Genomic DNA, 72,089 nt, shown 5'->3' with positions numbered 1-72,089 from the left:
TAGGTATCTCCTCTGTAACCTTTCAGAATTCATTTAGTTAGATGAACTAAAATAATGAAATGCCAAATGAATTAAGAATGGTATTTTTTTATAATTTCAACCCAAGACAATTTGAATAGTTCCTATGCACAAACTGTGGAATGAGATTATATTTTCATTTGGTGGGGAAAATATGAATGATGTGCTAGTTACCATTTGCTCTCCTGCATAGTGAGAAAAAAGAACTTTTAACAGAAGCTTCCACTAACCTTCCCCACTTCAGACCCATACCTGTTCCTGCACTGTACTAAGTGCTTGGAAGAGTACAGTAAAATGGAGTTGGTAGCGATGTTCCCTGCTACAATGAGCTTAGCATTTAGAGGGGGAGACATACATTAATATAAATAAAGTATTTATTCATCTGTACTTAGGTAATGTGGGGCTGAGGGTGGGGCAAACACCAATTGCCCAAGTGTACAGAGGACACAGAAGGAAAAAAAAATGGATAAATAATGATATTTGTAAAGTGCTTACTCTGTGCCAGGCACCTTTCTAAGTGATGGAGTAGATACAAGATAATAATAATAATAATAATAATAATAATAATAATAATGGCATGTGTTAAGTGCTTACTATGTGCAAAACACTGTTCTAAGCACTGGGGGGGATACAAGGTGATCAGGTTGTCCCACATGGGGCTCACAGTCGTAATCCCCATTTTACAGATGAGGTAACTGAGGCTTAGAGAAGTTAAGTGACTTGCCCAAGGTCACACAGCAGACGTGGTGGAGCCGGGACTCGAACACATGACCTCTGACTCCAAAGCCCGTGCTCTTCCCACCGAGCCACGCAGCTTCTAATCAGGTTGGACACAGTACCTGTCCCAAATAGGGTCTACAGTGTTATTCCCCATTTTAGAGATGAGGGAACTGAGGCACAGAGAAGTTGAGTGACTTGCCTGAGGTCACAGAGCAGACAAGTGGCAGAGTCAGAATTAGAACCTTGGTCCTTTTGAATCTCAGGCCCATGATCTCACTCCAGCACTTAGTATAGTGCCAGGCACATAGTAAGCACTTAACAAATACCGTAATTATAATTATAATTAAGGAAGAAGGAGCCAGAGAAAAGAGGGCTTAATTGGGGTAAAGTCTCTTGACAGAGATGTGATGTTAATAAGGCTTTGAAGGAGGGGAAAGTGGTGGTCTGGCTTCTATGGAGGAGAAGGGAATTCCAGGCTATAGGGAGGATGTGGACCAGCATTTAGATAGGTGAGACTGGGGCTTATTATGCAAGCTGATGTTATATGTTGCCAACTTGTACTTCCCAAGCGCTTAGTACAGTGCTCTGCACACAGTAAGGGCTCAATAAGTACGATTGAATGAATGAATGAATGCTGGAGAATGCTAGCTTAGGTTGTAGTAGAAGACCAGTAAGGAAAGGTAGGAGCGGGCAGGGCAATGGAGTGCTTTAATGCGGATGGTAAGGAGTTTCTGTTTGTTGTGGAAATGGGTGAGATCATGGGACTGAGAGTTTGAAGGATCAAGGTTCTAATCCTGACTCTGCCACTTTTCTGCTGTGTGACCTTGGGCCAGTCACTCAACTTCTCTGTGCCTCAGTTCCCTCATTTCTAAAATGGGGAATAAGACACTCTTTGGGACAGGTACTGTGTCCAAACTGACTATCCTGTATCTACTCCAGCACTTAGAAAGGTGCCTGGCACAGAGTAAGCACTTAACAAATATCATTACTTACTCATTATTTTTTTCCTTCTGTGTCCTCTATGCACTTGAGCAATTGGTATTTCCCCCACACTCAGCCCCACATTACTTATGTACAGATGAATAAATTATTTATATTAATGTAAGTCTCCCCCTCTATACTGTAAACTTGTTGTCGCAGGGAATGTGTCTACCAACTTGTACTCTCCCAAGCACTTAGTACAGTCCCCTGCACATAATAAGAGCTCAATAAATACCATTTTAAAGGTATTTGTTAAGCATTTACTGTATCCTAACACTGTTCTGTGCACTGGGAGAGATACAAAATAATCAGTTTGGACACAGTCCCTGTCCCACATGGGGCTCACAGTCTTAATCCTCATTTTAAAGATGAGGGAACTGAGGCACAGAGAAGTGAAATGACTTGCTCAAGGTAAGACATCAGGTAAGCGATGGGCCTAAAACCCAGGTCCTTTAGACTTCCAGGATCACGCTCTATCCACTTGGCCGTGCTGCTTCTCCCTCGATTAACTGATTCAAAGCCCTTCTGTAATCCCACCTCCTCCAGGAAGCTTTCCTCAATTACCATTATTTCTCCCCAGGTCACATTTTCTGAGCATTTTTGCAACTACCATCTCTTATCCCACATTTGTACATGTATGCACTATTATTTAAGGATTTCTTCCTTCTACTTGTAAATTATTATATAATCTCTCTTCCCTATTAAATTATTCTATTCTGATGAGCAGGGATCATATTGTCCCCCCCAGTGCCCTACCCACGGTAGGAACTCAATAAGAACTATTGTAAATAGTAATGATTTGGGTCTTTTCAAGGCATTTGGTGCCATTAGGTACCAGCAGCATGGCCTACAAGATAGCACGGGCCTGGGAGAAGGATCTGGGTTCTAATCCCGGCTCTGTCACTTGTCTGCTGTAGGCCCTTTGGCAAGTTGCTTCACTTCTCTGGGCCTCAGTTATGTCATCTGTAAAATGGGGATTAAAAATAATAATAATACTTGTGGTATTTGCTAAGCACTTACTACGTGCCAAGCGCTGTACTAAGCATTGAGATGGATACAAGCAAATTAGGTTGGACACAATCCCTGTCCCGCGTGGGGCTCATAGTCTTAATCCTCATTTTACAGATGAGGTTACTGAGGCACAGAGAAGTGAAGTGACTTGCCCAAGGCCATTCAACAGACAAGTGGCAGAGCTAAAGACTCCATGTGGGACGGGAGCTTTTCTCAACCCAATTAGCTTGTATCTATCACAGCGCTTAGTACGATGCCCGGCACATAGTAAGTGCGTAACAAATACCTTAAAAACAATACTCATCTATCAGGGACATTCCAATGCCAGGGACAATATGTGATGAGGATAAGGAAAAATAAGGCAACTGGAGCATATCTGAATTTGCCAAAAACTACAAAAAAAAAAATAAACCAAATTATTATGTGTTCTTTGAGTATGAAAATGACCAAATAAGTTGAAGAAAGACCTTCTGTTAACAATGATTACCCACACCCACATCCACGTCGAACTTCTGTGTCGAGCTGAATAAAAGTTAATGCAACTAGTGGAGGGGAGCAAAAACCTAAATTGATTTTAGCTCAAATTACAATTCGACTTTCAGTGGATGTCCTCACAGAGTGAAACTGCATTATGAAATTTCCTATGATGAGGGCTTTCTGTTCTACATATACTCGGTAGATCCCCTTACAGACTGTGGATGGTACATCCTTAATTACAAAATAATGGCTGAATAATAACAATAGAAGCTACCAGCTTCTCTCTGTCACATTGAAGTGTACGATACAGTGAAGTGTAAAGCCTGGGTGTTTTTAGAATAAATTTCAGTACAAAAGCACGTCCCTAAAAATGAAGACAAACATTTCCCAATAGCATCAATAGAACTGAATGTTATGACTAGGTAATGGTCTCCAATGGTTACTGAAAATAAGTACTGAGGCGAGGCGGACACGTTCATTTTCAAAGCAGGGAGACTATTTTTCAATCACAATGTCCAATTTCATTTTCATTAATGCTATTAGAACCAAACAATTTATTGTAACAAATAGAAAGTGAATGAAATAAATGAATGTGAAACCAGTGGACCAATGGGACAGCAGAGTTCAATGGGCAATTTCTTTATTAGGAGCAGCCTATGATCAGGGATGTCTGTAAAAATACACTTTAAGAATTTCCAAATTGTGATCAGTTTAAATTCCTTAGGGTCTAGCTATTTTAAATGGAGTCTGTGCTTATGTTGCCCTTTTCTTCCAGAGACCAAAAAGGTCTCTGTAATCATGAAGCTATTCAATCAAAACATATTCCTGTGAGCTATTTTGCCCCTTTGTTTGGTATATGTCTATAGAGATGACAGGATATAGAAGACTGAGGAACTTTCTGAGACATTCAGATGTTAATTCTAGGTAAATATGACATCATTCCATAGTTATATTACCTCAGTTATCTAGAAAATGGGTCTTGTTCACCATTTTAGATACAATCTTTGTGATAACCTACAAACCATTATGCAATGTCAACTCCCTTTCCCTTTGAATTTAATATGGGTACAAATTCGTTGTGGTCAAGGAACGTATCTAGCACAGTTTTACTTGAGTCCTAAGTACAGCTTTTCCATGGCTGAACAACTCAGTATGCCCTTAACCAATAAGGGAAGAACTGTGAGCTTTCCTTCAAATTCTGTTGATAAAGGACAAATTAAAGATATCCACTACTTATTGTGCTATTTAATTGCATAACAATACGCCTTTCTTTGGTTCATTAGGACTTAAGTTTCTGGCTTTTTCATTTTCAGATTTCAGCACACATGAACGCCATCAACTTTCTGTATCTTTGTACAAGCTTGCAATATCAAGCATGAACGTGCTAGGTACTCTTTACATCTGAAGGTGTTTGGACCATGAACCATTGTTTGGATACTGATGTTTTAAATATTTAAACTGCTATTTATATGTTAATAATGATAATAATGGTATTTATCAAGCACTATACTAAGATAATCAGGTCCCACGTGGGGCTCAAAGCCTAAGTACAAGAACAGGTATTGAATCCCCATTTTGCAGATGAGGTAACTGATATACGAGAAGTTAAGTGATTTGCCCAAGGTCACACAGGAGGCAAATGGCAGAGCCAGGATTAGAACCCAGGTCCTCTGAATTCAGCCTGTGCTCTTCCCATTAGGCCACACTGCTGCTCATAATTCACCTGTTTTCAAAGGTGTCTTCATATGCTGTTTATTGTGACAAATGGATTTCAGATGCTTATTTCTTTTGGTCATCCATCTAACTTTTCTCTATGTCCTTTGGAAGATCAAAGTGGCAAGTTTATGAACCTCCTCCCATCCATCCAACTTCAATAAATGAAAAGGGATATGTCATTCTCTCCTCCTAATATGACTATTTCCATGTCCAGTTGAGTCCACCAAGTTTGCCTCTGAGGCCATAAAAGCATCTTCCCTTGGATTTCACCTCCACTCTTCCATAGTTCAAGTATTTTCATTCCTAGTGGCCATATGAATAATGGTAATGGTATTTGACCCAACCCCTGACCCTCATGGGGCTCAAGTATAAGTAGGAGGAAGAACAGATTTTAACCCCCATTTTACAGATGAGGAAACTGAGGCATAGAGAAGTTGCCCAAGGTCAGGTGGCAGGCAAGTGGTTGAGCTGGGATCAATTAATTATGGTATTTGAAAAGCAATTATGATGTTCCAAGCACTGTACTAAGCACTGGGGTAAATATAATAAGGTTGGGCATAGTCCCTGTTCCACTTGCGGCTCAAAAAACTAAGTACGAGGAAGTATAATTTAATCCCCATTTTAGAGATGGGGAAACTGAGACACAGAGAAGTTAAGTGACTTGTCCAAGGTCACAAGGCAAAAACAGGGGAGAGTCAGGATAAGAACCCAGGTCTTCTGGATCCCAGATACAGTCTCTTTCCAATTGGCCAAATTGTTTCTCAGTACAAATAACCAGAACAGATAAACTCCTTGTTTTAGAACCCAGGTATTCTGATTCCCACTTGCTTCCCCAGTGATGGCACTGTAACAACAGGTTAATGAGAACATTTTTGTTCCCGGGCTTTACTCTCTAAGATCTCAGCCTTAATAAGCCTAGTCATGTTGAGTGAAGTATAGAAGATGTCTTGGAGTATTAGACAAACATCCCTCACAGGATTGTCTCAGCACTGAGATTGCACCTGCAGGGCAAAGTCACAAATCTTTTCCAGAAACTCAGGGGTGAAAGGTCCTACACACATCTGAAGCTGAGAAGGATATCACACACTAAACAGGAAAATAGATAAACAATTGCAGTTGGATAAATTATTTTCTAGAATGCAGAAGTAACCATATTTTAAGTCTAAAGATACTTGCAAAAAGTTTTAGGAGAATGAATGGTAAAGGTGGCTGCTGGAGTTGACTGACCTATTACAAAGTTATATTCACCGCAGTGCAGTAGTACAATAATAGAAATGGTAATCGGTTTGTGAAAAATCTTCAGAATTTTAAACCAGAAAGAATTCCCAATAGGAGTCAATTTGGAATTATGTGGGTGTGTGGAAATGTTGGGTCGCTAAGCAGAAAGTATTTTGATAATATTTTTATAACTTCTTATGTGAATCTGGGTGTAATTGATTAGACTTGTCAAAATTCAGACTGTCTACGCATTACTTTCTGGTGTTTGCTTACAGATAACTGGGCAGGAAGAGAGAACTTTTCATATATACTTTACTGTAACTGTGCAGAGTCCCTTAATATAGCAGCTTCACACACTCCATTAACTTTTACAAATCTGAAGAGAGTAGTGAAGGAGCGGTGAAGATACTTTGTGCTTGTGTGCTGTAAGGCTTGTGTTCATGGACTTGAGTCTGAGGGTATAGTGATTCATATTCATTCATTCACGCAATCATATTTATTGAGCACTTACTGTTTGCAGAGCACTGTACTAAGCGCTTGGGAAGTACAAGTCAGCAACGTATAGAGACAGTCCCTACCCAACAACGGGCTCCCAGTCTACAAGGGGGAGACAGACAACAAAACAAAACATGTAGACAGGTGTCAAAATCATTAGAACAAATAGAATTAAAGCTATATGCACATCATTAACAAAATAGAATAGTAAATATGTACAACTAAAATAGAGTAATAAATCTGTACAAATATATAAAAGTGTTGTGGAGAGGGGAAGGAGGTAGGGCAGGGGGGAGAGGAGGAGGAGAGGAAAAAGGGGGCTGAGTCTGGGAAAACCTCCTGGAGGAGTTGAGCTCTCAGTCGGGCTTTGAAGGGAGGAAGAGAGATAGCTTGGCGGATGTGCGGAGGGAGGGCATTCCAGGCCAGGGGAAGGACGTGGGTTGGGGGTCGACGGTAGGACAGGTGAGAAGGAGGCACAGTAAGGAGGTTAGGAGAAGGGGAGTGGAGGGTGCAGGCTGGGCTGTAGAGGGAGAGAAGGGAGGTGACGTAGGAGGGGGCGAGGTGATGGACAGCCTTGAAACCAAGCGTGAGGAGTTTTTGCTTGATTCGTAGGTTGACAGGCAGCCACTGGAGATTTTTGAGGGGGGAATAATATGCCCAGAGCTTTTCTGTACAAAGATAATCCAGGCAGCAGAGTGAAGTATAGACTGAAGTGGGGAGAGACAGAAGGATGGGAGATCAGAGTGGAGGCTGATGCAGTAATCCAGTCGGAGTAGGATAGGAGATTGAACCAGCAAGGTAGTGGTTTGGATGGAGAGGAAAGGGCGGATCTCGGCGATGTGGAGATGAAACCAGCAGGTTTTGGTGACAGATTGGATGTGTGGGGTGAACGAGAGAGTGGAGTTGAGGATGACACCAAGGTTGTGGGATTATGAGATGGGAAGGCTGGTAGTGCTGTCTACAGTGACAGGAAAGTCAGGGAGAGGGCAGGGTTTGGGAGGGAAGATAAGGAGTTCAGTCTTGGACATACTGAGTTTGAGATGGTGGGCAGACATCCAGATGGAGATGTCCTGAAGGCAGGAGGTGATACGAACCTGGAGGGAGGAAGAGAGAGCAGGGGCAGTGATGTAGATTTGGGTGTCATCAGCATAGAGATGATAGCTGAAGCCGTGGGAGCGAATGAGTTCACCAAGGGAGTGGGTGTAGATAGAGAACAGAAGGGGACCAAGAACTGACCCTTGAGAAACCCCTAAAGTAAGGGGATGGAAGGCAGAGGAGGAGCCTGCAAAGGAGACTGAGAATGAATGGCTGGAGAGATAAGAGGAGAACCAGAAGAGGACGGAGACGGTGAAGCCAAGGTTGGATAGTGTGTTGAGGAGAAGAGGGTGATTCACAGTGTTGAAGACAGCTGAGAGGTCGAGGAGGATTAGGATAGAGTAGGAGCCATTGGATTTGGCAAGAAGGAGGTCATTGATGACCTTCAAGAGGGCAGTTTCAGTGGATTGTAGGGGACAGAAGCCAGATTGGAGAGGCTCAAGGAAAGAGTTGGCATTGAGGAATTCAAGGCAGCGAGTATACACTCATTCTAGGAGTTCGGAAAGGAAGGGTAGGAGGGAGATCGGGCGATAACTAGAAGGGGAGGTAGGATCAAGAGAGGGTTTTTTTTAGGATGGGGGAGACGTGGGCATGTTTGAAGGCAGAGGGGAAGGAATCAGTGGAGAGTGAGCAGTTAAAGATGGAAGTTAAGGAGGGGAGAAGGGAAGGGGTGAGAAATTTCATAAGATGAGAGGGAATGGGGTCTGAAGCACAGGTGGATGAAGTAGCACTTAAGAGGAGAGAGGAGATCTCACCTGAAGATACTGCTGGGAAGGATGGGAGAGTAGTGGAGAGGGTTGAGAGCGGGGGGGACGGAGAAGGGGCAGGGGTGACTTTGGGGTTCATATGGCACCTTGCATGAGGCCAAGATTGTATTTAGCATTGCTCTTGTCCAAGTGTCTAATTGTGCAAGCTAAAATCCTTTGATCTTCAATGATGATGGTACTTATTAAGCATAAGCCAAGCATTGTGGTAGATAAAAAGTAATCCATATTGGGCACAGTCCCTATCCCACATGGGACTCACATATTAAGAATTTGGGAGAGCAAGCAACACAATTCCATTTATCAGATGAGGAAATTGAGCCCCAGAGAACCTGGGCAAGTAGCACAAGTTCACACAGCAGGCTGGAAGTGAAGCTGGGACTATAAACCAAGTCTCCAGACTACTAGTTCCATACTCGTTCCACTAGGCCACACCACCGTATGAACATTTTTGGGACATGTGTGTAGCTGATTGGAACAGTGAACTGCATCACTAAAGCATGTTTACATGTATTTATGTGCATGTATGTATGCACATCTTTGCTAGCACTTAGTATAGGGCTCTGCAAGCAGTACCCACTCAATAACTATGATTGATTAATTGATGTCTATGTGTGCATGAGTTCTGAGCCTGTTGAGATCATTTTTTTTGGATTACACTATCAGTCTATTGTATATTCATTTGCAAGTGTTTGTGTGTATATATTGTTGTCGCAGTAAAAGTGAGGCATGAATTTTTAAAAGAAACACATATGTTTGTAGATGATTAGCTGAATAATAGTTTTATTACTATCTGTTAGAGAGTTTTCTTCTTGTACCCCCAAGGTGTGAATGTGAATTTTTTTTAAAAAAGTTGGCAATTACAAAGCTGCTGCTGCTGAATGGGAGAACAGGGACTTCAGTTATTGTCAGGGATTTCTTTCTTTCTTTCTTTCTGGAGGCTTAAGACAAGTTTGGAGGCCAGTCGTTTCTCCTCTGCACTCTACTGGCTGCTCCAGCCTGAAGCTAGCTTGTTATAACCTACTTAGGCAGTCAAGAACTGTCAGTCACCACTTCAGAATCAATGGTTACAGATGTGAGCTTGGATGCAATGCTTTTTCTCCCTGAAGTAACGAGCAGTTAATAGATTTTATTATAATGATTTTAACTGCATGATCTCAGAAGAAAAGTTAGGGGAGTTGTGCAGGTTTGCCAATCAAAAACAAAATGCACTCACAGTGGAGGCGTAATTTATGTGATGCTGCCATTTCCGGGTCCACAAGTAATATCAGTAATGATACAAATAATATATTCATCCTTTAGGGAATTTGTTTGCATGAACCTGAGATGTCAGTTCATCAGCATTTTGCTAAAGGAGAGAAATATTCATCTGGTCTGCCATCAGGGGAGAGGTGTTTTCTTCCAAAAAGAGTGAGGCAGAATTTAGAAAGTCAATCCTTTTCTTATTTGTCCCACAGAGAATAGAATATTTTAAAGCTGGCAGTAAACTTGAGGTCAGATTTGAGCTTGAATGTAGGAAGTTTAGGTCCTTCACTTCTTCCATATTCATTGGTGTTTAATCCCCTTGAACTGAATCACGGTAGGGGAAGGGAATCATTTTAGAGCAGAGCAGCTTGGTCAAATGAGGAGTAAAGGAGGATTTTTGAGGCAACTAGTCTTTAGTTGGCTCTGCCTCTCACCTCTAAGCACATCTGGGGGCAATCACACTTCCTTTTTTCTCTTTTGTACTTGGAAGGGTGTGTAAATAATCAGAGTTAGTTGGTTTTGACCTTGCTTAATGTATACTGGCAGTGAAAATTAGAAGAAGATGTTTACTATATAAATAAGCCCCACCCACCCTGCCCCTGCAAGGCCTATATTTGGAAATAATGACAAATATCAAGATCATTTTTGTGTGTTGATGTGGCTGCTGAATATTGAACATTCCCAGCTTCTTATAGAAAAAGAGCACAATTGATGGTATGAGGAGCTCAAATTACCCATTTTTTCCACAAAATGGTACAACTTTGTCAAATATAGAATAAAATGCATACCTCTGTCTCTTACCATCAAAATCTAGTTCAGACATATCTAGAGGCAGCAAACACCAAGCTGTTTCACTGTGTATCCCATAGGCTAACCTCAGAAATTGCCAACAAAAATATCAATCTATAGTATTTATTCAGTGCTTATTCTGTGCCTAGTAATAATTGTAGTATTTGTTAAGCACTTGCTATGCATCAAGCAATGTGCTAAGAACTGGCATAGATACAAAATAACACAGTCTCTGCTGCACATGGGCTTACAGTCTGAGGAGTAGGAAGAACAGACATTGAATGCCATTTTACAGTTGACTAAACTGAGGCCTAGAGAAGTGAAGTGACTGGTCTAAGGTCACACAGCAGGCAAGTAGCCGAACTGGGACTAGAACCCAAGTTCTCTGACCCTCAGACTTGTGCTCTTTCTGTTAATCCACGTTGCTTCTAAATACTTGGGAGAGTACTGAGTACAACTGAGTTAGGCAGATAAGATGCCTGGTTTCAAGGAACCTACAATTTGCTGGAGAAGGCAGATACTAAAATGAATTACAGGTAGAGGGAATAAAAAAATGTACAAAGACATATACATTAGGGATATGTGGTGGAGAAGGGGGAATAATAATAATGATAATAGCAATTATGGTATTTGTTAAGCACTTACTTTGTGCCAGGCACTGGGGTGGATACAACCAAAGCCGTGTGGACACAGTCCCTGTCCCAGGTGGGGCTCACAGTTTCAATTCCCATTTTACTGATGAGGTAACTGAGGCACAGAGAGGTAAAGTGAATTGTCCAAGGTTACACAACAGACAAATGGCAGAGCCGGAATTACAGCCCAAGACCTTCTGACTCACAGGCACCTTGCTCTATCAACTACGGAAATGATTAAGTGGCATTCACAAAGAATTGTGGTGGGGAGTCAAGAAATTAATCAGAGATGGCCTCTTGAAAGAGACGTGATTTCAAAAGAACTTTGAAAATGGGGAGAAAACCGGTCTGCTGATTAGGAAGCAGGGAGGGAGTTCTAGTCGGGGTGAGCAGAAGGTTGATGACGAGTTTAGAATGAGGCTTAATGAGTAAGTAGCTCTTGGCATGCTAGGATCTGCCAAATCGCCAAAGGAAGGCCTGTTCTAGTGAAGTATAGAAATCCTGTCAAAAGAAAAAATATTTTCCCTTAAAAATGGCAGGTAGCCAAGTAAAGATGCAACATTTTGTCTTGTGGTATCTGGGTAATTTCTTCAACTCTCCAGTTGACTTCGCTATCCTAGACCTGCCTTCCAAGGGTATGATAACTTGTCCTGGACAGGCTCCTAGTGCATGAGGCTGACTCATTTGCATCTTTTTTCATTTGGAGTGAGAAGTCATCTCTATCTCACGCAACTGGAGGATGAGGAGCATGATGATGATGATGAGACAATGAAGATCATCATCAATCATATTTATTGAGCGCTTACTATGTGCAGAGCACTGTACTAAGCGCTTGGGAAGTACAAATTGGCAACATATAGAGACAGTCCCTACCCAACAGTGGGCTCACAGTCTAAAAGATGACAACCAGTTGTGTCATTGTCAGAGAAGCAGCGTGGCTCAGTGGAAAGAGCACGGGCTTGGGAGCCAGTGGTCATGGGTTCAAATCCCAACTCCGCCAAGGGTCAGCTGTGTGACTTTGGGCAAGTCACTTAACTTCTCTGCGCCTCAGATAACTCATCTGCAAAATGGGGAACTGACTGTGAGCCCCCCGTGGGACAACCCGATCACCTTGTAACCTCCCCAATGCTTAGAACAGTGCTTTGCACATAGTAAGTGCTTAATAAATGCCATCGTTGTTATTATTATTATTTGACCAGACAGAACAGAAATTGCTATGTTTATGAAAAGCACCTCTTTTACAGACTAATCATCATCATCATCATAATGGTTGCGGTATTTGTTAGGCACTTACTATGTACCAAGTGCTGTTCTAAGTGCTGGGGTAGGTACAAGATAATCAGGTCGGACACAGTCCTGGTCCCACATGGGACTCACAGTCTTAATCCCCATTTTACGGATGAGGTAACTGAGGCACAGAGAAGTTAAGTGACTTGCTCAAGGTCACAAAGCAGACATGGAACCCATATCCTCTGACTTCCAAGCCTGTGCTCTGTCTACTAGACCACACTAATAAAAAAGAAACCCTTTTCCCATAACGAAAAACACATTTCAACAATATTGTCAGAAGCTAGATCCATATTTTCCTTGAGATTTGGAGTTTGATCTCCCCAGCAAGTCTACCAAAATGATGATAGGTCTTCAGTGCAAACTTATTTCATATCTATCAATCAAGGGTATTTATTGAATGCTTACTGTGTGCAGAACACTACAAAGAGCTTGGGAGAGCACGGCGGTTGGTAGACACATTCCCTGCCTACCAGGAGCTCACAGTCTCGTAGAAGAGACAGACATTCAAATACATTAGGGATATGCACCTAAGTGCCGTAGGGCTGAGGGGAGGGAGTGAATAAAGGATACAGATTCAAGTCCATTCATTCATTCAATTGTATTTATTGAGCGCTTACTGTGTGCAGAGCACTGTACTAAACGCTTGGGAAGTACAGGTTTGAAACATATAGAGACGGTCCCTACCCAACAGCGGGCTCACAGTCTAGAAGGGGGAGACGGACAACAGAACAAGACACATTAACAAAATAGAATATGTACAAATAAAATAAATGAATAAAGTAATAAATACGTACAAACATATATACATATATACAGGTGCTGTGGGGGAGGGGAAGGAAGGGGAGAGGAAGGAGGGGGCTCAGTTTGGGAAGGCCTACTCATTCATTCATTCAATTGTATTTATTGAGTGCTTACTGTGTGCAGAGCACTGTACTAAGCGCTTGTGAAGTCCAAGTTTGGAACATATAGAGACGGTCCCTACCCAACAGCAGGCTCACAGTCTAGAAGGGGGAGACAGATGACAAAAGACACATTAACAGAATGGGATAAATATGTACAAATAAAAGAAATGAATAGAGTAATAAATATGTATGAACATATATACAGGTGCTGTGGGGGAGGGGAAGGAGGTAAGGCGGGGGGAGGGGGAGAGGAAGGAGGGGGCTCAGTCTGGGAAGGCCTTCTGGAGGAGGTGAGCTCTGTCCATAGGTGACACAGAAAGGGGAGGGAGTAGGATAAATGAGGCTTTAGTAGGGGAAAGACTCTTGGAAGAGATGCGATTTTAATAAGGCTTTGAAGGTGAGAAGAGTGGTGGCCTATCAGATGTGAAGGGGGAGGGAGTTCCATATTAGAGACAGGACATGGGCAAAGGATCAGCAATGAAGCAGACAACAGATAGACAATCTGCTTCTTAGACCTGAATACTTTCTCAGCTATTTCTCTAGGATTATACTTTTACAGCAAAGTTGCACATGACTACTTTCTAAAGATGGAAAATGGTTCTTGTACCTGGATTAATTTTTTGCCTTATCCAACTAGAAAGGTAATGGTCAAAATTATATTTGTTAATGAATAGTTATCAAACAGCTTTCAAAGGGATTTAGGTAATAACCAGCAGTAAATACAATTCTAAAGTTATAAAGTGTTAATGTCATCCGGACCTCTGAATTGGCTAAAGACCGTAAAGAAGAGCAAAACCCATAAACACAAAGTCTATTGAATTTGAATTTCACTATGTTTCAGGTACATGTAAAATCAGGCATATGAAATGTGGTAGGAAAAAGTGAGATTGCAATCCCAGGCAGTTGGAGTGCTCAACCTTCCATGAGGGGAAAAATACACTCCCTGTGTTCTTTAACTTGTGAAGTTTAGGAGCAGCATCTTCCAAAATGTTACTTTTAACAGCTCAGGAGAACAATACTCTGAACTGACCTTTTGATTGACAAAAAAGGAGGACTTTATCATCTGTCTTGGGAGGACATCTACATTCCTAGCTTCAAGTGACCCATTTTGTTCACCTCTTCTCTTCTCTCTGCATGATTTGGGAAGGAAACCAAATGAAAAAAATATTTTCTTTTCCTTGAAAAGGCAGACAAAACAAGAACTTTTGTCCATGAGAAATGAAATGGGGTTGTTTCTTTTCAAGGTTTTTTTTTCCTCCACTCCTAGGTGAATCGTCTGTAGATGACCTGTTTTTCCATTCCTTTTATCCATATAGAAAGGCAGAGTAATGCCCATGTGTCAACAGCATGACGAGATCTTAAGATAATCAAAATATGGCCAAGTCAATCGACTCCTCCTCTATTCCAAGTACAGCAATGGAAACTAATTCATATCTCTCCAGAGGTTTACTTTTGATATCATTAGAAATCTCTTTGGAAGCTGAGAGAGTTGGATGACACAGAAATCATTAGGACAGTACAAAATATGCCATGGTTCTGAGTGTTTAAAGTTTTTTTTTTTTGCAAGAAATGTATTTATTTTAATTTACATTTAGATTAGGTTCCCAGGAGCAGATGGAAGGAATTTAAGTCAATTTGCAATAGGAGACAGACATTCTAGCCAATGAGAAATCTAAAAGAAATAGCACCTGTCTTCGTCCTCTCCTTTTTTGACAACTGTTTCAGGACAAACTGGAACCAGAGAAAAATCCAGGGTCCGATGGGAACCACCTGAAAGTGGCAGATAAATCTTTAAGTTGAGATTTTTAACACATCTCTCTGGAAACAGTTATGGATTGGGTAGAGTAACTCATATTTCTCCTTCATTACACAGAAATGATCAAATCTCTTTGAGAGTTGAAAACGATGTGTGTTTACCTCATTCAGTGAACAGAGCATTAACAAAAGTGGTTCAATCAGTCCATTTGCATCATCTGCACTGCTTTCTCCGTTGCAAAATTCCACTCTGTGAATGGTTGTTGAAGGGAAATTTTAATCAGTGATAGAGGAGATGCAGGGCCCCATTATTTCAGTCCTTTATCACTGTTGCAAATGTTCTTGGGATGGTTGTGTCCTAGTACCACTATCAGTATCAACTAACATTCACTAAGGATTTATCTACTGAATGCAGAACAATGAATAAGGTTTTTGGTAAATATAAAAAAAAGAAAAGAAAAGATGTTTGTCCTGCCCTTAACAAACATGCATCCTAATGAGAGAAGCATCAGGTATAGATGGGCAAATATACCATAGTAAGAAGTGTGAAAACAGATTTTAATAAAAGACACAAGGAAAAAAAAATAAATGCACAAATGTATGTGTTGAATTGGGTGATGGGATGGCTTTAGAGACCATTACTACATGTAGTCTTAATAATCCTTTCCAATCTCCAGAGTGTTTTATAATATGAGGAGCTCTGTTTGAAGAACTGTAATAATAATAACAAAAATACTGGTATTTGTTAAGTGCTTACAATGTGACAAGCACTGTACTATGAGTTGGGGTAGACACGAGATGATAAGATCAAACAAGTACCTGTTCCACAATCACTCAATTGTATTCCTTCAATCATATTTATTGATTGCTTACTGTATGCAGAGCACTGTACTAAGCACTTGGAAAGTACAACTCAGCAACAAATAGAGACAATCTCCGCCCAAAATGGGCTCAGAGTCTAACTATAAGGGAGTAAAGAATTTAACTCCCTTTCACATTCATTCAGTTTATTAAATTGTACAGATGGAGCGCTTGCTGTGTGCAAAGCACTGTACTAAGTGCTTGGGAAGTATAAATCGGCAACTTGTAGAGAAGGTCCCTACCCAATAATGGGCTCACAGAGAAGTTAAGTGACTTACCCAAGGTCATCCAGCAGGAAAGTGGCTGAGCCACATCCTCTGACTCCCAAGCCTGTGCTCTTTTCTACAGCACATACAGCTTCTCTGAGGTTCAGAACATATTCAAGAACTGTGAGCCCGCTGTTGGGTAGGGACCGTCTCTATGTGTTGCCGACTTGTACTTTCCAAGCGCTTAGTACAGTGCTCTGCACACAGTAAGTGCTCAATAAATACAATTGATTGATTGATTCAAGAAGCTATGTATGGGATTATGGCTTGCTTCTTAGATTCAGCAAAGCAGTGTGAATTGCTTGTTTGTTTTATGGTACTTGTTAATAATAACGATGGCATTTGTTAAGTGCTTACCATGTGCAAAGCACTAGCTAACTGTGTGTCAAACACTGCTGGGGTAGGTACAAGTTAAAATAGATCATTAATCCACCAATTAGCTATTAATTAGATTATAAGCTCCTTGAAGGTAATAATAATAATTATAGTATTTGTTAAGCACTTACTATGTGCCAGGCACTGTACTAAGTGCTGGGGTGGATACACACAAATCAGGTTGGACACAGTCCATGTCCCAAATGGGGCTCAAAGTCTTAATCCCCTTTTAGACTGTGAGCCCACTGTTGGGTAGGGACTGTCTCTATATGTTGCCAACTTGTACTTCCCAAGCGCTTAGTACAGTGCTCTGCACACAGTAAGCGCTCAATAAATACGATTGATTGATTGATTGATTTTACAGATGAGGTACCTGAGGCACAGGGAAGTGAACTGACCTGCCCAAGGCCACACAGCAGACAAGTGGCAGAGCCGGGATTAGAACCCATGACCTTCTGATTCCCAGGCCCGTGCAGGGACCTCATCAAGCAGCGTGGCTTAGTGGAAAGAGCACGGGCTTTGGAGTCAGAGGTCAGGGGTTCAAATCCCGGCTCTGCCAATTGTCAGCTGTGTGACTTTGGACAAGTCACTTAACTTCTCTGTGCCTCAGTTCCCTCATCTGTAAAGTGGGGATTAAGACTGTGAGCCCCCTGTGGGACAACCTGATTACCTTGTATCCCCCCAGTGCTTAGAACAGTGCTTTGCACATAATAAGCGCTTAATAAATACCATTATTATTATTATCTTTCATTCTTACTTGGACACTCAGTAAATACTGCTGACTGAGTGACTGAAAGGAGACACATTATGAACCAGCCTATTTCAAGCAAATCCTAAACATAACCAACTAGCAACGGTGACATAGATTTGAATTAAGTCACTGAATTCTGAATCCTGTTTGTCCCCTGTTTATTGACACCAGGATAGACAAAAAGATATAGAACTGAATCTAGGAAGCTAGTATGTCCTTGTGGAATCTCAGAGTATGGAGCCAATATGGAATCAAGATTGAGAGACAACTGCAGGTATACAACGCAATTATAGTGTCCAACCCTTTTAATCAAGCAATTGATCAATGGTATTTATTGAGCACCTACTATGTGCACAGCACTGTACTAAGTGCTTGGGAGAGTACAATACAACACAGCAGTCTAGAGATGGCATTAAGTCTAGTCTATCATACAAATCTCATTTGGCTACTTGTGTAGTACCACCAATGCCACCCAACAGCAATATTTAATGTCTAGTGGTAAGACTGAATCAAAACCAATGAGGTCTTGGAATGCATTTAAACACTAGCATCAGCACACCACTCATCAATCAATCAATGATATTTATTTAGCACTTCCTATTTGCAAAGCACTGTACTATGCACAGTACAATCGAGTTGGCTGACACGATGGCTGCCCATAAGGAGATTGTGGTCTGGAGCATCACTGTGGGCAGTGATGTGTCTGCCAGTGTCTACCAACTCTGTTGTACTCTCCCAATTGCTTAGTACAGTGTTTTGCACTCAGTAAGTGCTCAACAAATGCCACTGATTGATCACATCGCACCTTCACCGGGTAGGTGTTGTGAGGATAATGAATGATGGCAGCATATCCAACCGACTGCTCTAGGATTTTTTAAATTGGAAGAATCACAGAAAATGTGGGAAAAGAAAGCATTATAAATGAAGGCAAAACTCAAGCGACGTGGCGCATTAATGGTATTTGGGAGGAAGCTGTTACTTAGAGAAGCGTCGTGGCTTAGTGGAAAGATCAAGGGCTTGGGGGTCAGAAGACGTGGGTTCTAATTCCGCCTCCACCACTTGTCTGCTGTGTGACCCGGAGCAAGTCACTTAACTTCTCTGTGCCTCAGTTACCTCATCTGTAAAGTGGGAATTAAAAGTGTGAGCCCCATGTGGAATAACCTCATCATCATCAATCGTATTTATTGAGCACTTACTGTGTGCAGAGCACTGTACTAAGCGCTTGGGAAGTACAAGTTGGCAACACATAGAGACAGTCCCTACCAAACACGGGGCTCACAGTCTAAAAGAGGTGATCAGGTTGCCCCACAGCGGGTTCACAGTCTTAATCCCCATTTTACAGATGATGGAACTGAGGCCCAGAGAAGTGAAGTGACTTGCCCAAAGTCACACAGCTGACAATTGGCGGAGCCAGGATTTGAACCCATGACCTCTGACTCCAAAGCCCCTGCTCTTTTCCACTGAGCCACACTCCACCCTGAATCTACTCCAGTGCTTAGAAGAGTGCTTGGCACATAGTAAGCGCTTAACAAATGCCATATTTATTATTATTAATCAGATAAGTTTGGCATGAAGTAACTTGCAATGGTATCATCCCGCAAGAACCTAGGCTTTGACAGAGGGATTGTGATTCTGAGAGACCCACGTGCAAAGAGCGGCTACACCATCTCAAACGCCAGCATCTGCTGGGGGCTGTCAGATGTTTGGACCAGTCTCCCCTTCCTGCTATCCTAGTGGGAGAGAAGACCTGCCCTCCTGCAGCAGGAGTGAAAATATCAGCAGCAGAGGACCATGAAGGTGAATCACATTGCCACTGCTGGCTCACGGAACCACCCGGAGCTGGCCAGTGGAGGGGTGGCTACCATCCTCCTGATCACCTTGGCAGCCTAAGGAGTTGAGTACCACTGTCTGCAGCAAGAGCACTGCCCCCAGAAACCCATCTTCCCAACTGTTAGAACATCAGGATGTTGGACATGCCAAGCCCCTCATAACCAGGGATTGTGGCCCCAAGTGAAGATGTTCCTGAGGATCCCCTCCCCCCGTCAAAATGTTCCTTTTTTCACATGTACCATGTTATCCTATAATGAATTATTGCCATTTTGCAAAAACATGAGTACTATTAATAGCACTCACCACATCAGCACAGGTTCACCTACATCTGCACACAGATAATTTATCCTGACCATGGCACTGCATCCAAACACTGTCATTGTCAGACTAACGTTCTTTAACTTCCCTACAGGGTTCAAGCCTCACACTGTGGCTGAACTGTGACAATCTGAATTTCTGGATTTTGTGGGAGTCAAGTGCTCTGCACCGAGTAAGGGCTCAATAAATGTCCCTGATCAATTTATTGACCAGCTTTTATTACTTATAAACTGGATCCAGACAACAGGAGTGTATTAAGCAGGACAAACCATTTCTTGTTGTTTTTCATTTGGGGTTCTAGGTCCAGCTAATGCACCAACCTAGTCTGTGATTTGGGGCAAGTCAATCAATATATCAGTGGTATTTCCTGAGTGCTTACTGTGTGCAGAGCACTATTGTAAGCACTTGGGAGAGTACAAGAGTACAGAGTTGGTAGACATTCCCCGCATGTTGCCCACAACGAGTTTACAGTCTAGAAGTCACAACTTCTCTTTGCCTCAGTTTCCTCATCTCTACCCTTTCTCCCTCCCTCAGACTGTGAGATCGGGGATGGTATCAAACCTGATTTTCTTGCATCTACCTCAGTTATTGGCATAGAATAAATACTAAAAAATGGTACTATCATTATTAGCACAGAGTTAGGTTCTCAACAAATTCTATTGATTGCTTTTTTAAGGTTTGCTTTTTCTACCCCATTCCTGTCTCTCCACCCCTTCAGATTAGGGCCCTGAGAACAGTCATCACACAGAACGAATGGTGTTACTTGAAGCACATGGGCTGTCCAGATGTGGAGCTACCATCACGGCACTGACAGATGCATCATGGAGATAGGAGCCAGATGCGCCTTGTTTCCAAGAGTGATGCACTCGTCGTCATGGAGGCAATCAGGGAGAGGTTATTCTTTCTCCTTCAAGTCTCTCACAATCAGACTACTTCTAAAATTGGCCTTTCCAAATCTGCCTATCATCATCATCAGTATTTACTAAGTACTTACAGTGTGCAGAGCACTGTACTAAACACTTGGGAGAGTATACTACAACAGAGTCGGTAGGTATGTTCTCTGCCCCCAGTGAGCTTAGTCAAGAGGGGGAGATGCCCACAGGTGGATGTGATTTTCTTGTGACACTGTGCTACCCCACAAAACAGCCACCCTGGATGCTCCAATCATTCTCCTGTCTTGAATAGAAGAGAACTGTATATGTTTTATTGTTGCTGCTGCTGTAATTGTTCAATGTATGGTTTTTCATTTGTTGCTTTTTGCAAGGGAGTGAAAATGATTCCCTTGACACTCACAGAGCCACTCTAACATACTCAGCAGAGGCGGCTGATAAAATGGGTGAAGACAGGGCAATGAGCCTGCTCCTGTTGATGTCTCAGATATAATCTGTTCTGTGATACTGCCTTGCTCCCACGACCCCTACCAGTTGTCTCACAGTGTTTGCTTCTGGACACAGGGAGCCCAGGTGAGAGTGTGCATAGCTCACAGTAAATTATTTTTTTTTTTTAATGGTATTTGTTAAGCACTTACTATGTGCCAGGTTCTGTACTTAATGCTGGAGTTTATATAAGTTAATCAGGTTGGAAACAGTCCACTTCCCATACGGAGCTCACAATCTTAATCCCCCTTTTACGGATGGGGTAACTGAGGCACAGAGAAGTGGAGTGAATTGCCCAAGGTCTCAGAGCAGAAAGGTGGCAGAGCCAAAATTAGAACCCACATCCTTCTGACTCCCAGACGCAATCTCTATCCACTAGACAACACTGCTTCTCAACCATCCCACTACTGCAGAAACTCCAGCTCTGTTGGAGGTGAAATGTACATATCTTCCCTCAACTATCAGTGCCTATGCAATGCTCACTCCCAATGGCAACACCCAGAAAACGTGCTACTATTGTATTTCCATGGATCAAGTGAGCACGAGTGCAAGGCATTCTTTGGGTGACATGGATTCTACGCCACCATCAGTAGTATTTTCTTTAAACAGAAGTTCAACTCTGCATTATTTACAATTTATTCTTGTTTTTTTCCAATGTGTCAGTCATCTCACATTTAGATTGGGAGTCCCTTAAGCAACAGGGACTGTGCTTAAATTCTTTACATGTAGCTAACCTAAGGTTTAACAAATGCTTGGCACAGGATAAGCGCTTAATGGATACCATCATCAGTGAATGCTCCATGCACATGAAGTAAAAGGGAGTGTTAGACACACATTTGTTGTATTAATCACATCCATGCCCAGTAATAAAGTCTCAACTTTAGTACATTAGCTTCCAACCCAAAGAAAGAGGGAAAGATATATATATATATATATGTATATATATATATGGAGAGAGAGAGAGAGAGAGAGAGAGAGAGAGAGAGAGAGAGAGAGAGAGAGAGAGAGAGAGAGAGAGAGAGAGAGAGAATATGTGTGCAGTCTTGGTAGCATTGTCCAGCCAACAAATAGATGGAATTTCTATATGTACTTAATGCTGTTCTGTTATCAGACAGGGTTACTAGAATTACAGGTCTCAGAAATGCCTGGGGGCATAGATCTCCTTTCCTCTTCACCATGTTCTCACTTCCTACACCAGGCCCCATATCCCCTGGGTGACATAATTGTCTTTCAGCATTGGAGTTAGAGGATTCCATTGGCTGTCCCCTGCCCCCTGCACTGAATTATTGTATAACCTGAAACAAGTCATTTCATGGTCACTGGTTTGCTACAACAACTGACGGAAAGACAAGGTTTAACAGGTTCAAACTGCATGGAGGGAGCTTTGGGCTAAACATTAGGAAAAACACTTTTTTGACAGTCAGGGCAGTAAAATCCCGAAACCACGTACCTAAAGAGGTTTGAAAATTTAAGACGAGGCTGGATAGTCATCAGAAAGCTTCCCTGACTGACTCATTTTAAGCCTGACTTGTTTCTATTTAGTCCTGGAGCAGGTGGGTATAATTGGCCTGACCAGCCTAGACAGTTTGACAAGGAGGAGACTTCCCTTAGTTGGAGGCCTATTTTCCCCAGATCTTCAGAAACTCAATTAGTGACTTGTAAACTCCACTAGCATCCTAAATGCAGTTTCCTCAGTATTCTAGGACTTGTTACAAGGTTATATTAAGTGGCTGGGGCACTATTGCAACTCCCTAACCTCTGCTTACAATAGCAGAGATGGGAGGAGAAGACGCTACGCAGGGGATGGTTTAACAATGTCCCAATTTCCATCGTCATTTTACAAATGCTACATATGAGTTAGGCCAAGAAAGCTAATCAATACTATATTTGATTTTCACAGTTTTTTTTCCATAATGCACTAATGAACAAGGTCAGATTACTGTAAGGTTTCATTGGGATAATAATAATAGTAATGATGGTATTTGTTAAGCACTTACTATGTGCAAAGCACTGTTTGAAGCACTGGGGAGGTTACAAGGTGATCAGGTTGTCCCATGGGGGACTCACAGTTTTAAACCCCATTTTACAGATGAGGTAACTGAGGCACAGAGAAGTTAAGTGACATGCCCAAAGTCACACAGCTGAGAGTTGGTGGAGCCGGGATTTGAACCCATGACCTCTGACTCCAAAGCCTGTGCTCTTTCCACTGAGCCATGATGCTTCTCAGTGATCCCTCAACATCCCACAGTGAGGCCCTCGGCTGCTCTAGTTCTGGCTCTGGTTGCAGTTCTGGTTAAAAGCCTCCCTTGACTTGCCAGATAGATCATCCTTTTCCCATCAATCATTTCCTGGCTGTGGTGGAAGTATCTCCCCTCCTTAGGTGCTGGCCTGCTGCCAGGGGAAACCCTGGAATGTTGTTGGAAGGCAGACGTGGCCTGTGTTTAGTTGCAAAGACATAATAATAATAATAATGGCATTTGTTAGGCGCTTACTATGTGCAAAGCACTGTTCTAAGCACTGGAGAGGATATAAGTTGATCAGATTGTCCCACCTGGGGCTCACAGTCTTCATCCCCATTTTACAGATGAGGTAACTGAGGCCCAGAGAAGTTGAGTGACTTGTCCAAAGTCACACAGCCGGCAATTGGCGGAGCCGGGATATGAACCCATGACCTCTGACTCCTAAGTCAGTGCTCCTTCCATTGAGCAACGCTGCTTCTTCATGGAAGTAGGGTAGGGTGATATCACGCTCCAGGTGGGGATCAATCAATCAGTCGTATTTATTGAGCGCTTACTGTGTGCAGGGCACTGTACTAAGTGCTTGGGAAGTACAAGTTGGCAACATATAGAGACGGTCCCTACCCAACAGTGGGCTCACAGTCTAGAAGGGGGAGACAGACAACAAAACAAAACATATTAACAAAATAAAATAAATAGTATAGATATGTACAAGTAAAATAAATAGAGTAATAAATACGTACAAACTTCTATACATACATACAGGTGCTGTAGGGAAGGGAAGGAGGTAAGGCGGGGGGGATGGAGAGAGGGAGGAGGGGGAGAGGATGGAGGGGGCTCAGTCTGGGAAGGCCTCCTGGAGGAGGTGAGCTCTCAGTAGGGCCTTGAAGGGAGGAAGAGAGCTAGCTTGGTGGATGGGCAGAGGGAGGGCGTGGGCCGGGGGTCGACGGCGGGACAGACGAGAACGAGGCACGGTGAGGAGATTAGCGGCAGAGGAGCGGAGGGTTCGGGCTGGGCTGTAGAAGGAGAGAAGGGAGGTGAGGTAGAAGGGGGCAAGGTGATAGAGAGAGCCTTGAAGCCGAGGGTGAGGAGTTTCTGCCTGATGCATAGGTTGATTGGTAACCACTGGGATCACTCCCAGTCCCTTCTGTGCTGCCTTGACTTGCTCCTTCTATTCATCCCGCCTCCCAGCTGCACAGCCCTTATGTACATATCTGTATTTTTTTTATATTAATGTCTGTCCCCCCCATCTAGACTGTAAGCTCGTTGTGATCAGGAAATGTGACAGTTTATTGTTTGTTACTTTGTACTCTCCCAAGTGCTTAGTACAGAGCAAGCACTGAACAAATATGACAATGAATGAATGACCTCCCACATTTGATTAGCTCTGGGCCCCAGGGGGTGATTGATATGTCCCTGCTAATAACCCACATTAGGAAAACCAGAAGTAGTAATAATAATAATAATTATCATTATTATTATTATAAGAGGTATTCGTTAAGTGTTCACTGTCTGCCAAGCCCTGTACTAGTACTGGGAGAGGTATGAGATGATCAGGTCAGACAGCATCCCTATGCCACACGGAGCACCAGTCTAAGGGGAAAGAAGAAAAGGTATTTTATCCCCATTTTACAGATGAGAAAATTGAGACAGATAAGATTTGTGACTTGCCCAAGGCCAAACAAAACGAAAGAAAACAGCATGGCCCTGGGAGGCAGAGCACCAGGATAACCATCCTGGCACTCTTACTTACCTGCTGTGGTAAATTGGGTGGTAACTCATCTTCCCAGTGCCTCAGTCTGCTCATCTGTAAAATGGGGATTCAGTATCTGTTATCTCTCCTACTTGAACTGTGAGCACGTTATGGGACAGGGACTTTCTCTGCCTTGATTAACTTGCATCTACCCCACCTCTTAAAGCAGTGTTTGGCACAAAGTATTTAAACAACAACAATTATTATTGTGGGGTGGAGTCAGGATTAGAAGCCAGATCCTCTGACTCATTCATTCAATCATATTTGTTGAGTGCTTACTATGTGCAGAGCTCTGTATTAAGTGCTTGGAGAGTACAATTTGGCAACAAATAGAGACAATCCCTACATGACAACTGGCTCACAGTCTAGAATTGGGGAGACAGACAGCAAAACAAAACAAGTAGACAGGCATCAATATAAATGAATAGAATTATAGATATATACATGCATTAATAAAATAAATAGAATAATAAACATGTACATAGATACACAAGTGCTCTGAGGTGGGGGGGGGTAGAGCAGAGGGAGGGAGTAGGGGCAATGGGGAAGGGAGAAGGAGCAGAGGAAAAGGGGGCTCAGCCTGGGAAGGCCTCCTGGAGGAGGTGAGCTCCCAGGCCGGTGCTCTTTCCACTAAGCAACACTGCTTCATTTTAACATGTTTACCTCGCCATACCTTGTCCCCCTGAACATTTTTCTTCTTTTCTTCATTCTGCATAGAGGTCACATGGCTGGATTTATAGAATCATATTTCCTTTCCCAGACAGTGAAGTAACCGTCAAAGAATGGTGACTTCCCAGCAGAACCCCATAGTCAGAAAAACTGTATTCATATAGTGGTGATAGGAAACTTGTTAGAAATAATAGCTGAGAGACTGCAGACAACAATGATAGGCTCAAGAAAATTGCTTTTTCCAGGGACATGTCCTCTTATTCAAAATTGGTTCTGCTATGAAAAATAGCCCTTTAAATTTGGGTTATGATTTCCATTATGAGCCCCTATTTTCTGAGGGTTAATTACAGTAAACTTTGTCCAAAAGCTCTGTTCCCACTGGGTTAAATCTTGGCACAAATGCACTCTGCTTGAGAAGTAAATTTTGCGGCTACTGTTGTGAAATTTCAAAAAAGTAGTCACCATGTATTTTTAAAATGGAAGAAAGCAAAAGTAAAGAAAAACAATAGCTCTCTATGACTTCAGGTTCATTTTTCATACAAAAGAAAAAATGTGTACAATCTCCAATTTACCAGAGGCTTAAGGAATTTACTGATTTTTCAAGGAGAAAGTGCTATCTGTAGCATCAATTCACATAGATGCTATTGGATGTTAAAAATGCATGTGCAATACTGTAGGATGTTGGTAACTGGAAAGTTGAGGAGTATACACTTGATTTAACTGAACTTTCTGATTATCTTTTTAACAACACTGGTGAAGATAGCCCTGGGCTGCAAGTTCCCATCCATGGAGGGGAACTGAGCTACCTCTTCTTGAAATTTAGATATTTAGATATTTGTTATCATTGGATTGCAAGCATATTCCTTGGAAATTGTTAGGAAAAACATTGATTTTAGATTGACACGTTCACTCGGTTACAGAGAAGTTCCCTTTAAATGTTTGGGTAACTAGGCTCCTCATCTTCCCACCCAAATATTTTCCTGCACCTACCTTTCCTACCATCCTCCCAATTCACAAGTCAATGCCCCTGGTATCATTTTGACTCTTCCTTCTCTTTCAATTCCTATATTCAGTCTTTTGCCAAATCCTGTCAGTTCTTACTCCACAACATTTCCAAAATCCACCCCTTCCTTTCTATCCAAATAGCACCACACCACCTAGACACTTATATTTTGGCTTGACCACTAGACTGAAAATTCCTTGAGAACAGGGTTGCTGTCTACCAACTCTATTGCATCTTACTCTCCCAAGTACAAGTGAACTGAATGTACTGTGTTCAAGAAATACTACTGATTGTTTGAATGAAATTGCATCAGCCTCTCTTCTGCTCCCCTTGCCTCCAGACCTTCCCCTCTCCAGCCTATATTTTACTCTGCTGCCTGGATCGTCTTTCTAACACATCACAACGATCATCACTCCACTCCTCAAAAACCTCCAATGGGTGTCCATCCCTCTCCACTTCAAGCAGATACTCCTGATAATTGCCTTTAATATATTCAATCAGCTCTTTCACTCCAATTACCCACTCTTTTCTCTCATTACTCCAAGGCTCACACTCTACATTCCACTCAAACTAACAGACTCACTTCTTGCTCACATCTTTCCTCCTGCCTGAAACTCCCTCCACATCTCAAAGCCTTTCTAAAATCACATCTTCTCTCCCAATCTTTTTATAATCTCTACAATTTATATCTGCCATCTGCCATTTCAGCACTTTAGTGCCATGTAAGCACTTGGGTTCTTGCATTAATTATTATTAATTATGGTTCATGTTAAGCACTACTATATACCAAGCACTGTTCTAAGCACTGGTGTAGATACAAGTAGATACAAAGTTGGACACAGTCCCTAACCCACATGGAGCTCACAGTCGGTAGGAGGGAATAGGATTTAAGCCCCACTTTAGAGATGAGGTAATTGAGGTCCAGAGAAGTTGATTAACACACAGCAGACACATGGTCGAGCTGGGATTAGAACTCAGATCCTCTGATTTCCAGGCCATCCTCATCCCAGAATCTTTCCAGTAAGCCATGCTGTTGCTTTCATCTATAATGTATATTAGTGTCTCTTCCCCCCACTAAACTGTAAGCCCTTTGAAGGCAGAGATCATGTCCAGCAATTTCATTGTGCCCTCTCAAACACTTAGTATGGAATTCTGCACTGAGTTACTGCTCAAAAAAATACTATTGACTGCTAAACTAGCATTACAAGCAGAAGGCTTAACGACCTTTGTGACCCATGATTATTTCTATCTCTTTGGTATGTTTTTCAGCTTTTCCCTAAATTTGGAAGCCTTCTGTCTCTCAGAATATTGAAAACTATATTTTATACCAGAACTAAGTTTTAGTACTGCACTTAACAAACCTAAAGCAGGCAGGGCTGTAGTTTCCTAGGTAATTTTTTTCTTCCTGAGGTATTCAACCAGATGCTTAGTTTAGTACACCACAGAATGGTTAGTTTAGAGCTGTGTGATCCTTTCCCCCACACTGTCAAAGTGAAGCGTGGCTAGATGGGATGCCCACTTTAACCAAAACTGTTATTTTTGAGGTTGCAACCAACAATCAACAAGCTGGAGCCAGAGAGACTTGCAGCTCAACGGGCTACTAGCATCACTGAAGTCTTTGAAGTTGTGGTTCATGAATTGCTATATGCAGATGACTTTGCTCTTGAGGCACATATGGAAGAAGATTATTCATTCATTCATTCAATTGTATTCCTTGAGCACTTACTGTGTGCAGAGCACTGTATTAAGCGCTTGGGAAGTACAAGTCGGCAATGTATAGAGACCCAGCAACAGGCTCACAGTTTAGAAGGGGAAGATTATGATAATGAATTCTTTGAAAATGATTATGAATCACTTTGTAGATTCAGCACAGTGTTATGGCCTGATATTTAGCCTGAAAGAAACTGCCAACCTACACTCAGGAAAGTCTACACGCCATCAGAGCTTCTCAATGGCATCACAGAACTTAATGCTTCCCTGGATCGATCATATTTACTGAGCGATTATTGTGACCAGAGCACTGTACTAAGCACTTGAGAGACCACAGTATAACAACATACCAGACAAACTCTCTGTCCAAAGTGAGCTTACCATCTAGAGGATTCTGCTGCCTAGGCAACATACTATCCAATAATGCATGGAAGAAAACAGGATTTTAAAAGGCCAGCATTTCTTTTGGTAAACTGCAAGTCAGAATGTGGGATCAACAGAGCATCAGTCCTTAAACTAAATTGAGGGCTTATAAGGATGTTTCGATTTTCTACATTCTAGGTGGCAGTAATGTATCTCATATCGTACTCTCTCAGACAGCACAGTGCTGTGCACACACTAAGTACTCAATAAATATGGTTGACCAACAGTAAGACTTGAACCTCTTTCAGAGGACACATAAGGCTTCATGGGCATCTTCACCAACCCCACTTACAAACCACACTCAATATCATATGGAGAAAAAAAGCTACTTGCAAAGAGGTCCTGACACACCATATGCTCACCAGGATTGAAGTATGTTTACTGGGTGGGAGATATGAAGAGAAAGGATGACAACAGGACATTTAATCAGCTGTCTTATGGTGAATGGAAAGTGGCACTCCCAGGCTGGGAGGCCCAAATAATAACAATAGTGCTTTTTGTTAAGAACTCACAGTGGGTCAAACACTGTACTGAATGCTGTGATTGACACAAGATAATCAGATTGGACACACTCCCTGTCCCTCATGAGGCTCACAGTCTAAGTAGGAGGGAGAACAAGTATTGAATCCCCATTTTACAGATGAGGAAATTGAGGCACAGAGAAATTACATCTCTTGCACAAGGAGACACAGCAGGCAAGTGGCAGAGCTGGGATTAAGAAGTCTTGTGACTCCCAGGACTGTGCTCTTTCCACTAGGGCACACTACTTCTTTCATAATTCTTTTAAGACAAATAAAAAACAGAGCTTCAAGCCTTCGGGTGAAAAGGCCTTTCAAGCAGTAATTGGGAGAGAAGTTGTTTCTGTTGAGCCAAGGCTTTGTGAAGACCAAAGGGCTGAGGGAGTGAGTCCAGGCTTGGAAACAGAGATAGACAGACCCTATATGGGCCAAGCCCATTAGTGCAGAAGGGAATTAGCTTCACTGGCAAATGGTATAAAAGGGAGTGTTAAATATGCATTACATATTTCAGTACATTTACATGCATGGAAAGACCTCACCGGCAGTAGAGTCATTTTTAAAAAATTAAGAACAGCTTCATATATATATATATATACACACATATATCCATACATACACACACACACACACACACATATATACACATATACATATGTGTGTGTGTGTGTGTACATATATATGTGTGTGTGGGAAGACAGGAAGACAGGGAGTGAGAGAGAGAGAGAGAGAGAAATAAACTGACTATGGTGATTAATCATTCACATCATTGTTGTGAGGTAGATTAGGACACCATTTAGGGTGAATTCTGCAAATCTGAACAGAATCCCTAAGAATGGTATTGTTGTCACTCCTGCAACAAAAAAACAGGCGGAGTTGTGGGGGCTGGAGAAAGGTACATCTTTCCATTAGGGTACATGTGATGAGCATCTTTTGCTGGTTGGGCTGATACTTTGCATCAAGCCATCCAGATTCTCTTGCCCAATTCACCTAGGCTCAGCAACAAATTGTGTGACTGGCAAATTAGGCTAATGTAATCTGTGGTCATGGAATGGAATGGAATATCTGTTGGATCATGCAACAGCAGGCATGGCTATGTTCCCACCTGCTTCTGAAATCATTGCTGAGAACAACATTCATGTTGGATGTAGTATAAAATGAGGGTGTCTTTCAGCTTTCCTGCAAAGCCCAGCAGAAAAGGAGAGCAACAATGAAAAACAAAAACCAAAAAGAAATGGGAGGAAGATGGTGCCAAGAAAAATGGCATCTACTCCAGCATGCCTTCTTTCATTTAGCATTTCTTCCTATCCCACTGCTACCTCAGCACTTCCACATCATCTAAGCCCTTGTATTTGCTCATCCTCCCCATAGAACTTAGATATCTATCTTTTCACTATTTCTTCCACCAACCTGTAATTTATTTTAGTGTTAGTCTTCTTGCTAGATGGCAAGCCCTCTATTCCTCTTCCACCTGTTTAGTAGGGTGATCTGCACGTAGTAGATACTAAACACTACTGCTTGATATTGCTTGATTATCATTTTTAAGTTACCTCCTGCTTACTGGGCATATGTAATCCTTCTTGTTTCCTCCCTTCTCTGGTACCCTATTTTAAGGGTCGCTACTATTTTCCATACTCTGAAGGGGTGGGTCCTGGGAGAAGGATAGTTGGTATGATACGGAGGGTAGATAACCCCAGGAGGTCCAAAGGTAATACTACGAATGGTTTGGCCAATTAGGACAGAGTGTAAGCCACCACCCTTTCCCTGGCATATACACGTAAAGAATGCCTTTTGCATTTTCCAACTTTCGTGTCTGCCCACAATTTTATTTTTACCTTCTTGATGTCACAAGTTTCCTCAAGAAATCTGTTAGCGAGGATTCATCTCATTTCTGATTGCCAGGCAGCTTGTCTTCTGTTGCTGGCTTTCAGCTCTTCATAGCTATCACTTGATGTTTTCTTTCCTTACGACACTAATGTTTCTTCTGTCATTCTGAAAATGGTTTCTTTCTCACAGATCATAGAACAGTTATTTGGATATTCTCCTGTTGTCTTCTTCCATCTCCCTCCCAGGCAATGTCCCAAGGAACCATTTTATTCCTGGTGAACTGACTGCATGCCAGGATCTCACTGTTTGTGATTCTGCCATTTGATGGTAAATATAGCACACAAGGTGTTAATGAAACTTGTTGGAAAGTAAAACAGAGTGTAAATGGATTCTCAGGTGTGACATTCATAGCAGATTGGACACTTCAAGTGCTATATAGATATCAAGTTGGCTAGAATCTTAATGCCACTTTAGAGCCACACTTTGTTAGACTCCAAAAAGATACACTAACCATTTTCAATCAATGTTATTTGAGTGTCTACTGTATGCAGAGCATGATAGACTTGGTAGAGATGGACTAATATATAGAGGGGTAGACAGATATTAAAATAAGTAACCAATAGGGGAAGCAACAGATATCCAGGGTATGTACATAAGCCATGTGGGGCAAGTATCAAAGTGCTTAATGGGTACAGAGCCATGTGCATAGGCGATGCCGAAAGGATGATAAAAAAGGGTTGGGAAAAGAGGTATTTATCCAGTGCCTAAGTGCAGACCACTTTATTAAGAGCTGGAGAGAGTATAAAGCAGGTAAAGGTCACAATCTCTGCCCTCAAGAAGATATAGCCTAATGCAAGACAGACAAAATATTTAGATAAGAGGAGAGAGGGAGACTGGAAAAATGGAAAAATGAGTGCTAAAGTTGAAGAGTGAAAACTGGTACATTCAAAAGTGCTTCAGGTGGCTGTGGATGCGCAAGTGCTGAGGTAATAGCTAGGAGGCTTTGACTTGGGGAGAAGAAAATTAGTTAGGAAATACCTCCTGGAAAAGGAGGTGGAATTTCAGAAAGACTTTGAAGTTGGGTAAAGAGTTCCAAGTTGTGGGAAAGACACAAGCTGGGGGCTAGAGGAGGAAGAAAGTGAGAAGTCTTGATGGGAGGAGCCAAGAGTGGGCTGGGGAATAGCAGATGAGAAGGGCTAATAAGAAATTAGGAGAAAACTGGGAAGAGTCTAGAAACAAATGAACAGGCTTTCTTTGCTTGAAGTAGATGAAAATGGCTAACTGAAAGCTTTTGAGAGGAGAAGTGTGGGCAGAACATTTAGAAAGATGAACAGGGGTACAGAGTGCATTTAAAGCCAGAAGAGAAAAAGTTGGAATCAGGAAGTCCTGTAGAATAAACTAAAGAGATAAAAGCCTGAACCAGGACAGTGACTAAATTGGAGAAATATTCCACATTATACAAAAAGAAGAATTTAGGTGCCAACTTGATGAGGGAGTCAAACAAAATTACTATCCTTGATGCAGTTTTTAATACATCTTTCTTTCATCACCACATAAGATTATTAAAATATAATACTATTACCAGGTTACATCAGCGGAATAATCTTTCTGTGTGCCAGTGGCAATAAGATGCTTTGAGAAACCATGTAATGGTTGCCCTTTTTGACATCAATCATGTTTAGGAATATATATCAGCATTCCTGACTTCACTTTTCACTCCTAACTTCCATTCTAGTAAGTCATTAAGAACCACTCATCCAAGAACTTATTCAAAGCCCTTTGGAACTTGCTTAGTTTTCAGCCTCTAACAAATTCCATGTGGTTACCACTTACTGTGTGAAGAAGTGGGTCATTTGATTTGTTTTGAATCCAACATCTTCAAGCTTCAACCGTCATCATCATCACCATCATGATGATTAGGTTTTGAGTGTCTACAATGCACTTAATGATGCCCTAGACATTTGGGGATATTAGAATAGCAGGAATTGAAGACAATACTTGTCCACAAATAGCTCACCATGTAGACATCATTAAAAGCAGTTTGGCAAGTACTGTTTGACTGGCTCTCAAAGCATCAAGGTGATTCTCTTCTCCCTAATGTTCCTCCACTCCCTGTCCTTTAAACAGGAAAAAAAAAAAAAAGAATTAATCTAGCATTCCATTGGGAGCACCAAACAGAGATGCTGATGCTGTGCCCTGTACTTCTCTTATTTAATGTGCAGCAATTACTAGAATAAGGTATCAGAGTCAATGACAGCAGATAGTTGAGAAAGATTGCAGGGAAAAATAGTAGAGAGGGGAGCAATAAATACATTTTAATTTGAAAATTGTCTCCTCAGTTTGGTATGAGAATGCAAACTATATGCAAACTATATGCTAATTTGACAAGGGCTCTAGTATTTCACACACCTGGATGTGACCTTTGGGAAAAGCTGAGTGAAGACCACTAAGTTACAGCTCTGAATCGTCTTCTCTGGAAAAACCAGGGTAGTTCTCGGTTTCCTCAGAAAACGTATGTTTGTCAATCCAAGCAGCTGAATCGTCTGTGTTTAATCTTTTGGAATCTCCACTGTCTGGTCCAGGTCTAGATGTGTTTCTCAATTTGCATCTGCTTACATAGCAACTTGACTATTCACATGACCAGAAAGTTCAGAACTTGGATAGAGAAAAGGCACGGGATGGAAATGCACTCAGAAAATATTTGGAAATAGTATGGCCTGGTGGATGGAGCATGAACCTAGGAGTCAGAAGGGCCTGAGTTCTAATCCTGGCTCCACCACTTGTCTGCTGTATTCATTCATTCAATCATATTTATTGAGCGCTTACTGTGTGCAGAGCACTGTATTAAGCGCTTGGGAAGTACAAATCGGCAACATATAGAGATGGTCCCTACCCAACAACGGGCTTTGGGCAAGGCATCTCACTTCCCTGGGCCTCAGTTACCTCAACTGCAAAATTGGGATTATGACTGTGAGCCCCAATTGGGACAGGGACTGTGTCTAACCTGATTAGCTTGTATCTATCCCAGCACTTAATACAGTGCCTGGAACATAGTAAGTGCTTAATAAATGCTATTTATTATTAGTCACAAGGACACTTTGCTACAGAGAGGACTGAAATCTGGCAAGCAGAAATACAGCTCAAGGGGCCAGTAGTGTCTCTAAGATTAGTGAGCAGCTCATGAACAGGGATAACCTGTTTGAAGGTACATTTTCTCTAAGAGGCCTTCCCAGACTAAGCCCCATTTTTCCCTATCTCCCACTCCCAATCTCCCTTCAAGCCCTGACTTGCTCCCTTTGTTCTTCCCCCGTCCCAGCCCCAAAACAGTTATCTACATATCTGTAATTTTATTCATTTTTATTGATGTCTATCTACCCACTCTAGACTATGAGCTCATTGTGGACACGGACTGTCACTGTTAATTTTTGTATTGTACTTTCCCAAGTACTTAATACAGTGCTTTGCACAGAGTAAGTGCTCAGTAAATACAATTGAATTAATTAATTAATTTGCCATGATTCTCTGGTAATTCCATGTATTTACTTGACTAGGTAGACCACAGGTTTAATTAACAAGGCTGTAATCAAGGTGGGATCCTCAGGAGCTTCTTGAGAAGGACTCGCAGATAATATCAGCCCTGACCTTTAAACACTGCTAGTCCCTTGTATCTCTAGGAGAGCTGCACCTAATCATTCTTCTTTCATCTGAAGTTCAATTTGTAAATGCTGGCTTTTCCAAACATTCAACTTCTCCTCCCTTCATGATTCCTGTTAACAGGATCTCCCTCCTCCCTCTGCCTTGTATTCAAAATTTTGGAGTTAATTTTTCCAATCACAGATCTCTTCCACCACTCACCAACAACCCCTGAGTAAATGCCAGTTCCTAATGATTCTTCCTAAAGAAATCCTCCTACATCTCCCACGTCCATTTCAGTCTCTCAGCCATAGGCCTAGCTCAAGGCTGCAGATCTCACACTCAGTTGACTGCACAAACTCCTTGCTGATGTCACAACCACAGTCCTGTACCCACCCAGTCTACCTTGTCCAGGAAATCTAGACTCATCTTCCATGGGTCTAGTCTTCTAGACTGTAAGCTCTTCATGGATGGTGAATGTGACTACCAACTCAGTTATGTTGTACTCTCCTGAGCACTTAGTGCTCTGCAGCCAGTAAGCACTCAATAAATACCATTGATAAGAATTGAGGTAAATGGTATATTTATAATTTAGGTAGTAGTTATGCCTACTCCTGTCATATTTTTCTTTTTCCAGATTACATTTATTTAAATCCTATTTCTTATTAAACTGTAAACAATTCAAGGACAGAGTATGTTCATTTCCTCCTCGAAGGTTCCTCATGATGCCTAATACTACGATTTACACTGATTAGGTGCTCAAAAAAAATTACAGATAGATCTTATCTATAGAGCATTTACAGTGTGCAGAACATTGGATGAATGAATAACTTTAGAAAGAACTTTTGAGTGTTCTATCCAGCCATGGGGTTTCCAACACTGACTCCTTACCATGAAGGTCTTAATCTCTAACAATTGAGATTCCCCAGGTTATCAGTAAAATGCTGAACAGTGGGTATACTATATTCATTCAGTCATATTTATTGAGCGCTTACTGTGTTGTAATGAAAAGTCTCTAGGTATGTTCAGTCAATCACTGGTATTTGAGAATTTGCTGTGTACGGAGCATCATAGTAAGGGCTTGAGAAAGTACAGTACCATAGAGTTGATAGACACAATCCCTGGCCACAAGGAGGTTACAATCTACAGATATTAAAGTTATAAATAGGGGAAATTTCATATAATGATACATACACAAGTACTGTGGGGCTCAGGTGAGAACCAAAATGCTTAAGAGGTACATGGCCAAGGGCAAAGGTGACACAGAGAGGTGGAGGGAAAAAAAGAGGTTTTACTCACTTCTGTGAGCCAAGTGTGCCACAAATAGTCAGGGGATACTCCCTTCTTCTCTTCTTCCCATAATCCTTCACAGTCCAGGAATTTTCAGGACATTCCTAACATATTTTACTTTCATTAGTTATTAAGCCCCTTTAAGACAGGGACTATGTTTTCCTCAGTATATTGGCTATAGTGGCTGGTAGTAGCTACTGTTAACTGACTAGATTTTGGGATCAGAACTTATTGACCCAGGTTATGGAGTTGAGATTCTTTATGATCTTTAAGAAGGGAAGTCTGAGGAACAAAGGCACAGGCTAAAGTCAAAATCATTTTGGCTCAAAACCATGTCATCTTTGTAACTTCAGCCATACTCTTGTCCAGTACTTTTGGCAGCAGCCAAAAGCAGTCATTAAAAACAAAAACAGCAATGCTACCCCCCACAAAAAAAAAAAAAACAGAGAGTCATGTCCCTTTCTCTGAAGCTAGAGGCAAACATGAACTGTCATTTAAGATGGAGCAAGGGAAGATTAAGAACTAATCAGGGAAAAAGAAGCAGTACAAGCAATACTCTTCAGTATCCCCTTGGATGTTCATTCAAAGGTTAAAAGTCCTAGGGAAGTGAAGAGTAAAAGTAACTGCAAAGACAATGATTTATTATGCCTTTAAAATTGGCTTTGACTTTAGCCTGTGCCTTTGTTTCTTAGATTGGTCTGTTTAATGATGTTAAATAATCTCCACAAGGCTTTGAAGTTAGGTGACCTGCAAAGCCCAACTTCTGAAAAGCTTTGAAGTTGGGTTTTGAAAAGCAAAGCCTCAAATTGAGTGAAACAGAGAAATCCCAGCCAGGCTTAACAGCTTCACTTTCATTTTTTAGCTGCCAACCAATCTAAGACAGGGTCTTCACTGCCCAGTGTAAATCTGGGTGTTGAAAAGTGATCCTGGAGATTGGATATCCAAATGTCAATGGCCCAGAAAAGTGTATACGTGTTAGGAGGACTCTAGGGGCACAGCAAAGTAAAATAGCAAAAATCAAAAAGACAAATGAGCAGATTCAGACTACACCTGTAAAGTGAAGATTGAGTTATTAAATCAGTCTTATTTATTAAGCATTTACTGTGTGCACAGCACTGTACTAAGTGTTTGGGAGAATATAATATGGAGTTGGTGGACATGTTCCCTGCCCACAGTGAGTTTACAGTTTAGAAGGGAGATAGACAATATAAATAAGTTTTGGGTATGTACAGAATGCTGTGGAGCTGAGTTGGGGTGAGTATCCAAGTGTACAGATAATGCAGAAGGGAGAGGAAATTAGGGAAAAGAGGGCTTAATCAGGGAAAGCCTCTGGGCGATGTGACCTTATGGCTTTGAAGGTGGGGAAAGTGGTGCTCTGGCCTATACAGAGGGACAAGGAGTTCCAGGCCTGAGGGAGGGCATGGGAAAAGGATCTGTGGCAAGATAAAGAGATTAAGAAACAGTTAAGCAAGCTGGCACTAGAAGGGAAAAATGTGAAAGCTGAAATGAGGTAGGAGGAGACAAGTTTGATTGACTGCTTTTAGCCAGTGGTATACAATTTGATGAGGAGGTGGATGGGAAACCACTGGAGGTTCTGGAGGAGAAGGGAGACATGGACTGTATGTATAAGAAAAATGATCCAGGCAGAAGAATGAAGTAGGGACTGGGGTTAGGCAAGAGAGAGCTAGGGAAGTCAGCAAGGAGGAAGATGCAGTAGTCAAGATGGGATCGGATGTGCGTTTGGATCAGCATGTTAGTAGCTTGGTTGGAAAGGACAGATTTTTGCAATGTTGTGAAGGTGGACCAACAGGATTTGGTGACAGGTTGATTAAGAGAGATGAGTCAAGCATAATGCCAAAGTTAGAGGTTTGTGAGACAGGGAGGATGGGGTTACTGTCTTGAGTGATGGTATAAATCGGTCTGAGGACAGGGTTTAGGTGAGAATATTAGGAGTTCAGTTTGGGACGTACTAAGTTTGAGATGTCAATAGGACATCACAGTAGACATGTCCTGAAAGCAGGAGGACATACAAAACTGTAGAGAAGGAGAGCGACCAGGGTTAGGAATATAGATTTTGGGAATCATTTGCATAGAGATAGTGGATCAAACCCCTATTGAAGGCACATCTCCCGGAGGCCTTCACTGATTAAGCCCTCCTTTCCTCTTCTCCCATTCCCTTCTGTGTTGCCCTGACTTGCTCCCTCTACTCATCAATATTCCCGTCCCCACAGCACTTATGTACATATCTGCAATGCATTAATATTAATGTTTGTCTTCCCTTCTAGACTGTGAGCTTGTTGTGAGCAGGGAATGGGTCTGTTACATTGTACTCTCCCTAGTGCTTAATACAGTGCTCTGCACAAAGTAAACACTCAATAAATATGATTGACTGACTCGGAGTGAATGAGTTCTCCAGAGTAGTGTGTATAGATGGAAAATAGAAAGGGACTCAGGACTGAGCTTTGATGGACTCCCACAGTTAGAAGGTGGGAAGCAGAGGAGGAGCAAGTGAAAGACTGAGAATAAGCAGACAGAAATGGGAGGTGAACCAGGAAAGGAGAGTGTCAGCAGAGCCAAGGTTAGATAATGTTCGCAGAAGAAGAGGGTGTTTCACAGTATTGAAGAGGATTAGGATAGAGTAGAGGCCATTAGATTTGGCAAGGAGAAAATTGCCATTGAGAGGGCAGTTTCTGTGGTATGAAGGGGGTGAAAACCAGATTAGAAGGGACCAAGAAGAGAATTGGAGGACAGAAGTAGAGGCAGCAAATGTCGGCAACTTGCTCAAGGAGTTTTGGGAGGAATGGTAGGAATGAGATGGGGTGATAACCGGAGGGACCTGTAGGGTCAAACGAAGGTTTTTTGTTGTTGTTGTTTAGGGCTAGGGGATACATGAGTATGTTTAAAATCAGTGGGGAAGAGGCCATTAGAAAGTGAACAATTTACAGTGGTGGCCAGGGAGGGGGCAAGTGTCTTGATAAGGCATAAAAGGATGGGGTCAGAGGTGCAGGGGGAGGGGGGAGGTTTGAGAGGTGATGGGAAATACTGAGATACTGCTGCAGAAGATGGGAGAGTTGAAGTCACGAAGAGGGAGCGACTGGAGAGAAGCAAGGGTTAATTTCATCCTTGTAGACAGTGTGAAAATTCAAACCCCCTGTACCTCCCCCTCAAAAAATATTCTGGGGCAAGAACTATCCAATGCAATTTATTTGTTACTAATCTTCAGTGGTTTTGCCTTGTTTTCCTCTGGAACATAGCAGACCAAGAACTGTTTGCCTTCTTTATGCTTGATTCCAACTGTTCTCTATTCCTGAGTAACTGCCACTCTCAACTCCACTAGATGATTCATAACGCTTCATTCCACATGTATGCAGTCTGGCAGGAGACAAGTGGAAGACTGTATTCACTCATTTGTGCATTTGAAAATATTAACCGTGTTAAGTTCTGAACTACTGGTGTAGAAATATCACAGGAAAATATTTCAGACACATCCCTGGCCCACTGTGCAGAAGTGGGAAGGACAGGGACACGGCACAGTTAAGTGAGGTAAAGCAGCATGGAGTAGCTGATAGACCATGGGGTCCTGGGATTCAGAAGGTCATGGGATCTAACCCCAGCTGTGCCACTTGTCTGCTGTGTGACCTTGGGCAAGTCACTTCACTTTTCTGTGCCTCAGTTACCTCATCTATAAAATGGGGATTGAGACTGTGAGCTCCCTGTGGGACAAGGTACTATGTCCAGCCTGATTTGCTTGTATCCACTCCAGTGCTTAGTACAGTGTCTGGCACATAGTAAGCACTTAATGGTACCATAATTATTATAATCTTTTAATTATAGTCTTTTAGACTGTGAGCCCACTGTTGGGTTGGGACTGTCTCTAAACGTTGCCAACTTGTACTTCCCAAGCACTTAGTACAGTGCTCTGCACACAGTAAGTGCTCAATAAATACAATTGATGGATAACAAATTTACAATCACAACAACAGCAAGAAAAGCAGCTATTCATCTGGGATTGGAGAGAGTCCATTGCTTCTGAGTCACTACAACCCCCGCAGCTTTCTTGAAGTTGGAGAAGGAGGTTTCTATCCAAGGGGCTATCACCGGGGCTTCTTCCTGGCACTATTAGGCAAGGAAAGGGAAGTGAGAGAGATTAAGGTCACTCTGCTCCTATTGGCAGATCCCAAAGTCCTATTGAACAGGAAGCTCTGAATCAAAGGGCAACTGACTTTCTACTCTGTTCTAAAGCACAGAGGATACCAAAGTTCTTCCATCCCCCACACATATGATGATACCCCTAGAGATATGCAGACCTTCAGTAAAAATAGGAGAATCTCTTATTTTTCAATTCCGTTAATTGGATGGAAATGATGCTACACATATAAGTAGTGGAGACTAAAACTACAGCCAGACCTTCATTATGTAGACTGTAACCTCCTTGTGGGCAGGGATTTTATTTCTACCAAACTATTACATTGTATTTTGCCAAAAGCTCAGAACTGTGCTCTGGGTTGGAGTTAAGGGATGAGGAGACTAGCAGTGACAGAAAGAGGATTCACTGTAGTGCAGGGCCTATGAAGACATCTACCATCCTTGGTTTTCTGGTCCCTCACAGGAACTTGGGGCACCACCCATGCATTAAGGAAATGTTCCCCAGTCCCTTAGCATACAACACTTGAGGCAAACATATGATTGTACTCAGGATTTCCAGCCCAGAGGATCCCAGGACCCTGACATCAACCAAGCACTGGTATTTATTGGGCTCTTATTGTGTGCAGAGCACTCTGTTAAGCACTTGGGAAAGTACTTGGAAAAGTGCTCCCAAGACAAGCAGCATAGCTCAGTGGAAAGAGCATGGGCTTGGGAGCCAGAGGTCATGGGTTCTAATCTCAGCTCTGCCACTTGTTAGCTGTGTGACTTTGGGCAAGTCACTTAACTTCTCTGGGCCTGTTACCTCATCTGTAAAATGGGGATTAAGACTTTGAGCCCCACGTGGGACAACCTGATCACCTTGTATCCCCCTCAGCGCTTAGAACATTGCTTTGTACATAGTAAGTGCTTAACAAATGCCATCATTCATCATTATTACAATTCAACAGAGTTGGTCAACATGTTCCTAGCCCACAATGAGACATACCTTCAGGGAACTTCACCCTAAAGCAGGTTAAGCTTGTCTAGATAATTTAGGCCTTCCTGTTCCCTGGGGAAATCCATCATCGACATATCCTAAATCTTGTTTTACAGGGAAACATGACCTGCAAAATGAGCCGTCTTGATTGGCAGGATTCCAAGTAGACTAAAAAGGTGACTCACTCCATAACTAACAGAAGTAACTTCTACACTGAAGTGTATGTGCACATGCTCTTTAAGGTCTCTACAGGCAATCTGGAAAAAGAGGAAGTAGATGTGGCGCTAGGGAATGGAATGGGGTAGGAGCAGGGAGTGAGAGGTGTTCTGGTTGCGGTATCATACAAGGGTGGGCAAATATTGCCTAAAGAGACAAGACACCTGGCCTATTGGGTAGAGTATGTTCCTTCTGTGTGACCTTGGGAAGGTCATTTCACTCACCTGTGCTTCAGTTGCCTCATCTGTAAAATGGGGATTGAAACTGTGAGATCCATGTAGGGCAGAGACTGTGACTAACCCAGTTTGCTTGTATCCACCCCAATGCTTAGTACAGTGCCAGACACATGGTAAATGTTGAACAAATACCACAGCTAGTATTAGAAATTAAGTAATGCAGAGCTCATCACTGATACATGGTAATGTGATACAGGGCCTGGCTGCTTCGGGAAAGCTCAGTGACCACCCCAAATAAATGCATATCCTTTTATCCCAAGAACCAGACTCATTAAGTTCTGCATTAGCTCACCCTGGTAATACTGTGCACATGGTAATAATAATAATTATGGCATTTGTTAAACGCTTACTATGTGAAAAGCACTGCTCCAAGCTCTGAGGAGAATACAAGGTGATCAGGTTATCCCACAGGGGGCTCACAGTCTTAATCCCCATTTTACAGATAAGGTCACTGACACAGAGAATCAATCAATCATATTTATTGAACGCTTACTGTGTACAGAGCACTATACTAAGTGCTTGGGAAGTAGAAGTTGGCAACATATAGAGACGGTCCCTACCCAACAGTGGGCTCACAGTCTAGAAGGGGGAGACAGAGAAAAAAACAAAACATATTAACAAAATAAAATAAATACAATGGATATGTACAAGTAAAATAAATAAATTTTATTAAGTTGGGCAAGTTAAGTGACTTGCCCAAGGTCACACAGCTGACAATTGGCGAATCTGGGATTTGAACCCAAGACCTCTGACTCCCAAGTCCGGGCTCTTTCCATTGAGCCATGCTGCTTCTCTGATAAGAACTCAATAAATACCACTGAGTGAGATAATGGTGTAGAACATGTTTCCTCACTCCTCAAGAAACTCCAGTGGTTGCCTATCCACCTCCACATCAAACAAAAACTCCTCAACATTGGCTTTAAAGCATCTAATCACCTTGCCCCCTTCTACCTCATCTCCCTACTCTCCTACTACAATTCAGCTCACACACTTTGTTCTTCTAATACTAATCTTCTCACTGGAACTCGATTTCATCAATCTCATTCCCGACCTCTCGCCCACATCCTACCTCTGGTCTCGAACACTCTCCTTCCTCATATCAGATAGATAATTGCTCTCCCCTACTTCAAAGCCTTATTATAATGATAATGATAGCATTTATTAAGCGCTTACTATGTGCAAAGCACTGTTCTAAGCGCTGAGGAGGTTACAGGGTGATGAGGTTGTCCCACCGGGGGCTCACAGTCTTATTCCCCATTTTACAGATCAGGGAACTGAGGCCCAGAGAAGTGAAGTGACTTGCCCAAAGTCACACAGCTGACAAGTGGTGGAGCCGGGATTTGAACCCATGGCCTCTGACTCCAAAGCCCAGGCTCTTTCCACTGAGCCACACTGCTTCTCTTATTGAAGGCACATCTCCTACAAAAAGCCTTCCCTAAGCCCTCCTCTCTTCTTCCAGTCCCTTCTGTGTCGCTCTTACTTGCTCCTTCATTCATCCGCCCTCCCATCCCCACAGAACATATGTATATATCTGTTATTTATTTATTTATTCATTTATATTAATGTCTGTCTTCCCCTCTAGGCTGTGAGCTTGTTGTGGGCAGGAATGTGTCTGTTTGTTGTTACACTGTAATCTCCCAAGCACTTAGTACAATGCTTCGCACACAATAAGCACTCAATAAATGTGATTGATTGAATGAATGAATAATTGTGATGCTTTTATTAGGGGCCAAAAACTGCATTAAGAGCTGGAGTAGATACAAGGTAATCAAAAATACACAGCGCTCATAATTCAAAGTTACAGAAAGCAACCACTGTGTCCCCATTTTACAGAAGAGATCTCCTAACTCCTTGAGCAAGTTGTCTACACTCATTGTTTCCACTTCCTCTTCTTGAGGCCTTGAAATCTAGATTCCATAACCTTCACTCCTTGGAAATAGCCCTCAAGCCACCAATCTTTTCCTTCTTGCTTCAGGGTTCAGTTCTAGCAGCATGGTTCAGTGGAAAGAGCCTGGGCTTGGGAGCCAGAGGTCATGGGTTCTAATACCCACTCCGCCACTTGTCAGCTGTGTGACTTTGGGCAAGTCCCTTAACTTCTCTGGGCCTCAGTTACCTCATCTGTAAAATGGAGATTAAGAGTGTGAGCCCATGTAGGACAACCTGATTATCTTGTATCCCCCCCAGTGCTTAGAACAGTGCTTGGTACATAGTAAGCGCTTAATACCATTATTATTATTATTATTATTATTATTATTGTTATTATTATTCTACATCTATACCCACTCCCTTAGAAAACTAGTATACTCCCGAGGCTTCAACTGTCATCTCTATGCATATGAGTCCCAAATCTATATCTTCAAGTTCTGACCTCTCCATCTTTGCAGTCTCACATTTCCTCCTGCCTTCAGGACTGCTCTACTTGGATGACCCACCGACACCTTAAATTTAACATATCCAAAACAAAATTCCTTCCTACACAAACCATGTCCTTCCCATGACTTTCCTATCACTGTTGATGGCATTACTATCCTCCCTGTCTCATAAGCAGATAACCATGGCATTATCCTCAACTCATCATTCATTCAGTCACAAAATAGTCAGTTCTACCTTCAGAACACTTCCCGAATCTGCCCCTTCCCCTATATCCAGACTACTGTAACATGGATCCAAACACTTTTTCCCTCCCTGACTACTTTGCCAGCGTCCTGGCTGAGCTCCAAGGATTCCCTCCCCTTTCCAGTCCATACTTCAACTTTGAGGCCAAGATCTTTTTTTTCTGAAAAACCATCCAGTCTACAACTCCCCACTCCTCAAAAACCTCCCATGGTTGCCAAACTACCTCCATAAAGAGAAATTCCTTACCATAAACTCCTACCTAAACTCACTGATTTTTTATGACCCAATCTGCACCATCTTCTCCTCAAACACCAATCAACTCTCTGTACCTCTCTGTCATCTATCCTGCCATCAGCTTCTTGCCCATCCCCTCTTCTGAACCTGGAATTCCCTCCCCCCTTCGTATCCGACAGTCCATCACTCTCCCCACTTTCAAAAAACTCTCCTAATAATCACATATAATAATAATAGTAATGATGGTATTTGTTAAGTGCTTACTATATGCAAAGCACTGTTCTAAGTGCTGGGGAGGTTATAAGGTGATCAGGTTGTCCCACGGGGGGCTCACAGTTTTAATCCCCATTTTACAGATGAGGTAACTGAGGCACAGAGAAGCTAAGTGACTTGCCCAAAGTCACACAGCTGACAGTTGGTGGGAGCCAGGAATTGAACCCATGACCTCTGACTCCAAAGCCCGTGCTCTTTCCACTGAGCCACGATCCTCCAAGAGGTCTTCCCTCTGTCAACTAGTCGCTTGGCTGTGTACCTCTTAAGATCTTCCATATTCACCCCATTCCCACAGTGCTTATATATTTTTGTACTCTACTGCTTATGTATTTTTACACTCTACTATTTTTCCTTTCCCTAATCTTGAGTTTATACCTAATCTATTTTAATACCCATCTCTCCCAATAGACTGTCAGCCCTCTGTTGGCAGGGATCATGTTGAACCACTCTGTAAAGACTGTTTTCCTAAGAACCTAATGCAGTGCACTGCACACAGTAAGTGCTTAGTAGATAGCATTGATAGGTATATGAGACAGAGGCACAGAGAGGACAAGCAACTTGCACAGTCCAATGGCAGTGGTAAAGCTGTGATTAGAGCCCAAATCTTTTGACTCTCATAACTATACTCTGTCCACCAGGCCAATGTTGTTCTCCTAACATCTGACTGATCAGGTAAATTGAAGCAGGAGAATACCCAGAGAGGCATTTGAAAAAGGAACAGGTTCAGACAGAAGACCCAAATTAAATGCATGGTTGATATGCAGCATAAAGCCAATCATATGATTTTAACCGAAAAGAAACTATGAACTGGAGAAGTACTGGGAGGAAAAGGAAAAACATATTTCTCGCTCATTTGGGAATTGGGGAGAGGTGGGAAGGTGGCAGAGTTGCAAAGCACTGTTTCAGTTGCTGTCGTGGTTACACTCTCCCCAGCTTCTTCATCTCCCACCACTGATCTGCATATGAGGGTTGAATCTTTTCCTCCAGTGGACATGGGGAATAGGGAATGTGACACCCTATGAGGGGTTGCTCTTGTTCCTTCCCCTGTGGGGGATGAAGCTGACAGAGGACGAATATTCGCCTTACCTGGCAGGCCCACCTTGGCGTGGCTGCTGCTTGCACAAGCCCCAGGAGCTGGGTGCAGACACCCTGCCACCTTATCATAATTATGGTATTTGTTAAGTGTTTCCTATGTGTCAAGCAATGTTCTAAGCACTGGGGTAGATACAAATTAGTCAAATTATCCCACATAAAGCTCACAGTCTTAATCCTCATTTTCCAGATGAGGTAACTTTGGCCCCGAGAAGTAAAGTAACTTGCCCTAGGTCACACAGCATACAAGTTGTGGAGCCAGAATTAGAACCCATGACTTTCTCCCTCTCAGGCCCCTGCTCTGTCCACAATGTCATGCCCTAACAGTTGGAACGCCATCAGTTCTCAGGCCAAGTGGGGCCCCATCTGGCCAGCAGAGAACAGGGAGTAGAGTCACCACCTTGACGGCCCCTAGGCCCATTTCTGGGCTCAATGAGCATGGGCAAACTAACTCTTGTCCTTCACATCAACCTTGAGGTGCTGAATTCTACTACCAAATGGTAGCCTACACTCAAGAGTCAGCTTTGGATAATAATAATAATAATTACAATACTTGTTAAGCACTTACTATGTGCCCAGCACTGTTCTAAGCCCTGAGATAGATGCAAATTAATCAGGTTGGACACGGTCCCTGTCCTACATGGGGCTCACACTCTTAATCCCCCTTCTACAGATAAGGTAACTAAGGCGCACTGAAGTTAAGTGACTTGCCCAACATCACACGGTAGACAAGTGGCAAGGCCGGAATTAGCACTTCCAGGCCTATACTCAATCCACTAAACCTGAGTTGCTAGCCCCTATGATTCAGCCAAGGATCCACATATAGCTGCTTCCTTCTTGTAATAATAATAATAATGATGGTATTTGTTAAGCGCTTACTATGTGCCAAGCACTGTTCTAAGCGTTGAGTTAGATACAAGGTTATCAGATTGTCCCACGTGGGGCTCACAGTCTTCATCCCAATTTTACAGATGAGGTAGGTGAGGCCCAGAGCAGTGATTTACCCAAAGTCACCCAGCTGAAAAGTGGCAGAGCTGGGATTAGAACTCACGATCTCTGACTCCCAAGCCCGAGCTCTTGACACTAAGCCATGTGTACCCGCCCTCATAGGTAGCGGCAGATGTGGTAAAAAAAAAAGCAATGCAACCGTCAGTCAGGATTTCTTTTTCCACCTCTGACATTCTCTTTTCAGGAAAGGCAAATTAAAAAGGAATCTGGAAACAGTTTAGAAAAAAACGGTGAAAGACTGAAAATATGACTTCGATGGTGGTCCTGGGCCAGACCAGCGTTACAAGTCAGCCGGTTCAGGGAGCTGTGAAACAGGATTTTTTTAAAGGCTACCTTAAATGCATCAGCATCTCCAACACCCTCCCCACTGCAGTTAGAGCATTTACCTATTTCTGTCCTTAACCCAATTTCCACATCTTCATTTGAAGAGAGTCTGGAACACCCGCTGGAGGTGAAAGAAGGGGAGCTCATGCTGTCTGACAGGACGATGTTCTGCAAGGCCGAGTTAACAGGGCAACCATGCATTATCTTATGCTGAATAAGGTTATTTCCCCCACAGCAAAGGCTGAGAATGTGCTTTTTCTTTAAACGAAAACTCGGGTTAAGAGCAATCAGCAAAAGTTGCAGAATCCACAGTTCGGGGGGCAACTGAGGTTTCCAATATCCCTGGTAATTATGGGATCAGCAAGAGAGTTTATTGTGAACATTTTATCTATCCAGGACCAGGAAAGGAAAGAGACTCAACCTTCTGGTGACCCATGTAGTTACTGGTTAAAGGAAAAAAAAAACAGTTCCCACCAGAGATGAGGTGACAGAGAACAGGAGAACAATTGTACAACCAAGACAAGGTCTTTGCCCCTTACCTCAGAGAAATTTAGCAAGGCAAAACTGAAGTACACAGGAAAATGCAACTCAAAGCAAAGTTAGAAATTGTCACTCCGTATTAAGCAACTGAGTGAGAAAAAAATAACTGTTGGCAAGATTTCTAAATATTTTAGAACAGAACTCCAAGAACACATGGAAGTTGTGAATTGATAGTTTCACTAAAATATTGTCATTTTGTTCAACTGCTTGCTCTGAGGGTAGCTTTTTTATTTTTGCACCCAATAAAGTAGATTTAGAGTGGGTAGAAATTCCTTTTCTGGGAAGTAGGCAAGGTTCTTTTCTTTCCAAGATGATTTTAGGGATGGTTCAGCATAAAGGACTGGGAAGGGACTAAGTAATCCCCGTCAATATTGATTTATTTCTTACCTCACACACAAAAACACCTTTCTTTCACCTCCCATAGCTTTGGTCTTGTGTGACACAATTTGACTAAGAATTCTTCCTTGAGAAATAAGCACCCCACTGGTGCAGCCACAATACAGTCCAGATATGACTAATGTTAAGCACTTGGCAGGCTCAAAATGTAACTAGTTCATAGCTAGGGCTCATCCAGTTTCATAGTACCTGAAATAAGAAATCAAAGGAAGCATGACGAATGAAGAGTCTCATAAGGAATTGACAAATTTTGAAGATTCTAACATTTCTGATGTTACTCAATTCTTAACATGTCCGATACTACTCAATTCCAGATAAGAAAAAGAGAAGATGTTACTTAACACTATTGCTACTATCAATGCAAGGTTCATCTAAACATTCCTTCACTGGTATAAAATGGAGGTGTTACCTCTTCCACAAAGCTTCAAAGTCAGGATGCAAATGAAACCACAGTATCTCATCAACAATGATCATGTTCTTATTCTTACATTGGGAGCCCACCAATTAAGACAACATAGTAGTTGTTGAGTGCTTACTTTGTGCAGAGCCACTGTACTAAGTATTTGGGAGAGAGTACAATAGTTGGGACAAATCCGGATCATTGGCACATACAAAGTTTCTATTTTACAGTCTGCTCTAACACATTGGTCTTGACTTCACAACACATTCCCCTCCTTCATGACATTACTTCTGAGGCCTCAGGCACGAGGGGTGTGTACAGGAGTTTGGATAAAATTATTTTGAATCAAAATGAGGAATTTTAAAGGGGATAGTGTGGGACAAAGCAGGAGATAAAGGAATGAGGAGAGGGTTTACCAGTCTAGATTCATGATTTCATTTACTTTCAATGAAGTCAACTTCAGCCTCTCTATCACAAAATCTCTGATTCAGTGTACAATTAAGTACACAACTGTTAGGTCCCAAAATAGTCAACTAGGGACAAGAGGGTTCATGACTCAGCTTTACCGATGGAATAAACCACTATATTCAGTATCACTGAAAGAAAAAACATTTAACATTTAGGAAAAAAAGTTAATAATGAAGGATCAATCAATCAGTCAATCGTATTTATTGAGTGCTTACTGTGTGCAGAGCACTGTACTAATCAATCAATCGTATTTATTGAGTGCTTACTGTGTGCAGAGCACTGTACTAAGCGCTTGGGAAGTACAAGTTGGCAACATATAGAGAAGGTCCCTACCCAACAGTGGGCTCACAATCTAGAAGGGGGAGACAGAGAACAAAACCAGACATATTAACAAAATAAAATAAATAGAATAGGTATGTACAAGTAAAATAGAGTAATAAATATGTACAAACATATGTACATATATACAGGTGCTGTGGGGAAGGGGAGGAGGTAAAACGGCAGGGATGGAGATGGAGACAAGGGGGAGAGGAAGGAGGCTCAGTCAGGATCCTGCTTCTGTTAAACCCTCAATCTAGAGGCAGTGAAATCTCTGGCACTATTTAAGCCCTCAACCCAGGGGCATCGAGAATTTCCTTCTGGGGGATGATCAAACCCGTTTGGTTTTCAGATCCTCAAAGGGCCGGACTGGCAGGGGCATCCCCCGGCAAAAAGGTCCCTCTGCCTCGGTTTTCCCTGCCTTGTCTTCAGAGGACATTGAGCAGCTGAGTAGAGGCTGAAACCAGCACGGGCATCCCCTCCAAAGGTCCCCTTTGCCCGGGCTGTCTGAGTTGTCCTTTCAGACAACAGCAAGCAGCTGTGCCAGTTGTTTTCCCCCAGCCTTTATGCTATGCTGTTGACCATTACATGGAAAGTCTGCATGACATCCCTAACATACCAGTTACAGTCCCATTGTCTTCTGCTCTTAGACTGTGAGCCCACTGTTGGGTAGGGACTGTCTCTATATGTTGCCAACTTGTACTTCCCAAGCTCTTAGTACAGTGCTCTGCACACAGTAAGCGCTCAATTAATATGATTGATTGATTGATTGATTGAATACACTTCATCAGGACCACTGCTAGTGTGTCAACATTTAGGTCTTCGCTCGGAGTCAATATTCTGGCTCACCTGCGATCACAGGAAGTGATATGCCTAAAGGCATTACATGTAACATAGTGTTTAGAGAGGTGCAAACTGTACACTTGAACAATTTTGGTAGAAATTGGTGTTAATAATAATCATAATAATAATAATGATAATTATGATGGTATTTGTTAAACACTTACTATGTGCCAAGCACTGTTCATTCATTCATTCAATCGTATTTATTGAGCACTTACTGTCTGCAGAGCACTGTACTAAGCCCTTGGAAAGCACAAGTTGGCAACATATAGAGACAGTCCCTACCCAATAGTGGGCTCACAGTCTAGAAGGGGGAGACAGAGAACTGTTCTAGAAGCAGCATGGCTTAGTGGAAAGAGCAGAGGCTTGGGAGTCAGAGGACATGAGTTCTAATCCCACCTCTGCCACTTGTCTGCTGCGTGACCTTGGGAAAGTCATTTAACTTCTCCGTGCCTCAGTTACCTCACCTGTAAAATAGGGATTGAAAGTGTGAGCCCCACGTGGGACAACCTGATTACCCTGTGTCTACCCCAGCACTTAGAAGAGTGCTTGGCACACAGTAAGTGCTTAACAAATACCATTATTTAATATAATAATATTATTATATAATAAGAATACACTAGTATTTAGTAATAATGATGGTATTTGTTAAGCGCTTACTGTGTGCCAGCCACTGTTCTAAGCACTGGGGGAAATGCAAGGTTATCAGGTTGTCCCAGGTGGGGCTCATAGTCTTAATCCCCATTTGACAGATGAGGTAACTGAGGCACGGAGAAGTTAAGTGACTTTCCCAAAGTCACACAGCTGACAAGTGGCAAAGCCAGGATTAGAAACCACTATCTCTGACTCCCAAGCCCTGGGTTTTTCAAACTAAGCCACACTGTTCTAAATGCTGGGGTAGATGCAAGGTAATCAGGTTGTCCCACTTGGGGCTCACAGTCAATCTCCATTTTACAGATGAGGGAACTAAGGAACAGAGCAGTTAAGTGGCTTGATCAAGGTCACACAGCAGGTAAGTGGTGGAGCCAGGATTAGAACCCACAACCTCTGACTCCCAAGCCCATTCTCTTTCCACTAGGCCACGCTGCTTCTCTGTCCTACCTAAATTCAGGAACTATTTTCCCATTCAAAACGTGAGCTCTGACAGAGTCTTCTACTTAAGACTTCCTTTTCAGAAAACAGTTGAATCGCAATTCCAAGGACTTCCTATATTATAATGGTCAAATTCTACTCTAACTCATTAGAAAGGCATGTACCCTCATGAACAAAGTACATTTATTTCAAAACAAGTCTTCTTTGCCCCATGGGAGAGGGTGAAAGTATGTTTCTCTTGAAATAGGATAACCCACCAAAAAGTTTATAAAGACAGCAAAATTCCCTTTAGCGATAATCAGTGGTCAGACAGTAAGTATCTGACAAGCACAGCGGAATTTTTGTTGTAGCTCTAGGGTTATTCTTAGTTCTGGTCAATTCCTTTGCTAACGGATATGAAAGGAACCCAAGTGAAAATAGACTCAGGGAAAAAAAAAATCCTAAAACAATACAATGTAAAACAAACTCATTTTATCTTGAATTTTAAGGCTTTTCTATAGAAGTTTGTCTTCCTTTCACCCTAGAGCACTTAGGAATTCTGAAGATTTATTCAAAGTTAAGTCAAAATCATATTTTACACAGCACTTGCAACTAGATGTTGAGAATGTTATGAGGAGACAAAAGCTGTAGCAAATTTAAATCAGCAGAATCAAAAGTGTTTCGTAAAAATACACCTTTAAAAAAATGGATGGAGATAAGCTTCGTGGAATGAGACCAACTGATTTAACTACCTAAACCCCTTTTTACTTTTTTTTCTTTGTATTTGGCAAGTGCTTAGTCTGTGCCAGGCACTGTACTAAGCACTGGTGTAGATACAAGCTAATCCAGTTGGACACAGTCTTGTCCATATGGAGTTTACAGTCTTAATCCCCATTTTATAGATAATGTAACTGAGTCACAGAAAAGTGAAGTAACCTGGCCAAGGTCACACAGAAGACAAGTGGCGGAGCTGGGACTAAAAATCAGGTCCTTCTGTCTCCCAGGCCAGTGCTCTCTCCACTAGGCAATGCTGCTTCTCTTTTTTAGCTCTCTTATTGCAGAGAAACCTCTACCTGCCGTTGTTTCAGTAGTCCTACTACCTGGCTAATTAGGGAGGTTTATAATTAGGTATTGGCATATAGGAAATGATTAAATCCTTCTCAGAGATGTGTGAAACTCAGCAGTCTCTGTTCACAAGGGTGTCCACGCCAGGTTTTGTTGGGTTTTTTTTTCTGTGCTACCATTGGGCTTCTATCTTGCTGTGTTTAATTATAAGTTCACGCTTGAAGTGGATCTTGCACCCCAGAGGAAGTCATAACTACAGGTTTTTAATTCCTCTGTACAATGTCCCTTCACTTCCCAACTTAAACCACAAACTCGGACATTTCTGCCATCGTCAGACTCTTGTCAACCCCATTCTATTCCTAGGAGCCTTAAACATTTTTTTTTCTTAAACACTGATGTTGGAGAATAGTGTCGGACAATCGTTTATTTGAGGACATTTATGAAGATTCCTTAAGGTGTAGGCGCACAGCAGCAACAGGGGAGATAGTGTCTAATAATAATAATAAGAATGGCATTTATTAAGTGCTTATTATGTGCAATGCACTGTTCTAAGCACTCGGGAGGCTACAAGGTGATCAGGTTGTCCCACGGGGGCTCACAGTCAATCCCCATTTTACAGATGAGGTAACCGAGGCACAGAGAAGTTAAGTGATTTGTCCAAAGTCACACAGCTGACAATTGGCGGAGCTGGGATTTGAACCCATGACCACTGACTCCAAAGCCTGTCCTCTTTCCACTGAGCCATGCTGCTTCTCTAGCCTCAAAAATGACACAATCTTGTTCTATTAAGGAAAGTAGGATGCCTCTGCCACTTATCTGCCGTGTGACCTTGGGCAATTCATTTCACTGTGCCTCACAACTCATCTGTAAAATGGAAATTAAGGTTGAGCCTCATGTGGGACATGGACTGTGTCCAACCTGATTGTCTTGTATCTATCCCAGGACTTATAACAGTGCCTGGCACATGGTAAGCACTCACATACCATTAAAGAAGAGAATTAGAGAAGCAGCATGGCTTAGTGGGAAGAGCACAGGTTTGGGATTCAGAGGACATGGGCCCTAATCCCAGCTCTGCCACTTGTCTGCTGTGTGACCTTGGGCAAGCCACTTAATTTCTCTGTGCCTCAGTTACTGCATCTCTAATGGGGATTAAGACTGTAAGCCCCACACGGGACAACCTGATTGCCTTGTATCTACTCCAGCACTGAGAACAGTGCTTGACATATAGTAAGGGCTTAAAAAATACCATTATTATTATTATCATTATTATTAATGATAACGAGAAGCAGCATGGCTCAGTGGAAAGAACCCGGGCTTTGGAGTCAGAGGTCATGGGTTCAAATCCTGGCTCGCCCAATTGTCAGCTGTGTGACATTGGGCAAGTCACTTAACTTCTCTGTGCCTCAGTTCCCTCATCTGTAAAACGGGGATTAAGACTGTGAGCCCCCCATGGGACAACCTGATTGCCTTGTATCTTCCCCAGCTCTTAGAACAGTGCTTTACACATAGTGAACACAATTATTATCATTCTTATTATTATTAATAATAATAATAATAAAATAGTTGCTCTGTAGTTGGTCTAGTGTAAAAAGAATTGCTCTGGGAAACAAGAGTGCATTCTAGTCCTGGTTCTGTCTGCAAATGGTTAACATGGGTGAAAGCTGCACGTTTACTTTCAATGTGCTGAACCCATCAACTTACTCGCTTCTTGCATTATGTGCCTCAGTGGGAGCAAGGCTGGGTAGTTTGAGAGTGTGCAAGTGTTGCAGTGCAAACTCCTACCATTATAATTAATTCCTTCCTGCAGATTCTTGGTCCCAAGACAAGACTGAGTTCTATCTATTGTTCTTGATGAGACACCATTATCACTAAGGTATTAAAGTCATAAGAATATTTTAAATACTCAATAGAGAAGACAGCCCAGTGTTTCGTTAAGAACCACAGGTGATCATATTTATTGAGTGTTTACAGTAGGCAGCGCATTCTGCTAAATGCTTGGGAGAGTACAGTGTAACAGAGTTGGCATACACATTACCTACCCACAAGGAGCTAACAGTCTAGAGGGGGAAACAGACATTAATATAAATAAAATATATATTTTCTGTGGGGTTTAGGGAGGGGTGAATAAAGGGTGCTAATCCAAGTGCAAGGACAATGCAGAAGGGAGTGGTAGAAGAGGAAATGTGGTCAGGCAAGGATGGTGTCAATGAAGCTAAGGTTGGATGATGTTTCCAGGAGAAGGGAGTGGTCCACAACGTAAAAATCAATCAATCATATTTATTGAGCGCTTACTGTGTGCAGAGCACTGTATTAAGTGCTTGGGAAGTACAGGTTGGCAACATATAGAGACAGTCCCTACCCAACAGTGGGCTCACAGTCTAAAAGAGTCTAAAAGGCAGCTGAAAGGTTGAAGAGCAGTAGGATAGAGTGGAGGTAGTTGTACTTGATAGTTTAATAGGGCTTGCCAAATGAAGATGCTAAGGACTCTAATACGAGAAGCAGCATGGCCAAGCGGAAAGAGCCCAGGCCTGGAAGTAAGAAAATCTGGGTTCTAATCCTGGCCATGTCACTTCAAACAATCATGTGTGAACACTTACTATGTGCAGGGCACTGTACTATGCACTTGGGAGAGCACAAAGTTGGTAGACACGTTCCATGCCCACAATGAGTTTACAGTCTAGAAGGGACATTAATATAAATACACTATATTATATAATGCATTGTATAATATATAGCATAATATATTATGTTATAAACACATTACAGATATGTACATAAGTACTGTGGGTCTGAGGGAGGGGTAAATAAAGGGAGCAAATCCTATTACAAGGTTGACACAGAAGGGAGTGAGAGAAAAGGAAATGAGGGCTTAGTTGGGGAAGATCTCTTGGAGATGTTCATAATAATAATAATAATAGTATTTATACTTGCTTGGAGTCAGAAAGAACCATGAGAAACAGCATCATGTATGAGAAGCAGCATGGTGTACTGGACAGAACATGGGCTTGAGAGTCAGAAGATCATGGGTCCTAACCCTGGCTCCACTACTTGTCTGCTATGTGATATTGGGCAAATCACAACCCTCAGTTACTTCATCTGTAAAATGGGGATTGAGACTGTGAGCCCTACATGGGACAGGGACTGTGTCAAACTCAGGTTGCTTGTATCCACCCCACCGTTTAGTGCTGGGCACATAGTAAGCACTTAAATACCATAATTATTATTGCTATAGTAAGTGCTCAATAAATATCACTAATTGATTTCTTCTTGCCTTCAAGATATTTCCACTTGGATCACCCTCCAGCTCTTTAAATACCACATAGTCTCAGAACCGTGCTCAATTGCTATCCAGACACTTTCTTCTGAGCAGCTTTGTCATTTCTATCTAAACCCTGACAGCTTCCTTGTCCAGAGTCCCTGCACTGTTAATGCCATCTAGCTTCCAACTCCTACATTTAATCAACTGAAATTCTGCTAATTCCTCCTCTACAATATTTCCCAGATTTGCCCCCTTCTCCCCTCCCAAGTAGCTCTCACCATCTCCCAATTAGACTACTGCATCAGCCTCTCATCTCTCCACTTCAGTATTATTTAAGCACACAAACACAATACTCACTGTACCTCAGTCTCATCTTGATAATAATAATAAAACAACAATACTTAAGTGTTTATTATGTGTCTAGCACTGTTCTAAGCACTGGGGTAAATACGAGTGAATCAGGTTGTACACAGTTCCTGTCCCATGTGGGGCTCATAGTCTTAATATCGATTTTACAGATGAGGTAATGGAGGCCCAGAGAAGTGACAGGCCCCAGGTCACATAGTAGACATGTGGCAGAAGCCGGACTAGAACCCAAGTCCTTCCAACTCCCAGGCCCTTTGCCCACATCCTCCCCCAGACCTGTTGCTCCCTCTTCACCTTCAAAGCCTTATTAAAATCACATTTTCCTAAGCTTTCATTCCCCTTACTCCATCTCCCTTCTGTGTTCCCCATTCGCTTAGATCTGTACCCTTTCAGCACTTGATTTTCACACCACAGTACTTATGCATCTATTCTTATTTCAATGTCTTTCTTCCTTTCTAGACGGCAAGCTCCTTGTGGGCAGGGAACCCTATGGACTCTATTGTAATACATGCTCCCAAACGTGTAATACTATGGTCTGCACACAGTAAGCACTAAATACCACCGAATGACATTATAGAAAAAATGATACAATCAAGCAGTCATGATACATCACTCCCACCATCAATAGCCTCCAATGACTATTTATTTTCCTCCACATCAAGCAAGAACTCCATATCACTGGCTTCAAAGCTTTCCACCAGATTTCTCCAATCATACATACATAAGAAAGCATGCCCCTGAAGGAAATAGCAAGGGCCTAGGAACCAGACCTGAGTTCTAATCTCAGTTCTGCTACTTACCCGCTGAGACCTTGGACATATCATTTGACTTAGACTTACCTCCTTTACCTAAGCTGGAAAAGTGGGGGATAACTGTTCTCTCCCCCTTAAACTTTGAGTCCCATTTGGACCAGAGATTGTAACCGATCAGATTGAACTGCATCGACCCCAATGCTTAGCATATTATAAGAACTTAACAAGTGTCACAGTTATTATCCAGGTACGGCCCTCTCTTTAAGATATATTCAGATCCATATGAGTGTTTCCACAGGGAAGGTTGAATAGGATGTCTCTCCAATGGAGGGTGTATTTTCTATATATTTATTCCCTGGGTGGCAGCCCCATAACTGTGCACACTTATCACCAATGCTGTCATTTCTATCACTGCCATCCAGAACCTCAGCGACATCGCTCAAGTGACCTGTCAAACCTTTAACATTGAAGGCAACCCGATATTATATCTTTGGGTATAAAAAAAAAAGTCAGAGAGTGAACACGATGACATTTAAAGAAATAATTTCCCTATTGGTAGGGAGACAGTGATTAAGAAACTGTTTCGTCAATTTGTAGCCTGCTTTTTTCCAAGTTCTATTTTGACCATTGCATGTGCAACAGCTTTGTCTGTTTTTTAAAAAAAGTTTTTTTGTAGGATAAACATATAAATATATAAATAAAAGAGAAAATAAGCTTCTGTGGTAGCCCCCTGATGTTTTTTAGATAGTGTTCTCATATAGAGAGGTATATCCCTCATAACTTAGGGAAAAAAAATCTGTCCTAGCATCCTGGTGCCATTATGTATTTGTAGCTTTGGTAGAGGGGAGTTTGCGACTGCAGCACATTAATACAGATAATACTTTCCCCTTCAAGATGAACTACAACTTGCAGTCAAGCCAAAATAGAAATAAAAATTCTGCCACTGCCCTTCTACTTCTTCACTGCTTCACTAACTGCATAAAGAAAATGAGTCTCTGTGTGAAGCCCTATGAAAATTTATTTTGGAGGGTTTGTGCTTTTTTTTGTTGTGCTTCTTGGGTCTGGAATTAAAGAATTCAATGCCCTACAATCAGTCCTAGGCTGCAAGCATACAATGTCAGACTCCCCTGGTAGATGTTCTACCCCTGATTCTGCCACTGGGCTGAGAAATCTTGGATATATGATTGTCCTTCTCTCTACCTCAGTTTCCTCCACTGTAGAGTGGGAACTGAAGTAACCCCTGCTTCCCCTTCAGCCTACTACAAGGGAATATTTTGAGAGAAACTAGATGAAGCTTGGGTCTTCAGGTAAAGGTGGGGAATATTAAAAATAAGAATAATTGTGATATTTTTTAGGACTTACTATGTGCAAGGACCGTGATAAGCACTTAAGTAGATCATGATATTTAAATCACAGCCTCAATGTCGCTCTGAATTATTGTGCATTATATTTTAGTTAATAAGGTGTCTTTCAATCAATGGTATTTATTGAATGCTTACTATGTGCAGAGCACTATACTAAGTGCTTGGGAATATACAAGAGAATTAGCAGACACTGCTTCCTGCCCATAATGAGTCTGTTGTCTAGGGGAACTGGATGGTACTGTGCTTATGGGTTTGAGAGATGAGAAAGATTTATAGTATGAATGATGAAATGGTTTCCCAGATTCTAGGGCCAAAGGAAAGAATAATCCTTTGAGCACATTTTAGGTGTAATGCACTGTACGAAACTCTTGGAAAAGCACAATCAATCAATTGTATGCCTTGATCACTTACTGTGTGCAGCGCTCTATATTAACCATTTGGGAAAGTACAACACAGCTGTTAAACCCAATCCCTGCCCATAAGGTGCTTACAGTCTACAGGAGGAAACTGGTATTAAAGTAAATTATTGATAAGGAAAATAGAATATAACAATATGTACATAAGTGCTGTGGGGCTAGAATGAATATTAACGTGCTTAAGGGGTACATGGCAAAGTATATATTCAGGCCAGAGGGGATGTTAGATAGGGGGAAGAAAGGTTTAGTCAGGGAAGTCCTCTTGGAGGAGATGTAGTTTTAGGAGGGCTTTAGTTTGGTAGTGTGTTGGACTATTTGATATGAAGCGGGAGGGATTTCCAAGCCGAAGGGAGGGCATGGAAAAGCATCAGTGGTAGGATTGTATGATTCATTCATTCAATCATTTTTATTAAGTGCTTACTGTGTGCAGAGCACTGTAAGCACTTGGGAAAGTACAGTACAACAATAAAGAGTGACAATTCCTGCCCGCAAGGAGCTCACAGTCTAGAGAATGAGATTGAGGTAGAGAGAATAGATTACTGTTGGAGCAGAATGTGCGTTTGGGGTTGTAGGAGATCAGTAAAGTGGGGTAGAAGGAAGTATCAAAGCTGATAGTAAGGAATTTCTGTTCTATGTAGAGGTGGATGGGCAACCACTGGGAGTCAAGTGTAGACCGGAAAAGGTACAGACAGGAGGCAGGGAGGTTGGCACGGAGGCTGATGGAGCAATCAAGGTGGGAAATGTGCTTGGGTCAGCCATTCTGGTGGTGAGCGAAGGGCAGATTCTTGAGATACTGTGAAGCTAGAATCAATAGGATCTCATGGCAGCTTGAACATGTGGTTTGAATGAAAGAGGAGTTGAGTATTGTGCCAAGGTTTTGAGCTTCTGAGACTGGGAGAATAGTGGTGTTATCTACAATGATAGAAAAGTTAGAGGCAGGACAGGATCACGGTGGGAACATGAGGAGTTCTGTTTTGGATATGTTAAGTTTGATGTGTCAGTGGGACTTTCAAGAAGAGGTGTCCTGAAGGCAGGAGGAAATGTGAGAATGGAGGAGAGAGAAGTAGATTTGGAACTCATCTGTTTACAGACGGTAGCTGAAACCTTGAGAATAAAGGAGCTCTCCAAGGCTGTGGGTGTAGGTCAAGAATTTGAGAGGATCCAGAAATAAGCCTTGAGACACGACCCCAGTTAGAGGGTGGGAGGCATAGGAGGAGTGGTCAGAGAGATAGAGAAATCAAGAGAGGACAGAGTCAGTGAAGCCAAGATTAAATAATGTTTCCAAGAGAGGGCAGTGGCCCACAGTGTCAAAGGCAGCAGAAAAGTCAGTTAAGATTGAGATGAGGTAATGGCCATTGGACTTGGCAAGAGGGAAGATTTTAGTGACCTTAAATAGGGTTGTTTTCATGGAGGGGTCAGTGAAAGTCAGCTTGCAGGGAGCCAAAGGAAAGAAGTGGAAGTAGTGAGTGTAGAGAACTTGCTCAAGGAATCTGAAGAGGAATGATAGGAGGGTTTGGTTGGTGGTGGGGGGGTGGGGGCGGTGCCTTGGGGGCCAAGGAGTTTGTTTTTATTTTTAGGATATGGCATTCATGGACATGTTTGAAAGCAGTGGGAAAGGAGCCATTAATTAATGGTGGTATTTGTTAAGCACTTACTATGTGCCAAGCACTGTTTTAAGCACTGGGGTAGATACAAGGTAATCAATTGGTCCCACGTGAGGCTCACCATCTTAATCCCCATTTTACAGATGAGCTAACTAGGCACAGAGAAGTTAAGTGACTTGCCCAGAGTCACACAGCTGATACATGTCAGAGCCGGGATTAGAACACATATCCTCTGACTCCCAAGCCCAGGCTCTTTCCACTGAGTCCCGCTGCTAAAAGTGAGTGGTTGAAGATGGAAGTCATGGAAGGAACTTGCCACCAATCTCTCGTCCACGTCCTGCCTTTGTCCCTCCCTCTTCATAACCAACAGACAGTTTTTCTCCTTCTCTTCCCCCACTGCCTTCAAAGCCTTATTGAAGACACATAGCTTCCAAGAGGCTTTCCCTAACTAAGGCCTCTTTTCCTTTTCTTCCACTCCCTTGTGCCTCACCCTGACTTGCTCCTTTATTCATCCCCTCTCCCAGACCCATATAATTTACATACATAATCTAGAGTTTATTTATACTAATGTCTGTCTTCCCCTCTAGACAGTAAGCTCATTGTGGGCAGGGAATGAATTATATTGTTATATCATCTCTCCCGAGAGCTTAGTACAGTGCTCTGCATATGGTAAATGCTTAACAAATACTATTGATTGAAAAGGTAAGAAGGGATGGAATCAGAAGCACAGGTGGATGGGTAGGATTTGAAAGGAAGCTAGAAATTCCTTGTGATACTACTGGAAAAGATGAGAGAATCGAAGAGGGGGCAGGAGGAGGAAGAGGTTGTACAAGATTAGGGGAGATGTTAACCACCCTTAATGGTTTCAATTTTATCAGTGAAATATGTGGTAAGGTCAAAAGAACAAAGGACAGGGCAGTGGGGCCATGGGGTTTGAGGAGAAAGTTTAAGTCTGAAACAGCTATCAAACAGTAGGCACAGCAGTCAGTAAGGATGGATAAGTATTTTTCCCAGGGTTGGCAGTGGAGAGGGGAGGGAAAGTAACTGAGGCACAGAGAAGTGAAATTACTTGTCCAAGGTCACACAGCAGGTAAGTGGGGGAGCTGGAATTAGAACCCAGGTCTTTTTGACTCTCAGGCCCATGCTCTATCCACTTGGCCATGCTGATATGAAATTGGCAGATAGCCAGGGGAGAAAAGTTTAATATGGATTTATGTGTCCTTCTCATGGCACTACCATCCTTCCCTTCTCACAAGCCCGCAACCTTGGTGTCATCCTCGACTCCTCTCTCGTTCACTCCCCACATCCAATATGTCACCAAAACCTGCCAGTCTCACCTCTGCAACATCGCCAAGATCTGCCCTTTCCTCTCCATCCAAACCACTACCCTGCTGGTTCAATCTCTCATCCTATCCCAACTGGATTACTGCATCAGCCTCCTGTCTGATCTTCCATCCTCCTGTCTCTCCCCACTTCAGTCTATACTTCATGCTGCTGCCCGGATTATCTTTGTGCAGAAATGCTCTGGATATGTTACTCCGCTCCTCAAAAATCTCCAGTGGCTACCAGTCAACCTACGCATCAGGCAAAAACTCCTCACTCTCGGCTTCAAGGCTGTCCATCACCTCGCCCCCTCCTACCTCTCCTCCCTTCTTTCCTTCTACAGCCCAGCCCACACCCTCCACTCCTCTGCCGCTAACCTCCTCACTGTGCCTCATTCTCTCCTTTCCTGCCGTCGACCCCCAGCCCACGTCCTCCCCCTGGCCTGGAATGCCCTCCCTCTGCACATCCGCCAAGCTAGCTCTCTTCCTCCCTTCAAAGCCCTACTGAGAGCTCACCTCCTTCAGGAGGCCTTCCCAGACTGAGCCCCCTTTTTCCTCTCCCCCTTCCCATCCCCCCAACCATACCACCTTCCCCGCACAGCACCTGTATATATGTTTGTACAGATTTATTACTCTATTTATTTTACTTGTACATATTTACTATTCTATTTATTTTGTCAACAATGTGAATCTAGCTTTACTTCTATTTATTCTGATGACTTGAAACCTGACCACATGTTTTGTTTTGTTGTCTGTCTCCCCCTTCTAGACTGTGAGCCCGTTGTTGGGTAGGGACCATCTCTATATGTTGCCAACTTGTACTTCCCAAGCATTTAGTACAGTACTCTGCACACAGTAAGCGCTCAATACAATTGAATGAAAGAGAAGGTTGGTTGGGTAGGGAGACCCCATGGGACATGACTACTTTCGAAAGATAGTGAGATTAAAAGATCTCTTTGGGGGAACAGAACAGATTTGTGAGGAGGGGGTATACTGGAGAGAAGATAGATTAGGAGATTGTGGTCAGAGAATATAATTTCAATATTGGTGAGGTTGGAGGTGAGATGAGATCAAGGATGATATCAAGTTGGTGATTGGATGCAATGAGGTGGAGCAGGAAGTCAGTGGTATTGAGGAGTGAGAAGAAGTGGGCAGAGAAAAGGTGATCGGGATGTTGATGTCCCAGATGATGATGAAGAGGAGATGTGGATGTTGAAGTCCCAGAGAATCAGTATGGGGATGGAGGAAGAGAGAAGGTAGGGATAAGTAACAGCAACATGATCCCTGTCCACAAGAACATTACACACTAATGCAAAAGTTAGACAAAAAAAAAATAAAAAAGTAACTAGACTAACGAGAATGCATTGCCTGTACAATTAATCAGTATAAGCACACAAGGACTGAGGGAATAAATAAAAACATATTTAAGTGGTAAAACAGCTGACGGATTGTATGCTAGTTGGGAAAGGCCTGTGTGAAGATGTGGGATTTTAGCAGTCAAAACATTGGATCTTTTCCACTGGATCCCAAAGTTTCCCTGTGCAATTCTGAAGAAGAACCATGTCCATTACACTGTCTTGCTTTCTCCTCCTCTGCCAGGATCAACCCCAATAGAAAAGTGTTTCCCTGCTCCGAGTAACTGACAGCCGTCAGCAAAGATTCTTGGTTGTGCTGCAAAATGGATCAACAGGGACAAGCATGTGTTGAAGTCCTCTAGTTCAATTAATGATATTTGAGTGCTTACTGTGAGCAGATCACTGTACTAAGCACTTGGGAGGATATAGACAAATTCCAGGCCCCCATCAAGCTTACAGTTTAACCCCTTGACTCGGGATATCCCAGACACATTGCAGTCTGTCTTGATCACTGATCACCAAGGAAGATAACCTTACTTGGTAATAATGTTCCAAGCTCTTGCCATCAGGAAGTCTTTTTTATAATTAAATCTTGATAGGGCCAAACACTGCACCGAGCTGGATTGTGAGACCTAAGGACCATTTAAAAGGTTGAATGTGAAAAAAGACTATATCCAATTGTATTTATTGAGTGCTTACTGTGTGCAGAGCACTGTACTAAGCACTTAGGAAGTACAAGTTGGCAACATATAGAGATGGTTCTTATCCAACAACAGTCTCATAGTCTAGAACTATATCTGTGGATTACAATTGTGTTACTAAAAGAGCAGATCTACAGAGAATTCTAATTTGCAATATTAGAGATGGTCTGCAAAAGAAAAAGGAGACATGAGGATGGATCAATTTTGAGGAACTTGTAATTGATCAGAAATGACTGAGAAAAAAGTAGCGATTGATTCCCAGAAGAAGAGAGATGAAGGAAGGAGAGCATATGCCATATGCACTCGTGGGCAGGAACACTTACATGCATAGTACCTAAGTCCTCATAGGTTTTACATTAGTACAATTTGTTCTATCCCAGCTCTAGTTACCCTTCCACTGATCTCTTTCCTGGTAAATTACCAGAAAACCTGCAATTGTTCAGTTTTTCTTCTTCAAATGCCATTGAGTCATTTATGACCCATAGTAACTCCATGGATACACCCTCTTCAGAACATCCCATCTTCTGTTATAAAATCATTCTTGCATGTGTATCCACAGAGTTTTCTCGGTAAAGATATGGAAGTGATTTACCATTGCCTTCTTCCACGCACTAAAAACGTGAGTCTGTACTGTTGTCTTTGATCAACATTTTGATCACTATCCTCTTTCCCATACAGCTGTTGCCCAATGCAGTGAATTGACTTTGTCTGACAAATTGGCTAAAAACCTTTCCATTATGGGTAGCCCTTTATGACATACCTCTAAGCTTCATCAGTGTACACAAACACTCCTGCCACAAGGTGCGGATTCATAGGATATAATTGCTAATAAACATGAAAAATAATCCTAAAATCCTGCCCTTTTATGGAAAAAGAATAATGGTGATATTCTTCACAGTGGACTAAAAGCAAAATTCATGTACACAGTCCAACCCACATATATTTCAAGGTTTGACATGGCTGGTTTCTCCAATCTCAGGCCCATATGCAATTTAGCTGAACTGAGAGAAACTTTCTGTTCTATACCCATCTGCTGCCTCTTAAAACCACCTTAATAACCTGCAGAACTTTGCTTTAAACTCATCTTAAGATGTTCAAATTTTTAAGAGCACAATGAAAATCCACAGCCTCTGAGGCAGGCCCTTTTTCAGGAAGAAGAAATAAAGAGAATGGAGAATGGAATAAGAAAAGAAAAGGGTTTTTTAAGATGCAGAAGGCTGACAAAGGAAAGCGGAAGTCTGAGGAAAGAGACGTTGGATTGAAAGAAGCAGGACTGACATGATCAAAGGCATCAAAGATAATACATGGGTATGCATACACATTATCTGCATAACTGAGGCCTAAAAAAAAGAAACTAACTTGGGTGTGAATTATCCAGATAGTTATGGTGCTCAAAACTCATCTCTCTGAAACAGTACAAGTCAAAAATGGCATGTGGGAGTCTAATTTACTTAGATACTTTTCCTGAACAGACAAACGGATTGGAATGACTAGAATGTAAACATGTCAAGGCCAGGAACCATGAATTTCTGATTTTAATTGTACGATCTCAAGCTCCTGGGGTAGTGAACTGCACCTATTTGGAGGTATGTAAATATTAACAATGATGACTCACTTTCAAATGCAGTGAAACCACTGTCTTCTGGGATGATTCAGAGTCCTCTTTCTGTACCCCAACTTCCCCATCTAGAATGGTACTGTGAATACTGTTAATTGATCAAAATCCCATGATGGCTATGAAATGGTCAAATTATCATAGGAGTGGAAATTATGAAAGAGATATTATATTTCTGAGCAGCCATCTGGTAATCATCTCTGAAAGGGCTATACACAAAAAAGAGTTAACAAGAAGATAGAGGGAAGTCACAATGTAGGAAGACGTTAAAGACTATCAAGATAACAAACATATTTAAATCAGTGGGGCCCAGTGAAATTCACCCAAGAGTGCTAAAAAAGCTGGCAGAAGAAATATCAGAATTGTTAGCACTTATTTCTGAGAACCCCTGCAGGACAGGTGAGGTTCCTGAGGATTGGAAAAGGGCAAATGTGCTACCTGGTTCAGAAAGAACAAAAAAAAGAAAAAAAGAAAAAGAAATGAGAGGAATCAGAGAGTTGCATTGCTCTTACTAACAATTCCCCTCATACGCAAACACATACTGCTTTGGCAATTCATAAAATGGCTAATTTATAAGGTCCAAGAAGGTGGTTTTATACAAGATTCAGCCATGCCAGAGAAGCTCAGGATAAAGTAAGCTTTCTCTGATGGTTCTTCTTACCTCTTGCTCCTGATATTCTCTATTGTTACTTGGACTGAAATTGGGCCAAAAATCAGAACCTGTAGATTGTGCTAGTGAATGAGAGAGTAGGATGAGCTATATTCCTCTGATCAAAATGAGAGATTTTCCTATCCAGATAGCCGAAGGTGAGAACAGGGGGAAAGTCTAATTGATCCCTCAAAGTATTTAGCGGGCCTTAATAGAGCGAGTCTTAGTGTGTGTGAATTAGTGGACCTAGGTTCCAATTCCAGCTCAGCCATTTGCCTGCTATGTAATATTGGGCAAATCACTTCAGCTTTGTCCCAATTTTCTCATCTGTAAAATGGGGCTGGAGTAGAGAAGCAGCATGGCTTCTCTATACAGTTGTATTAATTGTTCATACCATGAGTTTAGGTTCCTACATTACAGAAAAAAATATAAAGAACCTCCATAAATAATATGAATATTCATTCATTCAATCCTATTCATTGAGCGCTTACTGTGTGCAGAGCATTGTACTAAGCACTTGGGAAGTACAAGTCGGCAACATATAGAGACAGTCCCTACCCAACAATGGGCTCACAGTCTAGAAGGGGGAGACACACAACAAAACAAAACATGTAGACAGGAATATCAAATGAGTCTTTAACTTGAGCCACCACCTGTTTTCCCTGATCACTTAAATCTGTTACCCAGCTCTATTCAGTGTAATGTAATTTACTGACTCCTTTCCCCTCCCAATCCCCATCCCCTTCCCTCATTCATCCTACACCATTAGAATGGATGTACAGGAGGCCATACAAAAGCAAGAGGAATGTGGGGACAGAGCCAAGATTTTTCCGAAGTGATACAAAGCTAATGCTTTTACCCAAGGAAGAGGCTATATTTACTACTTAAAGCAGCCTTGGCTATACTCACTCACCTGTTTTTGTAAGGAGAGTAAGCACGTATACTACGTAAGGGGAACCAACTATAAGATTACTCAGTCATTGCCTATGGACTTCCATAGTGAAGGCAAGACTAGGAAAAGAAAAAAAATGGGCAGGAGGGAAGATTGGTGAATTATTTGCCTTAACAAGGCTGGTTTATAAATGAATTAAGCAGGATGTAGCAAATCATTAGGAAGTTGACAACATGAACCAATGTATTTAAGAGGCTTCAGGGAAAATGTAAGCTAAATACTGTGAAAAGCTATACACCTCTCGCCCCATTAGGGCAATGAAAGAAGTTGCCAAAGAAAACAGTGGAGATGCTCAGAGATGAAGCAAAGGAATTATCTATCACTGATACTTTTACAAATTCCTTAATCAGATTAAAGGGGATGCCATGGGATGGAGAAAGTGACCCAAACAGAATGAATCTATGTGGCCTCCAGTGACCAAAATGATACCTCCTCAGAGCTAGATGTCAGCAGAAGGCTAAAGGATATCAGTTTCAATTAAAAAAAAGAATCGGTCTACTTACAATTTTTTGTTTTGTGTGGAGCAGTATTGGATTTCTGTCATGTTAATTCCAGAGCCCAGGAAGGTAGAACATCTCTCACTCTAAAACAATAGAGAAGAGAATGGGCTCTGTAGTTACTGACCACGTTTTCCCCAACATGGGATTTTAATACATTTTCTGTTGAAAAATTCCTCTGACCCATATGTGCATAAAATCAATCAGCTTTAAATCACTGATGAGTGTAGCTAATACATTTGCTAAGCACTGTTCTGAGTGCTGGGATAAACATGAATTAATGAGGTTGGCTATGGTTCCTGTCCTACATGGAGCTCACAGTGTAAGCAAGAGGTAAACCAGCCATTGAATCCCCATTTCAAAGCTGTTGAAACAGTGAGAAGTTAAATGACTTTCCAAGCACTTAGTACAGAGCCCTGCTGGCAGTAAGTGCTCAATAAATATGATTTAATGAATGAACTTGCCCAAGGTCACACAGCAGGCAACTCGCGGAGCCAGGATTAAAACCCAGTTCTTCTGACTCCCTGGCCGAAGTACTATCTAGTGGGCCAAACCACTCCTCATTAAAGATTTATGCTCTTAATACACTGCTCTGCACACAGAAAGCACTCAAATACCTCAACTTAATCATGCAGGCAAGACTAATGATTGCGGAGTAATACGCTACTAGTCACACAAAGAATCAGCACTGGGAATATCCCGTGACCTTCTTGGTTTCAAGGCATTTCCAGATAGGTTGGCCTAAGGCTGAAGCCATGAATGGAGATGGTTCCTGAGACAATCAGGAAAACCACTAGAGGTTTAAAAACTTAACGAAAATGCCACCTAATCTTTTTCAGTACTTTGCTGAATTGTGAAAATGTTTTCAGTTCATCAAGGGACTGAATTTTAGTGGGTAATTTTGGTTAAACTGGAGTTCATACTCAGATGCTGCTTAAAAACTCTGGCAAGCTAATTACGATTGGGGCTGGTCTATCCACAGTGTTGGACAATGTATGATAATATTTCTATACAATGCCCTTCTAGACTGTGAGCCCACTGTTGGGTAGGGACCGTCTCTATATGTTGCCAACTTGTACTTCCCAAGCGCTTAGTACAGTGCTCTGCACACAGTAAGTGCTCAATAAATATGATTGATTGATTGATCATTATCATGTGCTAAAATGCAGTCACCTCAGGGATCGAATGTAACTTTTGTCTAACTGCTTTCATAGCCAAGCTCCAGAGCACCTTAGGAGTGGAAGTTTAATCAGTTAAGCTACATGGAATTTGTCATTTGTTCAGAAAGCCAAGGTTTTACATTCTTAACTTTTGAAAAAAAATGCCAAAACAGCATAGATACTCCCAAGTGATAGGGACCTTGGTTTCCAACTGAAAGCCTTAAATAGCAAGTTGAGCTATTCTTATTCATAGCCCACTTCAAAAGGTGAGTTGCTCCATAATTGGAATTTTAAAAGAGTTCATGTTGTGTTTATGGAGCAATCACCATTAAATGATTTCATCTAAATTTTTCATTAGCTCTACTTTATGAAAAATTAAAAAAGATAGAGTCTTACAAAAAAAACACAGAACTGGAGATATTAAAGAAATAGGTATTCTAGATAATCTGACAGATAATTTACAGAACAGCCTAACCAGTGACTGAAAGATTCAATAGCGGGAAGGAATGGCGGTAGGCGCATCAAGACCAGATGAAGACCCCAATGGACAACAACTCCAGCCCACACTTTTCTCCTCTAGTTCCGTCCTAATCCCTATCTCTCATTCTCACCTCATCCAGCATCAATCCCTGGCTCAAACCCTCCCCCCTGCCTGAGACTCCTTCCTCCTGCATATTTGACAGACCAGCAATCTCTCCATCTTCAAAGGCCCACTGAAATCATATCTCCTCCAGGAAGACTTCCAACACTAAGCTTTTATAAAGCTCCCTTCCCACCCCAAGTACTTATGCAAATATTCTTACACTCAGTTGCTTCCCCTACTTGGGATTTATTTTAATGTTCATCTCCACCCTTAGACTGTAAAATTCTTGAGAGCAGGGGTCATGTTTATCAACTGTTTACTGTCCCGCCTGCTTAGCACAGTTCTCTGAACAAAGTAAGCCCTCATTAAATACCACTGAATACATATGACATCAAGTGCACCATGCAGTGTGATGACAACACTGAGCCGTGCCCCTCCTCACCTAAGAAACCCAAGCTGAGCTCTCCACCCACTCTCTCCCTTTTTTCTCCTCCTGTTTCCCACCCCCTCCCTAGGTTTCCACCCCAGCCAGAAAATGGGTATGGGGCAGTCCAGCCCTTTGGACAGGGAACAAACTGAGTAACAGATGGCCTCACACTGGCAGCCAAATCTGATCTACCACCCCAGCCCCCAGACAGATCCTTGCAAGTGGAGTAGAGATCCCTCCCATGGTACCCCAAACTAGTGAACAAGAGCCAGGAGGACCCTACTGCCTTGTGTGGGAAGAAGGGAAGGCTTGGACACTTGAAGTCCCTGGCAGACTTGGCTTCCCGTAGTGGGGAAACCAACCCTGGCTTGGCCCCACTCACTTCTTCCACTTGCAGTAGCAGGGGATATCTCTCTGACCCTGCCCATCCAAGTGGGGCAGGAGGGAGTGTGACCAAGATTGAGAAAGGGAGATATACAACAGCCACAATTATATGTAAACAACCAGCGTGGCTCAGTGGAAAGAGCCTGGGCTTGGGAGTCAGAGGTCATGGGTTCGAATTCCAGCTCGGTCACTTGGCAGCTGTGTGACTTGGGCAAGCCACTTAACTTCTCTGTGCCTCAGTTCCCTCATCTGTAAAATGGGGATTAAGACGGTGAGCCCCACGTGGAACAACCTGATCACCTTGTATCCCACCAGTGCTTAGAACAGTGTTTTCACATAAGTGTTTAATACCATTATAAAAAAACAAAACAAAACCAGGAGTTCTCCCCACTAACAAGAGTTCATCTGGCCGCATCTAACCCAATTCCTCACCAACCTTGGCACAGGGGCAGAAAGACAGGCATTCCCCTGAAATCCCCAAGATTTCCCCATTCCATATAACAGGGATTGTCTCTCTTTATTGCTATATTGTACTTTCTAAGTGCTTAGTACAGTGCTCTGCACACAGTAAGTCCTCAATAAATACTCAGACCAACCTAGGGTGTTCTGCAGCCACGCCCGATCCTCTGGGTTATAAGAGCATCCAGGTTCCTCTCCTGGCACAGGTATCCCCTGTTGACCCACTATAAGTCATCTATGACCAACAGCAGGCTGTTTGCCATGAGCTGGCCATTCTACCCTATCCCCAAAACAGTGTTGGGAAGGAGGGTGGGATATGGAGCTGAATAGCATCTAGGAGATGGAATGAAGTTCCACAGTCCGTCTTCCCCTGTAGACTGTAAGCTCATTGAGGGCAGGGAATGTGTCTGTTTATTGTTATACTCTACTCTCCCAAGTACTTAGTCCAGTGCTCTGCACTTGGTAAACTCTCCCTATAATTGACTGAATAGGTCACTCAACCAATTCTATGCACTTGGCACTTACTGTGTATAGAACATTGTGCTGCGGAAAGAATTCAGTAGAGCTGATAGACACATTCCCTGTCCATAAGGAGTTACAGTCTAGTGGGGCAGACAGACATTAAAATAAGAACCAGACAATGAGTAAAGTTGGTATTTAATGAATACCACAAATTAGAAAGGATCATAACAACAGACATTCAGGTCAAAGTTTACCACACTATATATATAAAGCCACAGAGGTAGGCTGCTAGGGCCAAGATCAGGAGCCTGATTAACAGAAACCAAAGACCATTTACTCTATCTAGAATTAAAAACAAATAACCTCACAGAAAAGCAGCTTAGTTTAAAATAATTTCCTCGATTGATCCTAGTTTCGTCTCTACTCCTGGTAGACCTTAAGCAGAGAAACATACCTTCCCACATGGAATATCCTCCGGCTAAGTCTCAAAGGAGGAGGCAGACACAAGACACCACACAGGAAGTTCCACTTTCATGAATTAACCACGCTTCCATTTCAGAACTCAATCCTACTCCCAGGGAGGTGACCTTTCAATCTATTAACAGAAAGGTCAGCTTCCTGCCATATAGCTTCTGGGAAGTAGAGACCCCTAGTCCCCTTTACACCTTGAAACTTGTAGCCCATTCTTCCACTTTAGATGCCACCTATCAGCCATTTTAAAATACCTTGCTCCAGCTGTGACCTCACTTCCTAACAGGCCCTACTAATCATCCCAGAGAAAATCCAAATAAGAATCAGTTATGCCAGATAAACACTTCTGACTTTAATTTGACAGCAGTGCCAGTAAAGCCTGGTAACATCTACTCTGCTTATTTCTCTTCTGTTCAAATAACGTTTTGAATTTAACTATGGTCTATATTTTTATGTATTAATGTATTCATTTGTTTATATTGCCAGTATGCCTCAAGGCCTCCAGGCAATAGATGCAGGTTCAATCAATCAGATGAAGATATCAACAGAAAATGGAAACAATAGATTGTAAGCTCCTCACTAGACTTGAAGGTCTGAGTGCAAGGATGAGAAGCAGTGTGTCCTTGGGCAAAGAGCCTGGGACTGGGAATTGGAGAACCTAGATTCTCATCGTGGTTCTTCCACTTGCCTGCTGTGTGACCTCAGGCAAGTCGCTTCACTACTCTGGGCTTCAGTTTCCTCACCTGCAAAGATGGGGATTCAACACTTGTTCTCTCTCCTACTTAGCAGTTCCCATGTGGGATAAGGACTGTGTCCAACCCAATTAATATATATCTACTCCAGTGTTTAAATCAGCCTTGACACTTAGTAAGCCAATAACAAGTACTGCAATCATAACAAATGCTAAAATCATATTTTGGAAAAGAAAAGAAAAGAAACACAGACTTCTAATACTACTTCAAGTTGCACAGGGGGGTCCTATCCTCAGTTGTTGCTTAATACATAATATTAATTTGACAAATATTTTGGAATCTTTCTCTGAACCGATGAGCTTATCCGAGCATCTAAATAAGCTGAAAAATGAGCATCTAATCCCCCATGGACACTTTCTCCCCTCTCTACTA

Source organism: Tachyglossus aculeatus, chromosome 3 (assembly GCF_015852505.1).
Source record: "Tachyglossus aculeatus isolate mTacAcu1 chromosome 3, mTacAcu1.pri, whole genome shotgun sequence".
Taxonomy (NCBI): domain Eukaryota; kingdom Metazoa; phylum Chordata; class Mammalia; order Monotremata; family Tachyglossidae; genus Tachyglossus; species Tachyglossus aculeatus.
The sequence above is the reverse complement of the archived record's forward strand: the minus strand, read 5'-3'. Positions refer to the sequence as shown.